Source organism: Canis lupus, chromosome 3 (assembly GCF_048164855.1).
Source record: "Canis lupus baileyi chromosome 3, mCanLup2.hap1, whole genome shotgun sequence".
NCBI classification, from domain to species: Eukaryota; Metazoa; Chordata; class Mammalia; order Carnivora; family Canidae; genus Canis; species Canis lupus.
The window spans coordinates 54,334,324-54,397,309 of NC_132840.1; the positions used below are offsets into that span (position 1 = coordinate 54,334,324).

A 62,986-nucleotide genomic window follows, 5' to 3' on the forward strand; every position below is an offset into this window, starting at 1 on the left:
AATGATACTGGATCAATTAGACATCTGTATGAAAAAATAGTAACTCATACACTATGTAATAATTAACTCAATATGGAAAACAAACCTACATGTAAGTCCTAAAATTATATATCCTCTAAAATAAAATGTATAAAATACCTTTGTGACTTGAGCAAAAATTCTTTTTTTTTTTAAGATTTTATTTATTTATTCATGAGAGAGAGAAAGAAAGAGAGAGGCAGAGACACAGGCAGAGGAGAGGCAGGCTCCCTGCGGAGAGAGCCTGATGTGGGACTCCATCCTAAGATCTCAGGACCACAACCTGAGCCAAAGGCAAACACTCAATGATTGAGCTACCCAGGTGCCCCTTAAGCAAAAATTCTTAAACAGAATATAAGAAGTACTAAATAAAGAGAAAAAAATGATAAACTATCCTCTTCAAAATTAAAACTGCTACTCACCAAAATACTGTTGAGAACATGAAAAGGCAAATCACAAGCTGGGAGAAAACATATACAATACATATATGCAACAAGGAACTACCTATAAGAACACATACAAAACAATAAAGAGAAGAAAACAATAAAAATGGGCAAAAGAATCTGACACTTTCAAAAAAGGCAGGTGAAGATTCAATAACCACATTAAAAGATGCCTTGTATCACTGGTCTCAAGGATACAATTTAAAAACCACAAGGAAATTCCACTAAACATCCATAGGAATGGCTAAAATTATAAAGACATACAATAACAAATGCTGACAAGGATGCTGGGCAGCCACATCTCTCATATATTACTAGTGAGAATATAAAATGGTTCAACTATTTTTGAAAAATCGTTTGGCCAGTTCCTATAAGTTAAACACACTCCTATACATATTTTAATCTGGCGCTTCCACTCTTTTGAATTTAACCAGAAGAAGTGAAAGAACATTCATAAAAAGATAAGAACATTCATTGGCAAAAAGACAGATGAACAAAATATGCTATACCCTCACAATGAAATACTACTCACCAATAAAAATAAATTAACTACATGCAGGAACACAGATGGGGGGCATCTGGGTGGCTCAGTCGGTTAAGTGTCTGCCTTTGGCTCAGGTCATAATCCCAGGGTCCTGGAATAGAGCCCTGCATTGGGCTTCCTGCTCAGCCAGGAGCCTGCTTCTCCCTATCCCTCTGCCCCTCCCCTGCTTTTGCTCTCTCTTTCTCATTCTCTCAAATAAATAAAAATTTTTTAAAATGTAGAGATGCCTTTAGTGGCTGTAATTCCTCTGCTTTTCTTCATTGGAGGGAGAGAACACACAAATCCTTAGGGCAAAGGGAATTTTAGGAATTGTAAATTAACTTCTGACGTGGGCTCTTAGAGCAGAAGGATCATTAGATAGAGTAATTTAATGCTAGCCCTGGGCTTAACTGTAAGCAGATACTTGCAAGAAAAGGACAAGGAATAAGAGCCAGACCTTGGAAGAGCTTTTACTCTAAGTTCAATGAGTTGTCACACAAGAATTGTGTAAGAGATAGCTGCATATTAGATAAAGACTGGAATATACCAATAAATAGGTTTTAGCAAAAATATATCTCACAGTTCAGTTTTGCTGTTTATATTGCTCATTAAAACTCTTCATTGTTATTTTAAATAAGGTTTTCCATTTTCAGGGTTACACCTCAAAGAAAACAAGTAGAAAATGTATTATGCTAATCCTATTCTCAAATTCAAGTGAGTGTCACGTATCAACCACCAGCCACATAATCAGAGCACCACCATTTAACAGGTGGCCACTCAACTAAATGACAAAGTAATTAAATGGACATTTAAGTTGTTTCCAAACTTTTGTTATTAGAAGAAATGCTAAATATACAACCTTGATATAACTTCCTAATTCTCTGTGCTTCTGCAGAAAAAAAGACTAGGAGGAGAAATTACTGCAATTTTATTTTTCAAAAGAAGCAACAAATTGCTCTGGAATTTTACACTGTTACCAAAATCATATGAGGGCATCCACTTTCCAACATCACCATTTGCTACCACAAAATTATTTGTCTAGCTAATGGGTGAGATATACTAGCTGTTATTTTATCTTGCACTTCCTGAGGCTGAGTGTGTTATCAAGTTTATTGGCCATTTCTATTGCCTCTTCCATGAACTACCCATTTATATCCTTTGGCTATTTTTTCTATTTGCTTGTATCTCCCTTTCTTCTTGATTTGAAGGATATGTATACAACTTCTACTACATTTATGATTGTGCTTTGTTTTAATGCTTAAGACTAGAATTATTTTTATAAATGGTATCAGGCAAGGACCTAATATGTTAGTCCTTCTTTTCCTTCCATGATTTAAAATGCCAACTTTGGGGCGCCTGGGTGGCTCAATTGGTTAAGCATCTGCCTTTAGTTCAGATCATGATTTCAGGATTCTGGGATTGAGTCCCTTATCAGGCTCTCTGCTCAGCGGGAAGCCTGCTTCTCCCTCTGTCTCTCTCCCTCTGCTTGTGCTCTCTCACTCACACTCTCTCTCAAATGAATAAATAAATAAAATGCCACCTTTATCATATTTTAAATTGCCATACATGCAAGAACCCATTTTTGGACTATATTATGTTCTACTGATCTATTTGTCTTCACCTACACTAATGTTACATCATTTTAATAAACATATTCCTAAAATATGTTTGATGTCAGGGTGGCTTATTATGATATTTTACTTCATTGTGTGGTAAAAGGTCACTCATCATTCCCATATATCTGTGTTCTTTTACTACAAACTCTGAAATTGTGATGCACCATAGAGTTCTATTTCTATTTTTTGTCTAGTACTTCCAAATCTGTTCCCTTTCCATGAGAAACATTAACTCCCAATTTCAGGAAATTTAGTTTAATTTTAGTTGTCTGAAGGTAAAATAAATTTAAGTAATTCCTGAACATCTAAAATTTTTTCTATTTCACCAGCAGTAAGCAGTCGGTCTACAACCCAAGTACTTCTTGCTTACATCTTCTCTTTTCTGTTCCAAGAGCTGCTGACTTAGAGCAGGTTCTCAGCTCTCCTAAAATAGTACAACAACTGTTTAAGTGGGTTCTTTATCTCTGCTTCACTCCTCCAATCCACCTCCCATGTTGCTACCATAACTGTGCTTAAAACGCAAATCTTACAATGTCAGTTCCTTGGTTAAGACTCCAGTGATATTCTATGACTCACAGTGACAAAGCCCTATATATTTTTTAACCTATTTTAGACACAGTGATAGTAGCCAATATTTTTTAAATGCTTTCTATGTTGCCAGATGCTCTACGTATATTTTTCACTGAATACTCACATTAATTCCATGAGATGGTAGAAAATTATTATTATTTTCCTTTGACAGATGAATAAACTGAGGCTCTTACAGGGATTAGGTGACTGGACTAAAATCATAGAAATAACATCTGATTAAATTGATATTTAAAACACTGCACAAAAAAGAATAAGAAATAAAAAAAATAAAATAAAACACTGTGCACAATAACATGATATTTTTTATATGGAAAACCCAAAAGACTCCACCCCCAAATTGCTAGAACTCATACAGGAATTCAGCAAAATGGCAGGATGTAAAAATCAATGCACAGAAATCAGCTGCATTTCTATATACTACCAATGAGACAAAAGAAAGAGAAATTAAGGAGTACATCACATTTATAATTGCACCCAAAAATTTCACCTAAAACCTAATCAAAGAGGCAAAAGATCCATACTCAGAAAACTATACTCATGAAAAAAACTGAGGAAGACACAAAGAAATGGAAAAACATTCCATCCTCATGAAATGGAAGAACTAATATTGTAAAAATTCTGTGCTACCTAGAACAATCTATACATTCAATGCAATCCCTACCAAAATACCATCAGGATTTTTCACAGAGCTGAAACAAACAACCCTAAAATTTGTATGGAACCAGACAAGACTCCAAAGAGCCAAAGGAATGTTGGAAAAGAAAACCAAAGCTGGAGGCATCATAATGCCTGACTTCAAGCTGTATTACAAAGCTGTAGTCATCAAGATAGTATGGTACTGTCACAAAAACAGACACATAGATCAATGGGACAGAATAGAGAACCCAGAAATGGAGCCTAAACTCTATGGTCAACTAATCTTTGAAAAGCAATAAAGAGTATCCAATGGAAAAAAGAAAGTCTCTTCAATAAATGGTATTGGGAAACAACTGGACAGCCACATGCAGAAAAATGAAACTGGATCATTTCCTCATACCATATACAAAAAAATGGCCTCAAAATGGATGAAAGACCTAAATGTGAGCTAGGAATCCATCAATATCCTAGATAAAAACATAGGAAGCAACCTCTTTGACCTCAGCCTTTGCAACTTCTAGCTAAGACACGCCTCCAAAGGCAAGGGAAACAAAGGCAAAAATGGAACTATGAGGACTTCATGAAGATAAAAAGCTTTCCTACAGCAAAGAAAACAGCTGACAAAACCAAAAGAACCTACAGGATGGGAGAAGATATTTGTAAATGACATATCAGATAAAGGGCTAGTATCCAAAATCTGTAAAGAACTTATCAAACTCAACACCCAAAGAAAAAATAATCCAGTCAAGAAACAGGCAGAGGACATGAACAGACATTTCTCCACAGAAGACATACAAAAGGCCAACATACATGAGCAATTGCACTACCAGCTATTTACACGAAAGATGCAAATGTAGTGATGATCCAAAGGGGTACCTGGACTCCAATGGTTATAATAGCAACATCCACAATAGCCAAACTACGATGGAAGGAGCTCAGATGTGCATTGACGAATGGATAAATACGATGTGGTGTATACACACACACACACACACACACACAGATGTTCATTGACAAATGAATGGATAAAGATGACATGGTGTGTACACACACACACACACGCACAAACAATGGAATACTACTCAGCCATCAAAAAATGAAATCTTGCCATTTGCAATGATGTGGATGAAACTAGAGGATATTATGATAAGCAAAATAAGTCAATCAGAGAAAGACAATTATTTTTTTTTAAGATTTTATTTATTCATTCATGAGAGACACAGGGAAAGAGAGAGGCAGAGACACAGGCGAAGGGAGAAGCAGGCTCCATGCAGGGAGCCGGATGTGGGACTCCATCCCAGGTCTCCAGGATCACACCCTGGGCTGAAGGGGGTGCTAAACCACTGAGCCACCCGGGCTGCCCGAGAAAGACAATTATATGATCTCACTCGAGTAGAATTTAAGAAACAAAACAGAGGATCATAGAGAAAGAGAGGGAAAATATAAAATAAGATGAAATCAGAGAGGGAGACAAACCATAAGAGACTCTTAATCATAGGAAACAAACTGAGGGTTGCCAGAGGGGAGGAAAGTGGGGGGACAGGGTAACCGGGTGATGGACATTAAGGAGGGCATGTGATGTGAAGAGCACTGGGTATTATATAAGACTGATGAATCACTGAGCTCTACCTTTGAAATCAGTAATACATTTTATGTTAATTAACTGAATTTAAATAAAATTTTAAAAATAAAACGTTCACATTATAAAAAGCATGCTAGACAGTTTGCTGCCTTTAAAACTTACCTATTAAAAAAAGCTTTCATATTAGATTTTTAAAGTAGCTACTAGTAATTTTTAAAGTTAGATGTAAATAAAATAACTCAGAAAAATAAAAAATAAAGGTATAGGAAAAGATCAGCCATCTATATGCTACCAAAAAACAAAAGCAAATATAGGAAAATATAAGCAAAAAATAGAATTCAATAGAATTCAAGGTAAAATAACACTAAATACAGCAGGGATAGTTTGTATTTTATTTTTAAAAGACACAATTCACCAGAAAGATGAAATGACCACAAATTTCTATGGAGTTATTAGCAGCTATCTTCAAATTATACAAACAAAATCTGAAAGATCTGAGAACAACTGTAGTGGAGTTTAATTTGGGTCTACTAGAGAAACTACAGACTAAGTAAACAAAACTAAAAATATAGATGGCTAAATAACACAAATAACAAGCTCAATTGTAAAAATAAATATTAATTTTGTATATTTCAATTGAAAAAAAAATCTAGAGTTTGCAATGGTGGCAGCCCCAGTCCCCTCAAGCCCTAATTGTGGAACTTTTCTTTCCCAAACACCATTTTGAACAAATATTAAATTTTGTAGCCAATAATGAGAAACTGTGCTTTTTAAGCATCTAAAATATGCTTTTCATTTTTTTGAAGATTTTATTTTTAAGTAATCTCTATACCCAACATGAGGCTCAAAATCACAACCCTGAGACCATGCTTCACTGACTGAGCCAGCCAGTTATCCTAATATATGCACTTTCAACAGAAATTCTATCACTCTTTAAGAAATGAAAATTAGTTCTTAGAAGAGCAAAACAAATTTTAGGTATCATAATAGTTTGTGCCTCTTCCTTCCCCCCTGCCAAGCACAACCTTACCTGAAAAAATTTAACTGCTTACTTTCTCTTGTTAGGGAGAAATTAATTGAATTTATACTTATTCAATTAAAATATTATTCCTTAGTGTTTCGTTTCTTGGCAAAAATTAAACTTAATTAATTAATTTTTCTCTTCAGGAGGAAGTAATGAATAAAACAGACTAAAAACACTGATCTAAAACATTCTTGGGATGCTTAAGTGGCTCAGTGGGTTAGGTGTCCAAGTCTTGATCTCAGCTCAAGTCTTGTTCTCACAGTCATGAGTTTGAGCCCCACTTTGGGTTCCACATTTGGTGTGGAATCTACTTAAATTTTTTTTTCAAAAATTGAGCTATGTAGGGAAAAGAAATATGCATATTTGTTAATATTTTTAATATATGCATAAAATACCTGCTAAGGGCACACAAGAATCTGATAACTATTTTTGACTCTGAGGAAGAAAACTAAATAGTTTTCTTACACTAAATAGTGTAAGAAAAGGTTTTCATTGTATATTCTCCTGTGCTTCTGGAATTCTGAAGCATATAATTACATAAACTACATGAAAAGCAAATAGTTTCAATTATAAAATAAGAAAAACCGCCAAAAATTTTTGGCACAGATACCAAGGTAACCTTGAAGAAAAGGGATAGTCTTTTCAACAAATGGCACTGAAAGCAGTGGATATCTATATGCAAAAACAAATGAACCCAGACCCTTCCTTCAACCATACATGAAAATTAACCTGAAACTAAGTAAAGACCTATACATAAGAGTTATAAACATAAAATATATAGAAGAAAACATAAAAAAATACTGGTGACTTTGCATTAGGAAATAGTTGTAAAATGTATCAAAAGCATGATCCCTAAAAGAAAATACTGACTTCATAAAAAAAAAAGGACCTCATTAAAATTTAAAATCAATTCTTCAAAAGAAACCATTAGCCATAACTTTTAACAAGCAAATAGTAAGAAAATGACGCAATTTTTTAAATGGGCTGAAGATTTAGATAGACACTCTACCTAAAGAAATACATAAATGGCAAATAAGCACACGAAAAAGTAATCAAAATCATTATTCATTAAGGAAATAAATATTAAAACTACATGAGATACCACGCTACACTTAGGATGGCCATAAGCAAAAAGGGCAACACAAGTATAGGTAAGAATGTAAAGAAACTGGAACCCTCAAATTATTGGTAGAAGTATAAAATGGTACAGTCACTCTGGAAAAGAATTCAGCAGTTTCTTAAAAAGTTAAACCACCCAGCAATTCAATTCCTAATTATCTACCTAAGAGAAATGAAAACAAATGTCCATACAATTCCTTATATGGAATATTATTAACAGAGTTGTTCATAACAGCCAAAAACTGGAAACAATTCAAATGTCCCTCAGCTGGTGAACCGATAAACATGTGTGGCACATCCACACAAGGGGCTTATACTCTGCAATAACAATGATCAAAATATTGATACAAGCAACAACATGCATGAAGTTCAAAATAGGCTAAGGGAAAGGAGCCCCCTCACTAGAGAATGCACACAGTAGGATTCCATCTACAGGAAATTTCTAGAAAAGGCCAAATTATGGAGACAGAGAGCAGATGACATCCCTTATTCCTACTCGGTCTACCAGGAAACAAGCTGAGTGCAATACATGCACAATGAAAAGAATTAACAGCTAAAAGAGAACCCTCCCCCTCAATGCCCAAATTTATTCAACTGAAAATCTAAAAAATAAACATGAGAGTTGAAATGGAAATTTTAAAGTAATTATAATTGAAGGACAAGCAGAGTACTACATATCAACCTGTGAGATTCAACCAAAGTAGTTACCAAAGAAAAATTTATAACCGCAAATAAACCTGTAAGATCATAAGAAAGAATGAAAATAAATGAAGCTTTCAGTTTAAGATGCTGGATACAAGCAAATAAAATAAACCTCAAGGAATAAAAGAATAGATGAGATTAAAAGCAGAATATAAAAAAGAAAATATGAAAAATACGAAAAAAATTGGTAAGACTAAATTTAAAAGACTGACATAAAAGACAAAACTTTAGCAATTATGATTTGAAATAAAAGAACAAAATTAAACTATGTAGAAGAGGAATAAAAAGGAATAAAGAATAAAATGGAATCAATTGGGAAGCTTTTAACTATAAAAAGATATGAACAAAAAAAAGTCAAAACATCTGAAACCTCACACGAAATGGGCAATTTTCTAGGAAAACATGAAATCTCTAAACGGGCCAAAAAAACAAACAGAAACTCTGAACACATTTCTCAATAGCCATTTTTTAAAAACTTACATGATAAGAGTAAATAAAAGATTCCTCCTCCAAAGAGTCTACAGGCCAAAAGAATTCCATGAAAGAACTCTACCAAATGTTCACAGAACAGATTACTAACATTCTAAACACAATGTTGCAGAAAACAGAAACGGAAAACTACTTATTTTACAAGACCTATCACCAGGTCCATATCAAAACCAGAAGAGTATGGCATAAGAAAAGAAAACCATGTCATAGTCCCATAATGAACTCAGATGCAGAAATATCACATTAAAAAAAATATATATATATATATTAGTATACTTGAGTAGGAAATTAAACAGTGTTATTCCTATAGGTTTCATTTCAAGAATTTTAGTGGTAAAAGTGAGAAAATCTAATACATAATTCTCTACATTAATAAATTTGAAGAGAAAAAATCTCAATAAATGTAGGAAAAAACACTGATAAAATCCAATACATTTTTAAAGATATAATTCACATGCCATAAGTTCTCCATTTAAACATACAATTCAGTGGTTTTAGTAGATTTACAAAGTTATGCAACCATAATCACTACCTAATTTCACATTTCATCCCCTCAAAAAGAAATCTCATTAGCAGTCACTCTTCAATTTCCCCTCTCCAGACCATCCTCTGGCAACCACCAATCTCCTTTCTGTCTCTACGGACTTGCCTGTTGTTGACATTTTATAGAAATAGAATCACCAAATATAAGTGCCCTATGTCTGTCACTTCAGCATAATGCCTCTGAGGTTCAAAGTTCATCCATGCTGTAACATGTGTCAGTATTTCACTCCTTTTTATGGCTGAAGAATACTCTCCATCATATGGATAGGCCACATTTCATTTATCCATTGTCTGCTGATGAACATTTGAGTTGTTTCCATTTTCTGCCTATTGTGGATAATGCTGCTATGCATATTTGTGTACAAATTTTTGTATAAGCATATGTTTTCAATTCTCGTCATGTACCTAGAAATGAAGCAGCTTTATTCATTTTTATGATTAATATCACTAGCAAACTAGATATAAAGTGTACAGTAAATACCACTTGAAACGTCAGAGGTGATACAATTAAAGTCAGGAACAAAACAAGGATCGCTTACCTTGTCTAGAGTCTAAGTATCCTAGTGTTACTATTCAACATTGTCCTAAATGTCTTAGGTGATGCAATAAGAAAAGAAAAAAAATGACATATAAAAATAACAAAAGAAAGAAGACACAAAATTGTGATTATTTGTGCATATCTACATCAAAAGCCCAAGAGAATCACATAATTGTTAGAAGTGATAAGGAAACTCAGTAAGGGGGCCAGATGAAAGATACTGGTAAAACCAACTTTCTGCAACACCACAATCTATTGAGGACTGAGTTTCCATGCAACAGAAAATCTGAGTAAATGGAACCTTATTAATATGTGGTTCACTTTCTTCTTCACTATTAAAACTCAATTCACAGATATCAACAGTGTCTCTGAAATTCTCTTGAACTTTCTATCAAGGTAGCTCAACCATCACACCTGTGTTCTATGCCAAAAAGGGGTGACAAGGGAAAGGGAAAGATAGTCCCAGTGAAGCCTGCTCTCTTTTCTGGAAGTCCCACCCAGCAACTCCTGCTTGCACTTCATCATTAGCCAAAGCAGTTACATGGCTGCCCTATGCCACAAAACCATCTGGGAAATGAAGAGAGATAGCACACAACTGCCACAGACATACCTGAGGTTCTCAGCAGACCATCTTGGCTGCCACATGCCAGTAATAACCAAGTGGGAAGGATAATCAGAAAAATAATACCATTCACCATAGCAACAAAACACTAAAAATGTATACAAAGGAATGCAACAATTTTCAAGACAAATTTAAAATAAATGAATAATTAGGGATAATGTGCCCTACTGGATATCAAAGCATATGTGCTATTGGCACAGAAACATGATACAAAATATGGAATTCAGAAACATTACGTTCACATAAACACACACACAAATACAGCTAGATTACAAATGTCAGTATGTATTTTTAAAACATTATACTAGAAATACAGAAGAACATATTTATGACCCTAAGTCCTTGAATTAGAGAAGGCCTTCTTTTATAATATAAAAAAAAAAGCAAAAACACAAATGAAAAGTATAACTTTGACTACATAAAAATTTAAAACTTCCATAAGACTGAGATGCCAGAACAAAGTTAATATCACTATTACAAGTCTCGGGGTCCAAGTCCCTGCTCTGCTGTGTCGGGTACAGTTGGACCCAAGCCCGAGCTTGTAAATAAACCCTCGTGTGTTTGCAAAAAAAAAAAAAAAAAAAAAAAAAAAAAAATCACTATTACAAAACAGGACAAATCTTCTGGAATTTGTACAAAAAGAAATAATCATAATCTAGACCAAAGAGAATTCTACATATAAATTTTCAAAGGAGTAATATCAAAATAATCCAGGGATAGTAGTGGTTTGGGGTATATGCAAAACAAGACTATGAACTGGTAATTAATTACTAATGCTGGATGATAACTACAATGGGTTCATATACCCTTTTCTCTACTTTTGTGTATGTTTTAAATTTTTGCCTATTTTAGTTTATGTACTAACATGGAAAATAATCTAAGAGTATAGAATGAAAAATATAAGTTGGTAAATATGTAAAGTATAATACTACCTAACATATTTTAAACACCTCGTTAATATATTTTTTAAAGATTTTATTTATTTATTCGAGAAACTGATAGAGGCAGAGACACAGGCAGAGGGAGAAGCAGGCAGAGGGAGAAGCAGGCTCCATGCCGGAAGTCTGACGTGGGACTCGATCCCTGATCCCCAGGATCAGGTCCTGGGGTGAAGGCGGTGCTAAACCACTGAGCCACCCAAGCTGCCCACGTTAGTATTTTCTATGAGCCAATCTTCTTAGACCAGTTTCATTAATTTATATTTTCCGAAATATAAATTTCGCTCAACCACTGAGCCACCTAGGTGCCCCAGAAAGATTTTAATTTAAAAAGAATGATCATAACAAAATCTGTTTAAAGAGTAAGGATAAAATTATATCACTGATATGAAAATTACTTATAACTTTAGATTATAAAACATACACATACTATATACATGTATATAGTATGATCCCACTTATATGTCTCTATTTTATCTCTGCATACTGGGTTTATAGACATTTTTTTCTCTCTGCTTATCTGTAGTTTTTTCCTACACTGAATACATACTATTTTATACTGAAATAGTAATGTTTTTCAGTGCTAAGGGGGTGGGTACTGGGCCAACAGTGGAGACTCTCCTCTCTCCTTGGCACTGCTGCCCAAGCCCAAGGGTGAGCCTTGGCAGTGACTCAGGGGGATGAATTGGAAGGCTCCTACGGTAACAAATAGGGAAAAATGGATAAGGCCGTGAGAGCAATGTGTCGCTGGGAATCAGATCACCGGGTTACCACAGGTATGCGTGGAAGAGTTTGCCAAATCGAATATAGCTCCTGGGAACAGACTCTGAGGCCCCACTAGGCACTGTCAAAGATCACCTTCCCAGCATACTAGAAAGCATTCTCTGCAGGCAGATTGGTCCCTGTCAAATTATTTATAGGAGATTGGTTCACATACTCAAAATGATATGAATACTTCTAATTATATCCAAACATGCCAAATGTCAGTACAAATTACACGGAGGGTCATGTTGCCAAATGTCCTGCCCTAACAAAGAAGAGAGAGCCGCAGCGTCAGCACACTGGTGCCTATATAGGCACAGGGACCCCGCCTGCCTTATCTCCACCAAGAACCCAGAGGTGAGTGATGGGGGCCTTGGGGCTTGAAGGACTCCCAGGGACCAGAAGAGCTGGCCTTGTGCCCCACCCATGAGCATAAAACTGCCCCCTGCCCCCGTCTGATTTTTATTTTCACAGAGCTGAGTTTCAGACCAGGGCAATTATAATTCTGTAACTGTTTTACTGGAATGTCAGAGCTTTGCTAATAAGAGACCTGTCGTTTACAGTGTCAGCCACTTCTGAACCTGCGTTTCGTCTGGAACTCGGAAGGTAAGCCTCAGCTTTTTGGATGTGTTGATGACACAGGGCATTTAGGCTAATGAAGCTGGGAACAATTCCAAATTGTACACCATTTCCATGCCCCTGCTCTTACCTAAGCAGGCAGTGCTTCCAAATGACTGCTTATCAATGCTGGGAAAATGCTGCTCCAGGACACCTTCTCCTCTACACTCCCCTCACCTGAGTTCCAGGGTTGAAGGACCATTTGGGATAGAATGGATTCTGATAGATCCGTCCAGGAGCAACAGACTATTCCAATGCAAAGCAAAGCACTTGGCAAAGCACTGACCCTTAGACATCTAACATATTTTTTAAACACCCCAGAAAAATCCTTATCAGAAAATGAAGACAACTTGTGACAACCATAATGTTTTAATTACTTTTTGATGACTCACTGTTATTTGTTTTTAGGAAGATTTATTATTGCTCATCTAAAAAGTCGCCCATGGTACACCCACAGAGTGCTAAATACGGTGCCTAATTGAGGACAGGTCCTGGCCCTTCCCCAAGTAATTTACACCTGAAAGGAAATGAAAGACTCAAACAATCTAACTGGCCAACCCTACAGAGGCGTATCTTTCAATCAGAGGACAATGGTTTACATGTGATGAACCCTTACGTTTGTTTTTCTTTTTACTGATGGAAAGAAAAGAAGCCCGAGAATGTATGTGGGAAGAAGGGTCTTCATCCTGAAGCTCTCCTTTCTCCGCAATTAGATCTGTTAACTGGCAGTTGAAATCTCTCATGCGAAAAACAATCTGTCAAAAGAGATTCTGGAATTAAGGCAACACTAAGTCTCTTGGTAACAAGCCAAAAGGCAAAACTACCCATATTAAGAATTTATTATAACGTTCTTTCAATGACCCACTGAGAGATTTAATACTAACTATTAACATAAAGTAGATTTTTAAAATAACAGAAGCTTTGGAGCACCTGAGAGGCTCAATAGGTTAAGCATTCAACTCTTGATTTTGGCTCAGGTCATGATCTCAGGGTTGTGAGAGCCATCCCTTCGTCAGGCTCTGTGCCTGCTTGAGATTCTTCCCATCCTTCCCCCTCTGCTCCTCTCCCCTCAAATAAATGAATTTAAAAAAATAATAATAACACAAGTCTTAAGAGTAAAAAAAAAAAAGCCACTTATAAAGGCAAAGCACATTTTTGAAAACTTTGAAAGTATCAACCTCCCTTTGCACAAGACAAACCTTCTATCCTAACGATATGACTGTCCTGATATATGGCAGATGCAAACATCATGCAGAAGGAAAAGCAGGGATGAAAGACAGGCAGCTGCTATAGAACAATCCACCAGCTATAGATATTGTTACAGTGTAGAGATTCAAACACATAGGGTTCCAGTGTAGGCATTCTGGCCCTGAGGATCAAGAGACGTGATCTATAAGGAAATCTGCAAAGTACTAAGAATGAAGCTCCAGTCCTAACATGCCTGACCAGTCCTCTGGCCTGTGTGAGAACACCAGTAAAGGACAGCCTGGGGGAGCACTGGCAGCCCAAGCAATGGGGTGCAACACTGCTTTCATGTATATCCTCGCTCACAGGTATAACTTCTGGTTTCCATTTCTCCCTCTGCCCCATTTCTTCCCCAAGGCAGAATCCTCTGCTAAAGAAACCGCAGCCATGAGCGCGAGTTCAGACGCTGAGATGGCGGTTTTTGGCGAAGCCGCTCCCTTCCTCCGAAAATCCGAAAAGGAGCGGATCGAGGCCCAAAATAAGCCCTTCGATGCTAAAACATCCGTCTTTGTCGCGGAGCCCAAAGCCTCCTACGTGAAGAGCACCATACAGAGCAAGGAAGGAGGGAAAGTAACTGTGAAGACAGAAGGTGGAGCAGTAAGTAAACAAAGAGAGGAAACGCTCCCGGCTGTCTTTCTGGGTCTCCTCACTTGGAGGTGAAGCTCTACTTGCTGGGAAGCTCTAGGTCTCCTGCCACTATAGACACCCTTCTGGTCCATTACGGACACCCAGTTTGCACAGCAAAGGAGGTTCCCAGTGGTAACCTCAGGTCCCCCCTTCCCAGAAGCTCACAGGACTTCAACACACTAGAGTTAGCTGCCACCATATCCCTCACTCCCACTTCCCACTCTAAACCCCCAAACTTGGGGGAAATAGAAGCCAGCTTCTCTGGTCAGGAAACTATTGTTAATTTCTTAGCTAAATAATGTATTAGTAATTTCCCGTAATGAACAGCCAGGAAAAATTAAAAATTCAGCCTATTAAAATAAGAATAAAAAAATATAAACTGATAAACCTGCGACAGGGGGACGTGGGAAGAAATAAAAATCTTTTAAAAAACGTAGTATTCTAGTTTGTCATAGGAGACGTATTTTCTTAGCATCAGACTCTGAAACAAATATAATTTCATGCCTTTGTTTAAAGAATACTGAATAATATAATGGAAAGTGTCTGTAATGATAGTCTTATAAACAAAGCAAATAGACAAACCAACCCCACGTCCCACCATTTATATGAAGTGGTCTCTTGCTTTACTTGCCAGACTCTGACTGTCAGAGAGGACCAAGTCTTCCCCATGAACCCTCCGAAATATGACAAGATCGAGGACATGGCCATGATGACACACCTGCACGAGCCTGGAGTGCTGTACAACCTCAAAGAGCGTTATGCAGCCTGGATGATCTATGTGAGTGCCTTTCAGGATGTCCTTATTCTGTCTCTCTCTCTGAGTAAAGACAAGATCCACATGTTGCACTCTCTGGTTTTCTCAGACCTACTCGGGCCTCTTCTGCGTCACCGTCAACCCCTACAAGTGGCTGCCAGTGTACAACCCCGAGGTGGTGGCCGCCTACCGAGGCAAGAAGCGCCAAGAGGCCCCGCCCCACATCTTCTCCATCTCTGACAATGCCTATCAGTTCATGCTGACCGGTGAGTGAGTGACACAACTATTCACAGAAATGTGGAAACAGAATCCTTAACAAACAAACAGACTGTCTGGGCTCTGATTATAATAATACATTGTAGCCGCATGGGGCTTCACTGTTTTCAAGGAACTTCCAAGAACTACAGTATCATATATTCTTCACAGCAGTCATCCCCATGTTAGAGAGAGTAAAGGGAAGCTGGCTGAGTTCATTGACCTACCTGCCCAAGCTAACCCAGTTAGTAAGCAGAACCCAGGCGGAAACAATTAATAGACCTCTGTAAACACATCTGCTGCTTTCCCACAGGTTGTAATTTCTGATTTCAACAGGAGAAAAGTTCCAATCAATGATTTTAAAATAAGCACATCCACAGCGATCAAGGAACACAGTTACCAGCTACAGCTAGAAAGCTTTGTGAATTCTTATCTTTAAACAAACTGACAGCCTTTAGGGTATAACCCGTGTAAATAAAGAGCTACCACTTTCCTCCTGATGATTCTGAAGTTTCTTCCTACTAGAATGGAAGAAAATAAAAATACCTCTTCCTCTGAAAATATTTTTGAAATTATATCAAACTCTTTTATTCCTGTCTTATCAAAGCATAAACAGCTTTGATACGCATTATAGGCCCAAATATGGCATTAAAACCTTTTATCTTCACACACCAAATGTAGTGCCTTTGGAGATATTTTAAACTCCAGAGTTTCCTGTTGTTCCATAGAGTTTTGGAAACTGAAAGGGTTTTGTTCTTTTTTAGTTTTCATTTGCTTGTTCTGCTGCCCTTGTTTTTAAATCATCTGTTGAAGAAGGGAGAAGAGAAAGGAATAAAATAGGAATCTTCCATTACAAATTGGCCAGCAATTCTATGAGGATTTCATGCTAGTAAACTGTTCTTTGGTTGTTAGCAGAAGCTAGCTACCTTCCAGAAATGATCCAAAGGCTGGCTCATTTCGGAGGGTTTAAGACTCAGCAGCTGCACTTACCCTGTTATGTATACCGCTGCCCCTACCAAGGTTTCCCATCCCCAAGCTTTGGGGCTGCGCCAAATTCACAGTTACTTAGGGCTCCCAAACATGACTTCTACATAAAACCACACAAAACTGCAGCATTTGACCTGGTTAATGTTATTTTGGCATTGCCAAAAGAGACTAAAACATTGTTCTCTTACTGGTGCTCCCATGAGATGTGATATGATCTCATAGTTTTTCTGCTACTAGAAAAAAAAATCAATTTGAGTGTCTTCTAAAATCTGTGTCCACTGCTCTGAAGAGAACTCTGAAGTTCTCTAAAGTCTACACCTACATCAAAATAACATCCAGATTTGTATCTATTTCTCCAGTATTTTTAGATATGAGAATTTATTCAAATAGAATTGGAGATCTAACATATCAGAAAATTGGCATAAATCCAATGTTATCAGTCATATAACTAGTGACAACGTCTGTTTTTATCATTTAGAAATGTACATCAAGTTAAAAGGAACAGAAGACTAACTGAACACATTCACAATTCCAGATCCCTTCCCTATTTAGTGTTACCAGCAGTCATATTAGTCCTATCAAGACCTGGCAGGAGGCTAGGTAGCAGAAAAATATAGAAAGTAGAAATCAGAAGACCTGAATATATTTGACCTTAACAAGCTATATAATTATTATTCAAAAAGTCACTGATTCCTCTCTGGGTCCTAGCTTCTTTATCTGTTTGTTAATTGAAAGAGTTTGGCCTCAGTAATTTCTAAGATTCCTCATGACTTCAAAATTCTATCATTCTTACTGAAGTATTGATAAATGAAATTATAAAATGCTTGGGATTTTCTTTAAAATAATCCAGGGAGAGGGCAGCCCGGGAGGCTCAGCGGTTTAGCACTGCCTTCAGCCCAGGGCCTGATCCTGGAGACCTGGGATCCAGTTCCACATTGGGCTCCCTGCATGGAGCCTGCTTCTCCCTCTGCCTGTGTCTCTGCCTTTCTCTCTTTATCTCTCTCTCTCTGTTTCTCATGACTAAATAAATAAAAAAATATTTAAAAAAATCCAGGGAGAACGGGACAGGAAGGAGTATAGAGGATATAAAATTGGCCAAGTGATAACAATTGTTGAAACTGTAGGATGGGGACACGGGGGGCTCTCTGTAATTGTCTCTCTGTGATACCTGTTTGAAATTTCTCATCACAAAGTCTTGAATAAGATACAAAAGGAAACAGATGATAGCTTGCCTCTCATTTTCACAAATTTTGCTCCAAGAGCCAAGCGCTCCTTGGGGACTAACCACCAAACCAAAATCATAGGTGACGTCTTCAGAATGTCAGAAGAACAGCTGTGTTTGATCTAAATGGATTCAATAATCTTTATATTGAATGTTCTTTCTTTTTTTGACTGGGGGTCTTGATTTCTCTTCCACAGATCGTGAGAACCAGTCCATCCTGATCACGTACGTGATTATTCCCTTATCTGATTTGTGGTGATTGTCATAGATATGGACAATGTGAGCTGCAGTCGTTTTGATCTCTTCTCTTCTCTGACAGAGGAGAATCTGGTGCCGGGAAGACCGTGAACACCAAGCGTGTCATCCAGTACTTTGCAACAATTGCGGTCACTGGAGAGAAGAAGAAGGAAGAAGCTACTTCTGGCAAGATGCAGGTGAGTTTGGGGTCAGACTCAAGACTCTCAGGCTCTCAGAAAGTCTGGAGCCCCAGAGGTAAGGACTGCTCTTGCCTTTGCAGGGGACCCTTGAAGATCAGATCATCAGTGCCAACCCCCTACTGGAGGCCTTTGGCAATGCCAAGACTGTGAGGAATGACAACTCCTCTCGCTTTGTAAGTCTCCTGGTCACAGAAGGATCTTCTCAGCCCTTACATGCCAGAGATAGCGTGTCTGAATTATTTCAATTGCATCTTTCTGTGTGCTTCAACTTTTTAATACTTAATAATATTTCTCTTTTCAAGGGTAAATTCATTAGAATCCACTTTGGTACCACAGGGAAACTGGCTTCTGCAGATATTGAAACATGTAAGTAACAGGTCCACTGAAAATCAAAACAGAGAGAAAAATTATTTCATTTGCAGAGCTATTCAGGAACACCTGGTATGCTCTGAGCCTGCTGCCAGTATTGCCCATAAGGTAATGCCAGACTTATCGAAATGCTCTGTCGACCTCCGCAGATTGATGGTTCTGGAATACATTCCTGAGATTCCTGCCACAGAAGTAACTTTGATATTTTTTTCCAAGAGACACGCTAGGGTTACTTCTGGGTTCCTATGAGTTACCTATAGGTTTACAATACATCTCTGTGATTTGCTCTTCATTTGAGCTTTGTTAGGTGTTTCTAAATAGCCACTCACCATGAAGTCTCAGATAACATGAGGAAGGAGAAGATATTACAGATCGATTATAATACAGGGTCACAGGACCCCCTTATTAAAAGTTTACTTTTACTAGATCAGACGGGCTTCAGTCTCTGCTCTCAGGTGGTGAGGAACTTGGGTAGTTGCTGTAAGTATTTGGAATTCCAGTATGCAGCACCAAGATGACCAATCATTAGGGAGAAATCTCATCGGAGTCTAACGTAATGCTCACAGTTTTAGCAAAAACACTGAGGTTCACTTAATATTTCAGCAACATTAGGACACCTAGGTGGCTCAGTCAGTTCAGCATCTGACTCTTGATTTCAGCTCAGATCATGACCTCAGGGTTGTGAGATTGAGACCAGCATCAGGCTCCACACTGGGTGTGGAACTTGCTTAAGATTCTCTCCCCATCTTCCTTAGCCTCTGTAACCTCCCCAATCTCCCCACCCACCCAAAAATATATATGTATTTATTTTCAGCAGCATTTTTTCCCCTAATTTAATACCTATTTCTATTTTCAGATCTTCTAGAAAAGTCTAGAGTTACTTTCCAGCTGAAGGCAGAAAGAAGCTACCATATTTTTTATCAGATCACTTCCAATAAGAAGCCAGATCTGATTGGTAAGAAAGAACTTAAATTCACAGATGAACATTAATATTTTTGTTAACAACTTCTAATATAAAATGTATACCTTGAATTATATGCACTCAGAAATGCTCCTGATCACCACCAATCCATATGACTATGCCTTCGTCAGCCAAGGGGAGATCACAGTCCCCAGCATTGATGACCAAGAGGAGCTGATGGCTACAGATGTAAGTCACATACACATACACATACACACACTGTAAAAAAAAAATTCGTTATGTGTGGGAACAGCCCACTGTAGGTGGACACAGTCAGTATAGGATACAGTATAAATTCTTTAAAATAAATTAATCTCTTCTGCCCTAAACCTTTGTCCTGTCATGTCTCCTGGCAGAGTGCTATTGACATCCTGGGCTTCACTCCTGAAGAGAAAGTCTCCATCTACAAGCTCACGGGGGCCGTGATGCATTATGGGAACATGAAGTTCAAGCAGAAGCAGCGGGAGGAGCAGGCTGAGCCAGATGGCACCGAAGGTTACCAGATGAATCTCCTTCTGGAGAATACAGCAGGAAAAAAAAAAAGAGAGAGAGAAGCCTATACTAAACTCACATCTCCATTATAGCTGAACTTCTGAAGGGCATATACATATTTACACACTGCACATTTTCCTCACTCCTTTTTCTCCCTCGTGTCTCCAAACCTCCATCATTTTTAAACAACCCAAATAAGTTAAAATGACCTAATAGGCACTTATAAAAATATATCTAAAAAAGCACAACTAGGGCCAGATGAGAGAGAGAGAGAGAGATGGCATAGCACTCCTGCTCTGCCATGGCAATGGTGGCTAAGTACGAAAGACTACTTGGCATATTAGCTATTTCCACAGTAGCTCAGTAAACTAGTGGCTGGAGATACAGGATCTGCCCAACACAGAGCTGAGGGTGAAGGATGTCCCTAGACATCTGTGCGCATGTGTGCGTTGTCTACATATGAACCCGTAGGCACTCTAGGCAGTCAGACAAAATAAGAACTGAGAAAGAAAAATCATGTATTCCATATGTGGAACATATAGGACCTACCAAGGAAGCTAAAGTTATCTGCTCCTTGAAGCCTTTCCCAACCACCCCAGCTTGACATATTCTCTCCCTCCTCTAAACTTTTCAACAGTTACTGTGGTTCCTGACATTTATATTACAGTCCTTAGCAGAATTTCAGAAAGAGACTCTGTAGGGGGAACACAGTAATATTTAGTATCCACATTGAAATTTAGTATCTAAATTGAGAGGAGCAAAACTGAAATAAGGATCTAAATATTCAGACCTTTATCTCTCTATAACAGCAAATATTAAGATTTATCTTTTCCTTCCAACCACACCTAATGTGTCTGCCTTAAGAGCAGGCACTGTGGCTTTTGTCTTACATAAAGTGTCATCATAAACACTGGACATATGTTAATTGTTGATGAATTTCTCATAAACTACTAGCAATAAGTCTCCAAAGGCCAGCATAAGTGACAATTTATTAGCAAGTACGTGCTCTAATGCACAGGGAACCTCATCTGACTTTCTATAGAATTACTTAAAACTTATTTAAATAATAAAGAAAATGGATTGGAGAAAAATAGAAAATTAGGTTAAAAGGGATTTCCACCATTAAACATTTCTTAAATTGTGTCTCTGCAGTCGCTGACAAGGCAGCCTACCTCCAGAACCTGAACTCTGCTGACCTGCTCAAAGCCCTCTGCTACCCCAGGGTCAAGGTCGGCAACGAGTATGTCACCAAAGGCCAGACTGTGCAGCAGGTGAGTGCACGACCTCAATGAATGACACACATCCTAGGCCTTCTCAGCATGTCTTTGGTACGTCAACAATCACCACTCTGTCCATGAAGGTGTACAATGCGGTGGGCGCTCTGGCCAAGGCCGTCTATGAGAAGATGTTCCTGTGGATGGTCACCCGCATCAACCAGCAGCTGGACACCAAGCAGCCCAGGCAGTACTTCATCGGGGTCCTGGACATCGCTGGCTTTGAGATCTTTGATGTGAGTTGTCTTCATGTTAATAAAAAGAGAGAAAAAAACAGAGTGGATTCTGATATACAGGTATTCCTATACATGTACAAATCCACATTGCTTCCTCCAACACTGCACCCAGAACAGGAGTTACCTCCCAAATACCTAGGCAATAACAGAAATGTAATGATAACCATAACGGGCATTTGTGGAAGTGTCAGTGTATTTCTGGCACTACACTATGCACTTTGAAATGTTACCTCATCTAATCCTTGAAACAACTCACTCAAGGGTAACTAATACTACTACTAATTACATGTGGAGAAACAGAGATGCAGGAAAATCAAAACTTGCTAAAGAGCCATTTAAGGCACAGCCATTTAAGGCAAAGCCAGGACAGGAACCCAGATGCTTAGGGCATCTCCCATGGAGGAGAAGCACACAGAAAGGTCATAGTCTCTCCTGTTCCAGGTCCATCTGACACCTACTATTTCACCTCCAGGCCATCAGCCTGCATCATGTGTAAAATGTGGGTGTAAGTTATTACAAAGACTCTTTCAGATCATCAATTACTACACCACATCTGGTCTCTACTTTCACAGACCTGGCAAAGGGAATTTGCCAAATGTCTGATATGAAGAGGAGAAAAATTTGCCTATTATTCCATTTTCACATCAACTAAAAGGTCTTAGGATAAGCTTTCCTTATAAGGAGACAGCCAAAAGTGAAAATGTGAACTTTATCCTGAATTGGAAGAATGGGATGGTAAAAAAAGTGAAGCTTTCCAATAAAATACTTTCACCCTTAAATTTAAACTATAACTCATGGGACTATGATTGTACTTTTAATATATGTTATTGCTTATGCAGTCTAGAGCTGGGAAGGAGGTAGATTCTACCAGAAGTGTTGCTGTATAACTGCCACCAGTGCCTTTAAATAATGCCCAGAATTCATGATAAACGCTGTTGTCAAAAATGATCATTTTTTTCCCTTGGTACTTCTAAAAGAACAATAATTAGTTTAAATTTTATTTCATTACTGTATTCCATTTTTTTCAATAACAGAATTTTTCAGTAATCAATTTTACTGCTAAAAAATCCATTTAACGTTGAAGATTTCATTTTATGCAGTTCAACAGCCTGGAGCAGCTGTGCATCAACTTCACCAATGAGAAACTGCAACAATTTTTCAACCACCACATGTTCGTGCTGGAGCAGGAGGAGTATAAGAAGGAGGGTATTGAGTGGACCTTCATCGACTTCGGGATGGACCTAGCTGCCTGCATTGAGCTTATTGAGAAGGTCTGTTTGACTCTTTGATTTCTTTTGTTTTGTTGTGTTGTGTTTTAAGTAGGCTCCATGCCCAGTGTGGAGCCCAATGTGGGGCTTGTACTCATGATCCTGAGATCAAGACCTGAGCTGAAATCAGGAGTCAGACACATAACTGACTGAGCTGCACAGGCTCATTTGACATCCATTTGACTTCTAAAGAAAGGCAAATTGCAAGGATAACTTTCCCAAGTGTCTGAAGCAATTCTAGAAAGTATCACTGTCACCCTGGAGGGGTATCAGAACAAACAGAATTACTGTTTAGAACTTCCTCTTCTACATAAGAAGAAGCAGAGCTTTTAATTTCATTCTGTCCTAATGTTTTGTTCTAACAGCAATTCAAACCTGATTTTAAAACTTGAGATGATTTGCTCCACCAGAACTACCTCACTAGTTTTGAATCTATCTCCATTAAGATCCAAGACGTCAACAACATAAACAAGTCTTTTTTTCTATATAAAAATTAGTACACATATAATCCAGCTAGGACCTATATGAAAGATAATCTTTTTGGAAGTCAAGAAGTCTAATTGCTTATGCTTTTCCATAATCCACCTTTAAGGAGATTAAATACAGAAAATGTTTTAAAAATAAGGTTAAGATTATTTTTATTATAAAATTACCACATATAAACATCAGGTTAAGCCCGTAAATCCTCTTCAAAACAAAATAAAACAGTGACAATAGATTAATTCATTAAATAGGCAAAATGCGTGAAAATATAGAACATTTTAACAAACTGCCCACACATGCTGTGCTGACATTTGGAGTTTGTACTCTGCTATTCTTTTAACTGAAAATGTTGCTATGGATTGAATAGGACAAGGAATGGTGGAAAAGTCACTCCAGTGATGATAAAAGGGTTTTTTTTGTGAGCTATGACCCTAGTTTATTTTATATACATATTTTACTTGGCAGTTCTAGTAATTCAGTCAGATACAGCCACCACATCTGCATCTTTTCAGAAAGATAGGTTGACACTAATGTCCACGTTTCTGAATCCAGCCACTGGGCATCTTTTCCATCCTGGAAGAGGAGTGCATGTTCCCCAAGGCCACAGACACCTCCTTCAAGAACAAGCTCTATGACCAGCACCTGGGCAAGTCTGCCAACTTCCAGAAGCCCAAAGTGGTCAAAGGCAAGGCTGAGGCACACTTCTCGCTGATCCACTATGCAGGCACCGTGGACTACAACATTGGTGGCTGGCTTGACAAGAACAAGGACCCCCTAAATGACACGGTGGTCGGGCTGTACCAGAAGTCTGCAATGAAGACTCTGGCCAGTCTCTTTTCCACTTACGCTAGTGCTGAAGCAGGTACTCTCTGTGCTCTTAATCTAAATCAAGCCCATTCCCACAAAATGTTCATATAACATCACAGCCTCTAGGATTCTACTCTAATTGATGGGTTTTTCTTTCTACCTCAGACAGTGGCGCAAAGAAAGGTGCTAAGAAGAAGGGTTCTTCGTTCCAGACTGTATCAGCCCTTTTCAGGGTAAAGTACAAATTTCACCCAAAAACTCTATTCAGTTTCTATAAATTGTCATAATTATAGGGTTTAGAATAAATTAAGAGGGAATGAAATGTTCAAATATTCACTCTTATTGTAGAGCCAATGCAATGCTTCTCTTACAGGGTCAGATGCTCTACCCATTATTCCTCATTATGATCACTGATGTGTTCAGGAATGACAAAATATCCTCAGAAGCTTTCTTACTATGGTAATCAGGCTAATTTTCAAAGAAGCATAGCTGAACTTCAAAGTTGTCCCTAAGGAAAGCTGTTCTCTTTATTCCACTAATGCTGCCCTTGGAGAATGATCCTGAGTTCCTCTTTGACAGTGAACCAGAGACACACTATTTAGCACATCCTTCCATCACATTTTGGTCCTCTGAGGTGGATTTAATTTTTTGTAATGACTGAAAATCATCTAACATCAAGGTGGTAATTTATGTGGATGATTAATCTAGAAAATATCTCTTAAAATTAAAATAACAAATAATTTTACTACGAATGTGATTTTGTTAGGTAGCTTAAAAACAGACTCTTCCAAAGGGAAGTATGTGAAATGTCTGGACTCAGGGCTGCTTTGTCAGAATCTGTATAGCTAAGTCTCATTCCTTTTAAAACTAAAGGCTATAACCCATCACTGAAACAGGTAAACTGGCCTGTTCTTTTCCTTTCTCACTACCAATCTGCATCATCTCACCACGTAGACTCTTGCTTCATCAACTTATCCTTGCACACATCTTCAAGATTAGAAGCTCACAGTACTTATTCTCTCTCTTAATAGTTAACTGAGATATGAAAGAAAACAAAGCAACTTTGTCTTCTCTCAAAGAGTATACCTACAAAATATTAAGAAATATTTACATGTGAGTTTTCTATAGTTGAATAAAACATCATAATCAGTCATAAACAATTACTCTTTCTGGAATAACACCCCTCCCAAGATGCTTCAGGCTGTGAATCATTCTCAGGCACCCAATATCCACCTACACAAGATTATACGGTCTCATGATTTTAGATTCTTAAAAACAAAACAAAGCAAAACAAAAACAGTATAAAACAAGAAGACAGGTCCCAGGGATAATAATAAACTTGAGGAAGGAATGGCAAAGGCAGGACAAGCACTAACCTAGGTTCCCAATGTAAACTACTGTGAAAATTACTAGCACTGAGATAGATGGAAGAGGTTTTAGAGGTAATCTCAACTCTTTTCGAATTAAAGCCCAGAGAGACGAAGAGAATTTTACAGAGTCAAGCAGCTCCATAGTGGCAGAATGAGACCACAGTCTTTTGTCTGATTCCCAGTCGAAAACAATTCCTGTGCATCAAGGATAAGGGATTCGCAGTTTGTTTATAGATTAGATCCTAGGTGTTATAAATGAATACCCTGGAGAGCTACATTTCTTCTCAGCACTTTGGCCTTGTGGTTATTTGTCAGGCTAGAATTCTGGAGACCTTAAAAATACAGACCAACTGAAGCCTCACAGGCTTATCCCTAACAGTTAAGCGAGTGCCTAGGTTCACACCAAATAATTTAAAAAAAGCAATCCAAGATAAAACTTTCTCATCAAGTCCCTTCTGTCCGGTTTTCTAGGAAAATTTAAATAAACTGATGACCAATCTGAGGAGCACTCACCCCCACTTTGTACGGTGCATCATCCCCAATGAAACCAAAACACCAGGTAAGACACTTCTGATACCCAAACAAGCACCAGGATGTTTGCTTTAGACCATGAAATAAGGGATGTGTATTCTTCCTCTTAGGGGCCATGGAGCATGAACTTGTCCTGCATCAGCTGCGGTGTAACGGTGTGCTGGAAGGGATCCGCATCTGCAGGAAGGGGTTCCCAAGCAGGATCCTTTATGGGGATTTTAAACAAAGGCCAGTCACTCTTTGCTGTATTTCACTGAATGCTGTGAACACTTTATCATCTTAATTGTTGTCTTTTGTTCATTGTATTTCATGCCCCCTGCTTAGTAAATTGTAAAATTAAGAAGTCAGATGATAAAGTCTTGTGGCAACAGGACAGGATAACAGTTTGGAAGAGATGGTATTTCTTACAAACAGGAAGAAGGTGTGCATTAGACTACAGAAAAATCACATTGTTTTACTATTTGAACTTATAGGACAGCTGGATTTTCTACTTTTACTTTTTTTCTCACATCTTTGTTGATACTTCCTTTTTGGGTCATTTGGTTTCCCCATATAATCATACTTCCCTAATCATTCTTTTCTTTGTTTGACTGAACAGATACAAAGTTTTAAATGCAAGTGCTATCCCAGAAGGACAGTTCATCGACAGCAAGAAGGCTTCTGAGAAACTTCTTGCCTCTATTGATATTGATCACACCCAGTATAAATTTGGACATACCAAGGTATAGCTGCCATTTATTCCTACCTGATCCATACCCTTCTGCTATTTCTGTATCTCCTGTACCACGAAGAAGACTAATGATTCTCCTTTTCTCCAGGTTTTCTTCAAAGCTGGCCTTCTGGGTCTTCTAGAAGAAATGAGAGATGAAAAGTTGTCCCAAATTATAACAAGAACCCAAGCTGTCTGCAGGGGATTCCTAATGAGGGTAGAATATCAGAAGATGTTGCAAAGGAGGTAACAACCATGCAGATCATCTGCTTAGTAAAGAGAGTCCTTTGGGACTATCACTCAGCCTTTCTCATTTATTAACTCTCATTTTGTGGCTAATAAATGCTTCTTGTGCAGTTCAGAACTCACTCCTACAATATATCTGCCTTTGCTTAAACCCTCACACTTGGACTCCCTTCAATTTCTCCTGGTCCAAGCACCTCGCATAGAGCTACCTGAATAATTTGCAATAAGCACGATTTTCATCATGCTATATCTCAGTCTGAGGACCCCTACCCACCCACCCCCATACCCCTCCCCCACTCAGCCTCTTATGTCAAATCCAAGTTGCTGTGCGCGGCTGTCTGGGGTCTCTGTATTCCCCAGCTCATCTGTCATTCCCAATCATACAGCCTTTTCCAGCTAGGCTAAACAATTTGCTTATCTCCTGTTTCCATGTTTGCCCCAGCCTTTCTCCTCATTCTAATTTACCTATTTACCAATTCAGAACTTGCACTTCTCCTTTTTCCAATGAGCCTCATTCAGCTGTATCTACCCAGCACTACTGCATTCCCTGCCCCCAACACCAAACACACATATTTTGCATTCATTTTGCTTCTCTGTGCTTATTTGGATTTGCATTATAAGTGTTCCCAAGTCCTTCCCATGTGTCTACATTATGGTTTGTGTCATGGTATTTGCATTCTCAGAGTCATGGTTCTTGTAATTTGGACCTATACAGAAATAGAATTTACATTTTAATAAGCTTGAAAGGGCATTACAGATTGCTACAAGATAGTCAAACCTTGCTAGTCTAGTGCTACAGTTTACAGAAGGGGTATATTTTATTACTATTTAAAACTTGTATTTAAATGAAACAAATCTGCATGCTCAATGCATGTTAAATTGCTTGCGGATACTAACAATCTAATTAAGCATATAAGAATGAGACATTTGAAAGAATCTGAGAAAAGCCAGTGTATTATCTGAAGAAGCTAACAAAAGTTTTTGAGTGGAGACTTCAGTGATAATCAAAATAAGAGGAAAGGCTTCAAGAAAGACGTGCTAAATCCTAAGTTCCTCAGATGAGGCAACTTTGAAAGCACCCAGTGTCAACTCACAGCTCACTCCATAGGCCAATGGCCCAGCGGCACAACCAATTCACAACTGCCACATCCACTCCCAAATCACTAGTATTATAATAGCTCAAATGATCTTAAATTGGTATGTGTTGTTCATATGTGCAAAGTATTCCTGCTCTCAAGTCTGCTCCTTTGCTAGTGTGCCAGGGTCGTGAGAACACAATTATTCAACATGAGCAGTACACATCAGAAACACGATTACACTGAGCACTAGTTTGAGTGTGTCTGTGTCTATATAAAGCCTGCATTTAGCATATACAAAATCTGATTGATCATTTACACCTGGGATCATCACAAGGGGAACCTGCATGTAAAATAAAAAGTGACAATAACACTGCCCCTAATGGATGGATCTACACTGATATTTTTACGTCATTTCAGAGAAGCCCTTTTCTGCATCCAGTACAATATACGTGCCTTCATGAACGTCAAGCACTGGCCCTGGATGAGGCTCTTCTTCAAGATCAAACCCCTTCTCAAGAGCGCAGAGACCGAGAAGGAGATGGCCACCATGAAGGAAGAGTTTCAGAAAACCAAAGATGAGCTTGCCAAGTCAGAGGCGAAAAGGAAGGAACTGGAGGAAAAAATGGTCACTCTCTTAAAAGAGAAAAATGACCTGCAGCTCCAGGTTCAATCTGTGAGTATTCTGAATGTTGCATGTTACTGAAGCATTTCTGGAAGGCATATGCACTTTGGATTTACAAATAGCCTTGTCTTAAAAAAGAAAATCTCAAGTTACTTTTTTAAGGATTTCACTCATCTTTCAGTAGTCCTATGAGAAAGATACACACAAAGATTTCCAAATTACAAATGGAAAAGGGAGGACTGAAGAACATATTCAACAGTATCACAAATCTAGCAACCATGAGGAAGAATTTAAATGCCATGCCCCAGATCTCAGTCAGATATCGCACCCATTTGCCTCGACTACTTCATCTCAGCCTTACAAGGATTGTCTTAGTCTCCGAACACAAGTCTATGAGATTGTTTTGAAATTAAAGAAAAGCCATTATTTTTTAAATTCAATTAGCTAACATATAGTACATCATTAGTTTCAGAGGTAGTGTCCAATAATTTATCAGTTGTGAATTATTTGTGATAAGCAAATTGTTTAGCCTGGCTGGAAAAGGCTTTGTGGTTGGGAATGGCAGATGAGCTGGGGAATACAGAGAGCCCTGACAGCCATGCACAGCAACTTGGATTTGACAATGCTCATTACATCACATGCTCTCCTTAACGCCTGTCACCCAATTTACCCATCCCCCCCACCAACCTCCCCTCCAGCAACCCTTTGTTTCCTATGATTAAGAGTCTCTGGTTTGTTTCCCTTTCTGATTTTGTCCTGTTTTATTTTTCTCTCCCTTCCCCCATGATCCTCTGCACTGTTTTTTATATTCCACATGAGTGAAACCATATAATAAATGTCTTTCTCTGATTGACATATTTCACTCAGCATAATACCTTCCAGTTCTATCTATCCACATCGATGTAAATGACAAGATTCATCCTATCTGATGGCTAAGTAATATTCCATTGAGTGTATACACACACACACACACACACACAATCTTCTTTATCCATTTATCCATTGAAGGACATCTGGGCTCTTTCCATAGTTTGGCTATTGTGGACACTGTTGCTATAAACACTGGGGTGCAGGTGCCCCTTATTCTTATTTCTCTCCATGCCTAACCCCTGAGATTTAGCTCAGTAAATCTGTTTGCAGTTACATGAACTAAGCAACCAGGGTGTGAGGTAGAGCCAAGTTCCCTCTGTGATTCTTCCCAGTTCTTAAGGCTTCTGTTTACTTGGCTCAGGAAGGAGCTGTAATCAGGATAGGGGATAGTTTGGACCAGTGTTCTGGCCAAGCATAATTGCCCATTTCTATGGTCCAGAAGCCCACCAGTGTCATAAAGAAACCTGTGAAAAGAATAGTTTTCCCCAAAATTTTAAGCTATCAACTTTCCCTTCTGATACTTTCACTTACATGAAGGCTGTATTTTCCCTAAAACACATGACCAACAGCCTCTTCATAGTTCTTACCATCGGTCAGGGAGAGAACATTTACGAATGCATCACTATTAAAAATAAAAGCAAAGGAACCATGGGAAGTTCCCTATTATCATCCGTTTAAGCATTTAAAACACATAAGCTATGAGCAAAACACTGAGTGAGAAGTTAAAGAAATTCCCCAGGCCAGAGTACTCTAATAAGGCTGAGCTGATTTTTATTTGAGTTTTTCAGTCACTCATAAAAACTCTATGGAGCTATGTAATGCCTTAAAATTATATGTTCTTGCATATTCTAAAATTCATGTTGAGACTAACAGGTGATCCTTAAGATGGAAATGAAAACTGTGGACAGTTACAGCACTGCTATGGACTATCAGGAAGGTTGCAAGCATATAACAAATGTGCATGGAAATGTATTCACAGGCATAAAATTATTTAAGTTCTTTTTCTTTTCCTTTTTAAAATTCAGTCTAACAACTAGTTGCTTGAGGTGAACAGGGAATGATCAAAACCAAATCCAACCAATCTAAATCAAAATCTTTGAATATTGCAGCTGAAATGTTCCTAGCAATCGTTTATTCCTACCTCCTCAACTACATGAGAAAATTGAGAATAAAGGAATAAAGTCATTTGCCTATGTTCATCCATATGGAGGAAATACTGAGACAAGAACTCAGGCTTCCCGTGGCCTATCACTCCTCTAGACACTACTTTGTAGTAAACTGCTTCAAACCAATCATTTTTCACATTAATTTGTTTCTAAATCTATAGTCTCGCTTTTAATTAGCTCCATTTCTCCAGGCCATGTAATAATGTTCAATTAAGTTTAATTTATATTCATACTGAAGAAGTTACCAGCATTCAGCAAACACTACTATATTGTGCAAAGAAGAAGTTCAAAATTGTAACAAGTTCTCTAAAGACCTTAATGAATCTCTCCACAGGAAGCTGACGCCTTGGCTGATGCAGAGGAAAGGTGTGAACAACTGATTAAAAACAAAATCCAGCTGGAGGCCAAGATCAAGGAGGTGACTGAGAGAGCAGAGGATGAGGAGGAGATCAATGCTGAGCTGACAGCCAAGAAGAGGAAACTGGAAGATGAGTGTTCAGAGCTCAAGAAAGATATTGACGACCTTGAGCTGACCCTGGCCAAGGTCGAAAAGGAGAAGCATGCCACAGAGAACAAGGTATGAAACATATTCTGTTCCACCACAGAGAGATTCTGCCCCCCTACTAAGCTGCTTTAGAGCAGGTATCATTTCTTTAATTTTTCAAGGTAAAAAACCTCACAGAAGAGATGGCAGGCCTGGATGAAACCATCGCAAAGCTGACCAAGGAGAAGAAGGCCCTCCAAGAGGCCCACCAGCAGACCCTGGATGACCTGCAGGCAGAAGAGGACAAGGTCAACACCCTGACCAAAGCTAAAACCAAGCTAGAGCAGCAAGTGGATGATGTAAGTGTGTTTCTGATTATACACTGGAAGGATTTTTTTTAAAATACACTTTCAGTATTTAATACGTTTTCCTTTCTCATTAGCTTGAAGGGTCTCTAGAGCAAGAAAGGAAACTTCGAATGGATCTAGAAAGGGCAAAGAGGAAACTAGAGGGAGACCTAAAATTGGCCCAAGAATCCACAATGGATGCCGAAAATGACAAGCAGCAACTTGATGAGAAACTCAAAAAGTAGGCACTCCAGAAAAAAATTCCATGTGATACCATCTTTCAATTCAGGAGTACTAATATGTCTTGTTCTTCTGTCTAAAGGAAAGAATTTGAAATCAGCAATCTGCTAAGCAAAATTGAAGATGAGCAAGCAATAGAAATTCAACTACAGAAGAAGATCAAAGAGCTGCAGGTGAACCACCTCCCCTTCATTTTTTCTCTGTATGCCAAAAGCCCTGAGCTTGAGATGAGTTTATGTTACTGTGCATGTGTCACTCCCAGGCCCGCATCGAGGAGCTGGAGGAGGAAATCGAGGCAGAGCGCGCCTCCAGGGCCAAAGCAGAGAAGCAGCGCTCTGACCTCTCCCGGGAACTGGAGGAGATCAGTGAGCGCCTGGAAGAAGCTGGCGGGGCCACATCTGCCCAGATTGAGATGAACAAGAAGCGGGAGGCCGAGTTCCAGAAGATGCGCAGGGACCTGGAGGAGGCCACCCTGCAGCACGAAGCCACAGCGGCTACACTGAGAAAGAAGCATGCAGACAGCGTGGCTGAGCTTGGGGAGCAGATAGACAACCTGCAGAGGGTCAAGCAGAAGCTGGAGAAGGAGAAGAGTGAGATGAAGATGGAGATCGATGACCTTGCCAGTAATGCAGAGACCATTTCCAAAGCCAAGGTACCCAATACCATCTCTAAATGATGGTAATTAATAACCTGATAGAACATTCATTGTTCTGTCACTAAACATTGTTTGCTAGCAGTTTATAGCACTAATCTAGTATTTCCTATTCTAATATATTCCATTCTATGTCAGTTTTGTTAGTGCTTGCTTATGACCTATTAAGACTATTTCAAAATCCCCTTTAATCAAGTGTCAATATCACGGGAAAAAAATGAATGGGCTCTAACAATGGTCACTTCAGGGATATTCCAGACTCACGATGCTTGAATCCTAGCCTGTCCCATCAAGTTGGTGCCATAACTTTCCACTCACACCTGAGTTTATTCACTCTAAATATACCTGAAGAATCAAGTTTTAATGTTTTTGTTTGTTTTTTACTGCATTCAATGTCTCATCTTTCACTGCTACATGTCCTGTAGGGGAACCTTGAAAAGATGTGTCGCACTCTAGAAGATCAGGTGAGTGAACTTAAGACCAAGGAAGAGGAGCAGCAACGGCTGATCAACGACCTGACAGCTCAGAGAGCGCGTCTGCAGACAGAAGCAGGTGGGGACTTTTCCCTGGACTCTGAAACTGCATGCTAGATAAAAGTGATTCCAGGGGTTCTGAAGAAACAGCAATACTCTCTCCCATTTTACAGAGGAATAAACGAATTGTTAGAATCTGCTGAGCAGGTCAAAAAGAATACAAAGCAAGAATTGGCAGGATAGTTTACTTGCTACACTCCTGTGCTATCTGTGCTTTTTACTGCCAGTACTAATCAGTTCTAAACTCCTATCTACAAGCAGATAAAGTATATATTTGATATATAAATAAATGTATAGGTATACACAGGTATGAAAGCTTAAGCTTATTTTTATGCTGTTAACCAATTCATTTACTTCTATTATTCTTAGGTGAATATTCCCGACAATTAGATGAAAAAGATGCTTTAGTCTCTCAGCTTTCAAGAAGCAAACAAGCATCTACGCAGCAGATTGAGGAGCTGAAACGTCAGCTGGAGGAAGAAACTAAAGTGAGTTTTACCAAAGATCATCTTGGCTGAGCAAATCTAAACATGTCCATTCAGATTCTACTCCGGGTATGTAAATTATGTATCACTAAATAAATGAATTTAAGTCACGAAACTAGTCCTCCTGCAGGCCAAGAACGCCCTGGCCCACGCCCTGCAGTCCTCCCGCCATGACTGTGACCTGCTGCGGGAACAGTATGAGGAGGAGCAGGAGGGCAAGGCCGAGCTGCAGAGGGCGCTGTCCAAGGCCAACAGCGAGGTGGCCCAGTGGAGGACCAAATATGAGACGGACGCCATCCAGCGCACCGAGGAGTTGGAGGAGGCCAAGTACGTGCTGCAAACGCTGAGGGAGGAAAAGAACATGGTTTCCTAGCTGCACAACTCAGCAGCTCTCCTGAACACTATGATGATGATGTTGTTGATGGTAACAACAGCAACAGCAACAGCACACGCTAAATTTACTGAGAGGACACTATGTGTCAAGTATTATATATACCCATTAGCTCATTTAGTTTTCATAGCATCATGTTTTATCCCTATGTTCAAACAAGGGAACAGGATTTGAGAGGTTAACCAACCAACCCAAGGGCACATGATTAATACACAGTATGGCTAGGATTAGAACCAGATATTCTGACTCCAGAGACCACCTTCTTCAGTCCTACAATAGGAAGACACAGCTCTCCAACCTCATGCTGGAGGCCACTAAACTGTACATAATGTCCAGGGCTGGTCTAAATAAAATAAAGCTTAGTCTGATAGATCAAGTATAGATCAAAGAGGACCTTCAAGTAGATCTTCTTGGGCTTCAGGGCTAAAGGCTTTCCTATACCTTGAAGATGCAGAATTGGCACATGATGGGGCAATGAAGAATATAGGTGACTCAGAAGGAATCACCATGCTTCACCTGCTTTTTGTCACAAAGTTTCTAAAGAAACTTTCCCTGGTTTTCTCTAGGGAAAAAGTACATAAATGAAATAGAAAGTCTAAGAAAGCAAATAAATAGTCTCAGTACATTTTTGCCCAATAAAATACCTAGTTAGCCTCATATCCTTTCTGGAATGAGAGAAGACATTTACACCAATCAGCAAAATTGTCCTGGATAATCATTTTCTGCAACCATACTCAATCAGAAGTCCTGAAAACCCCGAATTACTTATGTAGTAAGACACATACAATGGAGCACTAACAGCAGCCTCAAAGAACTGAATCCAGGTGCTCACTACTTTGGACCTTTTCATACAGGACCAATCAAGAAAGCAGTTCTGGATGCCGCAGTTTGGGTAACGATATGTTACCTGCCATTGTAGAAGCAGGACTGTCAAAGGGGCCTAGGGTGTTATCTCTTGTCCCTGTTCTAAACCACTCTCCATAACTGCCTGGCTAACGTTTCAGGAAGAAGCTGGCCCAGCGTCTGCAGGAAGCTGAGGAGCACGTAGAAGCTGTGAATGCCAAATGTGCTTCCCTGGAGAAGACAAAGCAGCGGCTCCAAAATGAGGTGGAGGACCTCATGCTGGATGTGGAGAGATCTAACGCTGCCTGCGCCGCTCTTGACAAAAAGCAGAGGAACTTTGACAAGGTGCCCAGGCCTACTTAATAAACTTCATCAATGTTTTATGTGGTTTCCCTTTCTCCTTGCAGCAGCTGACAATCTGCTGCTTTTCAGGTTCTGGCGGAGTGGAAACAGAAGTATGAGGAAACTCAGGCTGAACTGGAGGCCTCCCAGAAGGAGGCTCGCACTCTCAGCACTGAGCTGTTCAAGGTCAAGAATGCCTATGAGGAATCCCTAGATCAAGTGGAAACCCTAAAGAGAGAGAACAAGAACTTGCAGCGTGAGTGCTCTTGAACTTCCAACGGCCCTGGCAAGAGCTGGCAGTTAGGTTCCCTGTTACCTCAGTCTGACTACTACTCTCTTGTCTGTTCACCCACAGAGGAGATTTCTGACCTCACTGAGCAGATTGCTGAGGGAGGGAAGCAAATCCATGAATTGGAGAAAATAAAGAAGCAAGTGGAACAAGAGAAATGTGACATTCAGGCTGCCTTAGAGGAAGCAGAAGTACGTATTACCAGGTTGTGAGGAAAATTCAAAGACATAGGTGAAAATACTCAAAGTGAGCAATGGACCCATTATTATAGAGCTGGTGGAAATATGAACTCGTATAGCTTTATGAAGGACAATTTGGCAATAGTTATCAAAAGCCTTAAAAAGTAATACTATGACCCACCACTTCCGTAAGAATCTCTCTCAAGAAAATTACCTTCAATAGAGGTAAATCGTTAAGCACAAAGATGTCTAATCCAAGAACAAGATGAAGCAAACTAGGGAACATTCATTATGATGCAATTGTATACAACCGTTAAATATAATTAATATAGAGAAATATTTATGGTAGATATTAATTTTTAAAGTGAAGACACATTTGAATATACACTATAATTTCATCACCCAAAAATATATATAAGTAGGAAAAAAGACTAGAAACAATGTACCACATTAAAATGATTATCATTGGGTGGGGGGCACAATAGGAGGTTTTTCTTTGTTTTTATATATTGCTCTATGTCCTACAGTGAACATACATTTTATAATCAGAAAAATGTTTTAAAACTGAGAATTCCTACACATTTTAATGTAAAAAACAGATTAAGAGTTCATGTTTAGTACGAGTTTAACTGTAAGTTTTGTTAGTACTCACATAAATAATATTTATATAGCACTTCATACTCTATAAAGCACCTTTATTACAGAACTGCCCTGTATGATCTATGACTGAATACACAAACAAAAAAATGAATTTACCTAGCAGTTCCTGGAACTGTTGTATTGAAATTTATAAAATCCGACAAATTGATGTAAGAGTTCAGCTCACAAGGGAATATACTCCAAATATTCAAGTTATTTTCCATCATTAACATATCACTGTTTTGTTAAGGCATCTCTTGAACATGAAGAGGGAAAGATTCTGCGCATCCAGCTAGAGCTGAACCAAGTCAAGTCTGAAGTCGACAGGAAAATTGCAGAGAAGGATGAAGAAATTGACCAGCTGAAGAGAAACCACATCAGGGTCATGGAGTCGATGCAGAGCACCCTCGATGCTGAGATCAGGAGCAGGAATGATGCTCTGAGAGTCAAGAAGAAGATGGAGGGAGACCTCAATGAGATGGAAATCCAGCTTAATCATGCCAACCGCTTGGCTGCAGAGAGTTTGAGGAACTACAGGAACACCCAAGGCATCCTGAAGGTAAACAGGTCCACATAAATAGCTAAGTCAGGCAAGTGATCTGTTCTCCATTCAGCAAAGTATCTTTGTGCTAAACAATCTAGTTTTTTCTTTTAACAAATTATCCAGCTCCCAGTATGGAAACAGCTAAATTAAATGTGCACAGAATATATTTTTACAGAAATGCTATATAAAAAACAAAAGCCCCAAGATAAGCTTTGATATGAAAGAAAGTACAAGACTTTGGTACCAATAAGCCTGAAGTGGAGCCTTAGTTGTGTTACTTACTGGCTGCCTGATTTTAGGCAAATGAGTTAACCTCTCAGAACCTCTGCTGCTGCTTCTACAAAATAAGAATGAAACTACTCACCTCATAGGGTTCCTGTGAGAACCAAATGAGATAACAGATGTCAAGTACTGGGGGGAGCATATGGAAAACAGTCTATAAATGACAGCCACTGGTTACTCACACATGAAAAAAATAACCAGTTAATGGCATAAATAGAATGACAATCTGTCTCCTGATCATCCTTGCTCACCTAAGCCAGTGACATCACCATTTTCACACTAATTCAAATGACAGGCCAGTCATTTCCTGCTCCTGGCACCAGTACCTTCTTCCAGTTCACCTCCACGGATGTTCACATCCTCTTCAGAGTGTCTATGGCTTTTTTTTTTTTTTTTTTTGTTAACTTGACAGGACACTCAGCTCCACCTGGATGATGCTCTCCGAGGCCAGGAGGACCTGAAGGAGCAGTTGGCCATGGTGGAGCGCAGAGCCAACCTGCTGCAGGCTGAGATCGAGGAGCTGAGGGCCACTCTGGAGCAGACAGAGAGGAGCAGGAAAACTGCAGAGCAGGAGCTCCTAGATGCCAGTGAGCGCGTCCAGCTCCTCCACACCCAGGTAAGACCTTCGCATCAAACAAATGTTGGTGTACGGTTAAGTGATGGATCCATTACCTAACAGGGAAATACTCCATTTAATAATTATGTGTATAATTATACTGGAAAATAGCGGGGAAATACTCCATTTTAATACAAAATGTGTATATTTTAAAAAAGGATGGGGGATATGCTCTAAAATACTAACTGCAGTTATCCTGGAATGATAGGATTGTAGGCGATATTTTGGTTATGTGTTCCTCAGATTTTCTACCAAGAAAAAGGAGAACATTTTATTTAAAACTGGGTTTGACTCTTTAGATTATTTTGAAAACCATGATGTAGAATAAACTTGAATAAACATGATCTGTTAACTCCAAAATCCAAAAATGTGCCATGTAGTGTTTCTCATCAGGAGTCCTTCTGCGTTTAGTATTGTGCTTACTGTCCTTGTGTCCTGCAGGACACTGTTGATGTGCCTGGACATTAAATGCAGTAGCACCGGGTAGTCATTTTCACAAGCAAAAATATCTACCTACAAATATTTCCAAATACCTATTACAGCAGTGTTGATTCCCTCTGAGAACCACTGGGTTAGAATTTAAATAAAATGTTTTCATAAAACTAATTCAGTATTCCCCCAGGGGGCAAACTATAAAAGTTAACAGAGAATAGATCCTTTCTAACTAAAAAACTCCCAATGCCAGGCACTCACAAAAAGAATTCATTGTTTTCTATTATTTCCAACCTTTTAAGAATAGAATATTAGTAAGGTCTGACTGAAATATAATTGAAAGAGTAATTAATATAGGCATTCTTAAAACTCCCAAGTCCTTATGCAAAAATTAGACAGACAAGGGGACCGGGGTAGGGAGAGGCATGTTCCAACTTTTCAAATGATTAATATTTTGCACTGAACAAATATTTAAAGCTGAATAGTAAACTTGCCATTAGGTCCCCTGCACAAGCCAACAAGTAAGACATCTATAAAAGCCCACATTGGCAAATAGCAAGTCTTTGAAATTCCCATGGACTATTTTTAACAGAATACCAGCCTGATCAACACCAAGAAAAAATTGGAAAATGATGTTTCACAACTCCAGAGTGAAGTGGAGGAAGTCATTCAAGAATCACGTAATGCAGAAGAGAAGGCCAAGAAGGCCATCACAGATGTGAGCAAGATAAGCACTTGTTTTACTGATACACGTGTGTTACCTGCCATTACTAGATTTCCTTATTGTCCTGGTGTATTTACTAATCAGGCGGCCATGATGGCCAAGGAGCTGAAGAAGGAGCAGGACACCAGTGCCCACCTGGAGCGGATGAAGAAGAACATGGAGCAGACAGTGAAGGACCTGCAGCATCGTCTCGACGAGGCTGAGCAGCTGGCCCTGAAGGGTGGGAAGAAGCAGATCCAGAAACTGGAGGCCAGGGTGGGTCTCTCAATCTCTCAATCCTTCGGAATCTGGGAAGGGGCTAAGGGGACTCCCCCTATGTCTCTCTCTCTCTTTCCCTACATATTGATGCCCATCTTCGTCCTGAGGCTGAGGACATCCACTCAGTATCTTCAGCAGGTCCTGACTAATTAATAGCCCCCAAGATGGGGGAACCCTGGGTGGCGCAGCGGTTTAGCGCCTGCCTTTGGCCCAGGGCGCGATCCTGGAGACCAGGGATCGAGTCCCACGTCGGGCTCCCGGTGCATGGAGCCTGCTTCTCCCTCTGCCTATGTCTCTCTGCCTCTCTCTCTCTCTCTGTGGGACTATCATAAAAAAAAAAAAAAAAAAAAATTAAAAAAAAAATAGCCCCCAAGATGGGCTGCATACGTATCTTTCTTGGTTGTAGGTACATGAGCTTGAAGGAGAGGTTGAAAGTGAGCAGAAACGTAATGCTGAGGCTGTTAAAGGTTTGCGGAAACACGAGAGAAGAGTAAAAGAACTCACCTACCAGGTAAGGGGAATAGCTTTTTAGAATATCCAGACTTCCTGCCCAAAGGGAAACTGACAATCTGGTAACTATGTGGCACTCACAGTCAGATCCACGTGAACTTGATATATAAATACGAGGGCAAATGATAGAACTGTTTATCAGAGACCCTTTCCTAAGCTAGGAAAAGCATGGAGGCCTTTGAAAACAGCAATACCAGAGAAAAGGACATAGGTTTTAAAGTCAGATAAACTGAATATTAGTTCTAATTTGGCCTCTCTTAATTTTTGAACTTGGGTAAATTACTTAATACCCTAAACCTTAGTTTCATTCCCTATAAAACAGAGTAACAACATGTAGGGAGTAGGGAGGTGATATTACAGAACATGTGTAGAAGTCCCTAACACAGCACCCACATATGGTGATGTTCAGCAAAAATAGCTACTATTAATACTATGGAGGAAGTCTCAGCATTGACCAAGTTTACCCCAGGCCCACCTGCCATCATACCAAAGTGATTTATTTTACTACCTGTAGGAGGCTCATTTCATTGTACTGAATGCAGATTGTTTTTCAAACCCCCAGACTGAGGAAGACCGCAAGAATGTCCTCAGGCTGCAGGACTTGGTAGATAAATTACAGGCGAAGGTGAAATCATACAAGAGACAAGCTGAGGAGGCTGTGAGTATCTTTAAGCCCTTCAGAGAAGAAGAAAGCTTCTTTTGGGGTAGAAAGTGTATTAAGAAAAAAGAAAAAGAAAGAAAGAAAGAAAGAGAGAGAGAGAGAGAGAAAGAAAGAAAGAAAGTATTAAGAGAATGTGTCAATGAGAAAAAAAGCAAAATAAAATATACCACTCATATTATAAATATGAATTTACGCCCAAATCCTGATTATAGAATAAGACTTCAAGAGGAGGTATTTTTATTAAGCAATTTGTGAGTACTGGGGGGAAAAAACGAAGCTCTAAATAACCCACCTTACTTGATAGCTGCAAAGAATATACCATCCCAACTCTAATCCATAATAAATACTCTTCTCCTTCTAGAAATGCACAAAATCAAGTATTCTCAAGAGTCAAACATAAATCTTTACCCCAACTGACTCATTCACACACTACCAGTGTCAGCAGGGGCTCCTCTCTCCACACGTCCTGTGGCAAATAAGAACATGCTAGAAGATTCTCCAGCTTCCCTTTTCCTGAGTGTTCCCCATTCTTCTAAACACAATGTGGTAGGTAGAAAGCAGACAGGAAGTTAAGAGAGCTTCTTATCCCCACTGCCTACACAGACAGGAAGTTAAGAGAGGGAAAAGGAGAGGAGAGGCTCAAATGGTAATAAGTAAAACCAACAGCTGCATGCTTCTTCCCAGACCAACTTTTCCCCTTTCTCCATTTACCAGAGTTATCAACATATATGGCAAAACTGGTTAAGTGAGGTTGTCCCAAAGTTAAAATTTGACCTTGCATTTACTTATTAAACTCTCTCAGGGCATATGGCTCTCTTCCTCCTTTTGACCCAGTCCATGTATCACAAACAGATTTCATATACACATGGGTTTTACACACTAACGTTATCTTTCCACTTCAGAAGTATTTCTTCCTTCATTCTTTAGAATGAAAAAAATATGTAATTGAAGTTACAAATTCTGTCCAGATTTGAAGTCAGGCATGGCAAGCAGACCATAAGAAGGATATATCTGAGTTGAGGAGGGAATTCTGTTTGGTGACAAGTACAGTAATCACAAACTCTAATTCTCACAATTTTATCTTACTTCTTAGGAGGAACAATCCAACACTAATCTTGCTAAATTCCGCAAGCTCCAGCACGAGCTGGAGGAGGCCGAGGAGCGGGCTGACATTGCCGAGTCCCAGGTCAACAAGTTGCGGGTGAAGAGCCGAGAGGTTCACACGAAAATCAGTGCGGAGTGAACAAATCTGCCTGATGCTGCCAAGGGGCTGAAGAAATGCACAGAATGTGCTATTCTAGGCCACTTGTTTATTTTTCTCTTAATGCTGAATAAATAAAAACTCTAGTAAACTTATAAATTAAAGCAAACTCATTTTTTCATTTGCAAATTATTTACTCTCAAGTATAGTTCTCACCTAGCTATTTTTTATACTACATATGGCTTTGCCAAGCATTCAATATTTTGTATCTCCATCACCACCCAGCATCCCCTTTCCCACCCCTACTACTCCCCATATACACATACAAGTATCTTTTGCTGGACTTGAATTTATTAACTCTCTCTAGATCATTACAAATTATTAAGGAAGACATTCCCTAAGGCTGCCTCTCTAGACAGGGTCCATTGACTGATCCACTTCACAAGTAGTTATTGAGCATCTACTCTGTGCTAGGCACTGTTTTTTTTCGTTTGTTTGTTTTAAAGATTTTATTTATTTATTTATTCATAAGAGACAGAGAGAGAGAGAGAAAGAGAGAGAGAGAGGCAGAGACACAGGCAGAGGGAGAAGCAGGCTCCATGCAGGGAGCCTAATGTGGGACTCCATCCCAGAACTCCAGGATCATGCCCTGAGCCAATGGCAAGCACTAAACCGCTGAGCCACCCAGGGATCCCCTAGGCACTGTTTTATGTTCTGTGCATACAGCAGTGAGCTCCTGCCCTCTGAGAAGTTACATTCTACAAGAGTAGAAAGGCAACCAACAAATAAGGCACATAACATGTCAGATGGTAAGTTTTAGTGGGAAATAAATAAGTAGGGTCAGGCTCCCTGTTCATCAGGAGTCTACTTCTCCCTCTCCCTCTGAACCTCACCCCCTGCCCCACTCCTATCCTCCCTCTTAAATAAAATCTTTAAAAAAAAAAAAAAAAAAAAAGACTTTTGAGTGGAGATCTGCAGGAACCAAGTGAGTAAGCCAAGTGAGTATGTGAGGTCAGAATACTTCCAGGCAGGGGGAAAAACAGAAAATGCCCTGGAGTAGGGGCAGGTGGGCATATGGCAAGGGCTGGAGAATGAGCAAAATAAAGAGTTATGACATAGGAGAGGAACCAGGGGCCAGATATTGTACAGCCTGAGGGTTTCTCCACAGAGTTGTGTTTTTACTCAGAGATGTGAAAGCCTTGGAGGGTTTAAAGTAGAGAAGACATAATATAGCACACATTTAAAAAAAAATTACTCTGGCTGCCACGTTGAGAAACAGACTGAAGGTGGCAAGTGTAGAAACTGGGAGACTAGGAAGGAGCCTACAGTAAAATAAAAGATAACAAATGACAGTGGTTCATACTGGAGAAACAGCCCTGGGAAATTATGAGAGTGCAGGATACTAGGTGTATTATGAAGGTAGCACACAAGAATTTTCTGACCAAATGAATGAGAAAATCAGAGAGGAAGAGAAGGGGAAAAAAACCTTCAGAAAAGAAGGACAAAAGATTATGCAAGAAAGAAGTGGCAGAATGCAAACATTAGGAATTTGGTCTCCAGAAAGAGGGAGTCAGTACAGCAAAAATGGTGACTTTACATAAGACTATCTTATGGGCTCCTGTCCCTCTTGCAGCATCTACTCTCCCCTACCTCCCAACCCTGTCAGCTTCAGTCTTTTACAGTATAAATTGTACAACCCACATTCTCAAATATGTCTAAGATTACTAACAAAAGTTTAAAATGAAAAAAATTCAAAATAAATAAAATTTCTCAAGGAAAATTTTAGATCAAAGAGAAAATCAAAACTACAATCACAAAAACTTCTAGGAGTAAACATGAGAGTAAATCTTTGTGACTCTGGCTTAAGCAAAGATTTCTTAGCTACATCTCCAAGAGTACAAGCCAGGAAATAAAAAACTGATAAATTGGACTTCATCAAAATGTAAAGTTTCTGCTCTTTGAAAACACTGTTAAAAAGGATGAAAAGATAAGCCACAGATGAACGTATTTGGAAATTACATCCCTGATAAAGGACTTGTATCCAGAAGACTTAAAGAGGTCTAAAAACTCAAAATAAATAAATAAATAAATAAATAACCTAATTTCTAAAGAGCCAAAAGATTTAAAATAAACATTACACCACTTCATACCTGTCAGAATGACAGGTGTTGGCAAGGATGTGTTAAAAAGGGAGCCCTCATGCACTGGTAGCAGGAATGGAAACTGGTGCAGCCACCATGGAAAACAGTATGGAGGTTCCTCAAAAATTTTTAAATAGGACTACCCTACAACCCAGCAAACTCACTTCTGCAGATTTATCTGAAAAAAAAAATGAAAACTCTAAGTTGAAAAGATACATGCACTAACTACCACCACACTACCCCCAGACATGTTCACTGCACAATTATTTACAGTAGCCAAAATACGGTAGCAACAATTAGTGTCCACCAGTAGATGAATGGATTAAAAAATTGCGATATATATATACATATCTGTACATATACATGTGTGTATACATACATATGTGCATATGTGTATATATATATACACACACACACACTATATAATGGACGATTATTCAGGCATAAAAAAAGAATGCAATCTTCCCATTTGCAACATGGATGGACCTTCAAGGTTATTACACTACATGAAGTTAGTCAGAGTAGGACAAATACCATGTGATTTCACTTATATGTGGAATCTAAAAAAAAATAAAATAAATGAACCAACAAAATAAACTCATAAATACAGAAAACAGTGGCCGCTGGAGGGGAGGGAATGGTGAAACAAGTGTAATAGCCTCCAAATAGAAACAACCCATATGTCCATAAACAAGTGAATGGAGAAACGAACTATGGTAAATCTGTACAATGGAATGTTACTTAGCATTAAAAATAAATTACTAACATATAAAAAAGTGAACAAATCTCCAACTAATTATGCTGAGTAAGGTAGACAAACCCTCCCCCAAAAAAGTGTAAACTCTATTACTCCTTTTACATAAAATTCTAATATATAAAAACTAATCTGTAGTGACTGAAACCTGACCAGTGGTCACCAGGAAGAATTACAAGAAGCAGAGGACTTAGGGATAATAGGACATGTTCATTACCTTGACTCAGATGATGGCATCACAGCATACACATATGCCAATACACTTTAAATATGTGCTTTTATATTATGTCAGCTATACCTCCATAAAATTGTTTAAAACTTCTCACTGAGGGAAATAATACAATCACCATATTTTGGCAAAATTAATAATCTGAATGCTATATGTCAAACTTAAAAGCTAGAGTTTTAAATTCTGATAGGAATTGTATTAAATCTGCTTATCGGTTTGCTAGAATTGACATATTTACTATGTTGATTCTTCCAATTCACGAATGTGGTATGTCTCTCTATCTGTATCTTTCCTGAATTCTTTAATCAGTGGTTTTATAGTTTTTGACATACAGAATCCCACTTTTTTTTATTTTTATTTTTTAATTTTTATTTATTTATGATAGTCACAGAGAGAGAGAGAGAGAGAGAGAGAGAGAGGCAGAGACACAGGCAGAGGGAGAAGCAGGCTCCATGCACCGGGAGCCCGACGTGGGATTCGATCCCGGGTCTCCAGGATCGCACCCTGGGCCAAAGGCAGGCGCTAAACCGCTGCGCCACCCAGGGATCCCCCACTTTTTTTTTTAGATTTACATCTAAGTTTTTCTTTTCCTTTCTTTTTGTTTTTTAGCTACTATAAATGGTACTATATTTCTAATGTCGGTATCCACATTTTCATTACTAGCATACATCATATACAAATACAATTGATTTGTGTATGAAACCCTACTGAACTCACTTAATAGTTTTGCAGTTTTTTTATAAATCCTTGTGATCTCCTACCTAGACAAACATGTCATCTGGGAAAACCACATTTCAAAGTGAATCTAAATTAAAATTAAGTCCAAAACTACAATAATAAATTTGGGAGAGAGGACAGTCTGAGATTTTACCCCAAAAATAAAACCAAACTTATTGAAATAAGTTTATTTTGTTATATTTTACAAGATTTAGCTTGTAATTGCAACTCTCTGCTAATCTTTAGACTAAATACATGCTATAACATCCCTTATGCTGAATTCTGCAATGCAATCACAAAGAATGTCCTTTTTTGCAAAAATGTGTGATGGCTTCACTGGTATCTTTAAGGGCCTTCCTAATCCTTTGATTCTGAACTCATTATTGTGAAACAATTATTAGATCCATTTTCAGTTCAACTGTTAACTAGTTAAGTTCAATGCTGCTGCATTCATATTGATCAATGGCTTTTCAAAATTCAAGCAGATTTCTAATACCACTTCCACCAACTTCATTAAATTCTGCAATTTTTGCAAGATTTGTCATCTTTTTGCAAGTAGGTTGCTGCATTGATTATGGCATATTTACAACATTTGATGATCATGATCATTAGTATTTTTTGCTTTCCTATGCAAAAACACAATCTCCATCACTGTGGAGACTCCAACAGCAGGGACTCCATTATTGCAAACCTTAAAACATCTGTAGCCTTTGACCACAAAATTTACTATTTTATAAATTTCATAATTAAAGATATGCATAAACATATGTGCACATAGGTTTACTAGAATATTCCAAGGAACAAAAAATTAGAGCACCATAAATTCCTAACAATAGAAAACCAGTTAAGTATGTTATGGTACATTCACAGGATGGAGTGTTAAGTAACTATTAAAAAATCATGATGTGGGGGCCAGGCCTGGGTGGCTCAGTCAGTTAAGCCTCGGACTCGTGGTTTTGGCTCCGGTCATGATCTCAGTCATGAGAACAAGCCCTGCATCAGGCTTCCTGCTCAGCCCGGAGTCCGCCTGAGACTCTATCTCTCTGCCCCACCCTCCCCCTCACCTCTCTCAAGTATATAAAATCCTTAAAAAAAAAAATGATGTGGAAGAAGAGTTAACATACAAAACTTTTCATCATCTCTTAAATTTTAAAGGCAAGACACAAAAACATGCCTATTGGCTGTGTATATGTTTAAAAACTTGTTTTTAAAAATTGTGTAGAGGGCAGCCCAGGTGGCTCAGCAGTTAGTGCCACCTTCAGCCGAGGGTACGATCCCCGGGTCCTGGGACTGAATCCGTCCGGCTCCTTGCATGGAGCCTGCTTCTCCCTCTGCCTGTGTCTCTGCCCCTCTCTCTGTGTCTCCCATTAATAAATAAATAATTTTTTTTAATTGTGTAGGGGTCAGCCCCGGTGGCCCAGTGGTTTAGCGCTGCCTTTAGCCCAGGGTGTGATCCTGGAGACCCCAGGATCGAGTCCCATGTCGGACTCCTCGCAGGGAGCCTGCTTCTCCCTCTGCCTATGTCTCTGCATCTCTCTGTGTCTCCCATGAATAAATAAAATCTTTAAAAATTGTGTATATGTTTACAAATATGGGGTGAAATAGATCAATGGAACAGAATAGAGAATCCAGAAGTGGACCCTCAACTTTATGGTCAACTAATATTCGACAAAGGAGGAAAGACTATCCACTGGAAAAAAGACAGTCTCTTCAATAAATGGTGCTGGGAAAATTGGACAGCCACAGGCAGAAGAATGAAGCTAGACCATTCTCTTACACCATACACAAAGATAAACTCAAAATGGATGAAAGATCTAAATGTGAGACAAGATTCCATCAAAATCCTCAAGGACAACACAGGCAACACCCTTTTTGAACTTGGCCACAGTAACTTCTTGCAAGATACATCCATGAAGGCAAGAGAAACAAAAGCAAAAATGAACTATTGGGACTTCATCAAGATAAGAAGCTTTTGCACAGCAAAAGAAACTGGAGGGTATTATGCTGAGTGAAATAAATCAACTGGAGAAGGACAAACATTATATGGTCTCATTCATTTGGGGAATATAAAAAATAGTGAAAGGGAATAAAGGGGAAAGGAGAAAAAATAAGTGGGAAATATCAGAAAGGGAGACAGAACATGAAAGACTCCTAACTATGGGAAACGAACTAGTGGTGGTGGAAGGGGAGGAGGGGGTGGGGTGGGGGTGACTGGGTGGCGGGCACTGAGGTGGGCACTTGATGGGAGGAGCATTGGGTGTTATGCTGTATGTTGACAAATTGAACACCAATAAAAAATAAATTTATTAAAAAAAAAAGAAACAGTCAACAAAACTAAAAGACAACCTACAGAATGGGAGGAGATATTTGCAAATGACATATCAGATAAAGGGCTAGTATCCAAGATCTATAAAGAACTTATGAAACTCAACAGCAAAGAAACAAACAATCCAATCATGAAATGGGCAAAAGACATGAAAAGAAATTTCACCAAAGAAGACATACACATGGCCAACAAGCACATGAGAAAATGCTCCGCATCATGGGCCATCAAGGAAATACAAATCAAAACCACAATGAGATACCACCCACATCAGTGAGAATGGGTAAAATTAACAAGCCAGGAAACAACAAATGTTGGAGAGGATGTGGAGAAAGGGGAACCCTCTTGCACTGTTGGTGGGAATGTGAACTGGTGAAGCCACTCTGGAAAACTGTGTGGAGGCTCTGCAAAGAGTTAAAAGTAGATCTGCCCTATGACCCAGCAATTGCAGTGCTGGGGATTTACCAGTGAAACGCCGGGACACCTGCACCCCGATGTTTCTAGCAGCAATGTCCACAATAGCCAAACTGGAAGGAGCCTCGGTGTCCATCGAAAGATGAATGGATAAAGAAGATGTGGTTTATGTACACAATGGAATATTACTCAGCCATTAGAAATGACAAATACCCACCATTTGCTTCGACATGGATGGAACTGGAGGTTATTATGCTGAGTGAAATAAGTCAATCGGAGGACAAACATTATATGGTCTCATTCATTTGGGGAATATAAAAAATAGTGAAAGGGAATAAAGGGGAAAGGAGAAAAATGAGTGGGAAATATCAGTGAGGGAGACAGAACATGAGAGACTTCTAACTCTGGGAAATAAACTAGTGGTGGTGGAAGGGGAGGTGGGCAGGGGGTTGGGGTGACTGGGTGACAGGCACTGAGGCACTTGGCGGGATGAGCACTGGGTGTTATGCTATATGTTGGCAAATTGAACTCCAATTAAAAAAATACGTAAAAAAAAAATATGGGGTGAAAAGTACAAAAGAATTTAGCCCAAAATTTAGATAAACTCCTAAAATTTTAGGAGTGATTTAAGTTTTTCCTTTGAAGTGTGATTCAATTTTTCAGTCTTTCTGTAACATAAACGCTAGCTGTGGAAACTTTATTTAAGCAATCTCTACGCCCGACATGAGGTTTGAATTCACCATCCCGAGATCAGGAGCCCCACACTCCATGGACTGAGCCAACGAGGCACCCCTAGATCTTGGAATTTTTTTTAAAGGCTCATATTTTTTAAGTAAAGAAACAAGGGACGCCTAGGTGGCTCAGTGGTTGAGCGTCTGCCTTTGGCTCAGGGCGTGATCCCGTGGTCCTGGGATCGGGTCCCCCGGAGCCTGCTTCTCCCACTGCCTGTGTCTCTGCCTCTCTCTCCGTGTCTCTCGTGAACGAATAAATAAAATATTTAAAAATAATAATAATAAATAAAATAAAAGTAACCTGCTCCTTACGGAGATTTCACATCCACATCTCCTCAAAGAGGTGCATATAACTGAGTAGAAAGGTGAAGAGGAGAGGGTCATTTGATGGATGAGCTCATTAGCACAGCTGCTAAAAAGCGGCTGCCCTCCTCCAAGCCTTGGGAGGGGATTAACATTCCAGGGCCAACACAGCAGCTGTCAGGGAGCAAACCTAAATTCTGCCTCCGGGGCCGGGGCCGTGGCAGAGGTTCGGGCACATGTGACACATACCAGTGTCCCCGGCCACCTTCGCGGCGGCCTTCAGGGGTCACATTTCCCTAAGCGGGAAGCCCAAGAGTCAGCCGTAGGCAGAGAGGAAGAACTTGACTGGAGGATGGATTTACCAGCCTTGGTTCCTCCCCTGCCCTGGTTCCCAGGCCTCCGCCAAGATGCTGCTCGGAGCCCACTAGGAAAAACAAAGCCCGCCCGGTGATGAAGGGACAGAAACAGCTCTCTTTGGGGGAAGCACCCAGGAAAAGCGCTTTTCTTCTCTTGCGGGCCTCCTGACCTTCACAGGAGGGCGGCCTGTGTCCTCAGCCCCTTCTCGGAAACCAGGGTTCAAGGCTCTCTCTCTCTCTCTCTCTCTCTCTCGCTCTGGGAGACGGGAGACGGGAGCCCTAGTTGCAAAGGTTCAAAGGGCAAAGGGTCCAAAGGGGTCAAATGAGGAGGCACGGGGTGAGGAGCGCGGCTGGGAGGCGTGGTGCCTTCTGAGCATCACAACCCTACACTTCCCCAGGATTCCACCAACAGCGCCGCGGACGCCCGGGGGGCGGAACCCGAACTAGTTTCGGCATGACAGATCACAGAAGCACATTCACTTTACAACCGCATGCCACGTGGCTCAAGAACTTTCCAGAAATGTTCTTCGGGCACCCCACCCCCACCCCCGCCTTCAAAATTCACTCCCCAGTCCCAATCTCATCCCTTCGCCGCCGCACTGCCTCAGGAGGCTATTCTCTGTCACCTCCAGCAAGAAATGAACGGGGGCGCAAACCCCTCCCGCCTGGCGAACCCCCGACTCGCACACTCACTGTGCGGGCGCCGCTGTCGCCTCACGCCAGGCATTGACCGTGGCGGCGGATCACTTCCGGCCTCTCCATCCTTCCACCCGACTCCTCCCATGATGCTCTAGGGCCCACCGGAAGTGGCCCCTCCCCTCTCCGGGAATTGAAACATTGTTTCTTTCCAGTGGTCCGGCAGTGCGTCCGTCAAAGCTCAGGACAGGTGTCTTTTCCCGCGTTTCCAGAGCCGTGACCCAACACCCCCGTCCAACCCCCAACCTGAGAACCAGCTTTTTCTCCCCCCTGCCTACACAACAGTGTCTTCAGGAGCCATTCATTTGTGGAGTGGAGAGCAGACACCAAATTCTGCTCTGCAGGAGGAAGCAGAGCTGCTTATAATAGGGCCAACACTCGGGACACAGCAAAGAATAAAGCTGCCATGATAATAGCTGACATTTGAAACCCAAAGTCCTTACCTTCGCTTACAGGGCTCTAAACCATCTGGCCCCTGGCCACCTCTGCCGCTTCATTCCCTCTACTGTTTCCCTGGCTCCCTTCACCCCTGCCCTACTGGCCTTTTTTCCCTTCCTGTGCAGGCACACTCACCTCCCAGAGCCTTTACTTCTGTTTCCTCTGCCTGGAATAGAGTCCCCCTTTGATGTTCTCGTGGCTTGCTCCTTCGCTTCACTAGGCATCTGCTCAAATATCACCCCTTTGGAGAAGCTTTCCCGACCAATCTGTTTAGACACCACACAGCCACTATAACCTTACCCTACTGTTCCTTTCCTTTGGAGCATTTATCACTAATTGACGTCAGATAAGCAGTTGTTTGTTGTCTGTCCCCAGAAAACAATGCATACATATTCGAGTAGAATTTCCACGAAGATACTTTGCCTATTTTGTTCCCCAGCACTTACAACGCATAGTAGATGCCAATGGATGATGAATAAATGATTGAAGGAGTGCATGCTCGCTATGTTGCTGATTCTGTGCATTACAGCCTCAAAATTAACAGTTCCAGGTATGAATTTTGTCACCTTCCTGGCTTGGTGGGAGATCTCAAGATGGTTCCATCTAGCCCCGTCTCAGCCAGGTTTGACAGCGTGGCCATCATACCCCCAAACACCTTTGAAGTAGGGTGATGAACTTAATGTGGATTTGCCTAGGACTATACTGATTTTAAAACTCAAAGTCTCAGGAACCTCTTTGATCCCACACAAGCTAGGATGGTTGCTCAACCTACTTTTCAGTATCCTGGCTCCATCTTGCTTGTTTTGTTTTATTGTTGTGTGTGTGAGTTTGTGTTTGGGGGAGGGGCTGCTGTTGACTAGAAAGTGTTCTGAGCCATCTGAATAGCCAACAGGAATATGGCTAAATGCAGTGGATAGTATGGGAGGACTGGACGGACAATGGTCAGACTGTGGTCAGCCAGCGAGCTTCACCAAATAGCAACACAAAAGAAATTAAATAATAACAAAGAAGACCTTGTCTCGGCTTCCAGAGCCCTCTGGCACTGACAAGAGAAAGCTCTAGAGAAAGCTCTGGGTTTCTAAATCTCAAGCTGTCCTGGTGACATGGCCCCACTTATTATTCCCTTTCCCAAACCATCGAGTCACTTCCATGGCATATCCTGCCATGCATCCATTAACTCAATTGTCACAAGAACCCCATGAGTTACGTATTGTTATCATCCCCATTCTACAGATGAAGAAACAGGCTCAGAAAAGTTAAATAATTTGCCGAAACTCACATAGTTTAAATAATGAAGTCAGGATTTGAACCTCAGTATTACAATTCTCAAAGTTCACTCTTAGTTACTACAATATGTGCAGATTTAAACCATATAAATACACATTTTGGCTATGTCCAGCGAAGAATATACACATTTTACAATACATCGTTTAATACCTAAACAGTTGTAATTAGAAGTAATTGATCATGCTGTTCCTCATTTTAATGAGTCTTTAAGCAACTGAACTAACCAAAACAGAACTAATAGATGAAAATGACAGGAAATTGACAGGAGACCCTAATGCTCGCAGGCATTGATCCAGGTTCTGAGGCCAGGGAGGGAAGTCTCCAGTTCACTGAACAGACCTAGCTGGTAGGGTTTCTTCCTCAAACACAGTATTCCCAGACCATCCACACAATCTCTCCATGTTGTTTCAGACAAGGATGCCTGGTTTGTGTGTAATTCTGAGAAGCATGTATAATTTTGAGAGCATTGGTGTCTTACAGGATCTAGCAAAGCCAGAAGTCTTGTACTGAAAAAGACAAACTGGACTCGGAGACAAAGATGTTTGTCCCAGTTTCCACTCTGCCACTGACTAGCTGTGTGACTAGTCCCTTCACCTTGCCAAACCTCGGTTTTCTCTCTCGTAAAACTAATCAATCCATTTCCTCATTGAGATTTAAGGAGAATCTGTTAAATGATTCTCTATAGGGACACCTGGGTGGCTCAGTGGTTGAGCATCTACCTTTGGCTCAGGTCCTGATCCTGGGGTCCTGGGATCGAGTCCCGCTTTGGGCTCCCTGCAAGGAGCCTGCTTCTCCCTCTGCCTGTGTCTCTGCCTCTCTGTGTGTCTCTCTTGAATAAATAAATAAATAAATCTTTTTTTTAAAAAAGGATAAAATGCCTCTCTGATAATCCCCCATCAACTGTGCTTTGCAAAATTTCCATGCATAAAAGCCAGCAGTGAAGAAAGGTATATGTTGCATTTGAACAAGTTCTAAACTAGGTCTCTTTGGTTTGGGAGTAGAATGGGGGTGGGGGTGGGGGTGGGGGCGGGGTGTCTGTTTCTACCTTTAGCATTAACTAGGTACTTTGCCCAGAACCTCAATTTCTAAGGTAATTTGTAAGGTCAGAGTTGTTTAGATAATATTCCAAGTCCTCTTGTTCTGCAATCTAATGGTCTCACCAAAATCTTTAATTAGGCAATGCGGATGTGAATTTGCTCCATTCACTAATGTACCTGTCCATGACTTTCACCCAGAAATTTCTGTTCCTGGCTGAGGAACCTCCTGCTGCTTTTTAAAAGTTCATCTGTTACATAAGCTCTTACATAGCTGTGAGGGGTAAGGTATGATCCCACCATCAGCACAATTAATTGACCTTTCTTCTCAAGTAGCCCTCTGAGGAATGACCTTGGTCACACTTGTTTCCTAGTCTTCTCTATTTGGCCCTGCTACTGATCTTTCTTGCACCATCCAAATCTACGGTTCCTCCGAATGCATCTTGTGTTGTGATTGGTGGAGAGATTTACTCCTAGGAAAACCAGGAAAACTTTTTCCTCCTCCTTAACACCTGTTCATTCCTTAATCTCTTGCATTCAAAGCTTCCACCCCCACCATCCTGCTGACATTAATGTCAAGATCATCTCCCTGACCAATCCAATGCCCTTTTCGGGGCCTTGTTTTTCTCTGGCTTCTCTGTAGTGCTCTCCGTTAGATCCTCTCTCTTGAAAATATCACCTCCCTTGACTTGTTTTACACTAATAATAAAGGTCCCTTCACTTTTGAGTTGACAAGCTGATTTTGTAACAAGAATGGAGAAAGGCTTCGTTCACAGAACTCATCTGGAACGTGGGAGAGATGAGATGACAGGTTGGTGTGTGAGCTATGGACTATGGGGGATAGTGGTGGGATAAGGATGAGACCCCCAAAAGGGCATATGAGTATAAAAATAGATAGTCACCAAACTTGCTAAGGCCAAAAGTGTCTTCTTTACTTGAGGACTTCTTTTTTGTTGAGTAACCAGATGAATAGGCTAGGAAAGCAGGTCTATGACAGAGCTAAATGGCTCCCATAACAGAGGAACAACTGGGTGCCAGCACTAGTTGGGGGAGACACCCCAGGGGAAGAAACAAAGTAAACCACCAGCATCCATGTGATGAAAAATGGACTTTGTAGAGTGACATTTCTCTCTTTTTAAAAATATTTTATCTAGGAATGCCTGGATGGCTCAGTGGCTGAGCATCTGCCTTTACATTAGGGTATGATCTCGGGTCCTAGGATCGAGTTCCACATCGGGCTCCCCTTGAGAAGCCTGCTTCTCCCTTTGTGTCTCTGCCTCTCTCCATGTGTCTCTCATGAATAAATAAATAAAATATTTAAAAATATTTTTTATATCTATTTATTTGAGAGAAAGAGAGAGCACATGCAGGGGGAGAAGCAGAGGGAGAGAGAGAAGCAGATTTCCTTCCAAGCAGGGAGCCCAATGTGAGGCTCCATCCCAGGACCCCTGAGCCGAAGGCAGACGCTTAACCAACTAAGCCACCCAGGCAACCCCAGAGTGACATTTCTGATGTACACTTTGAATACTTAACTCTAGGGTTTGCAATAGAACCCTCTTCTATAGAATCTCCTCTATAGAATCTTCAGTAGAATCCACATTGCTCACCTGGGTTTTTAGTGCTAATGGATTATTTGCTTTGGTTTATGTCAAGGATGACACAGATGGAGACACAATGTTTGTCATGGTCTGAAAACAGACTGCATACAGAGACAGCCATATCTAGATGGAGATGACAGTATATCATTTGATCCCCCACACCATCCTCATTGTTTGAGCAGAAACAGCATTATCTACATGCTTTTGCAGCTATAGGGAAAACACCATAGTCGCTAAAAGGGGTGATGTGATTTGCCACAGTCAATAAATGGCAGAAGTAAAATATGGACCCATTGGCTCTTTGGGCTCCAACAAGACCTCACTCAGATATTTGTTTATCTACAGAATGGCCTTTTCTCCCCATTCTTTGTGTCTTCATTCCCTCCTCCCATTCCCTAAACATGCAGCCTTCCTCTGAAACCTAAACCTCCTTGATGAATTCAAGTGTCGCCCCATACAAGTGACAGCCCTCCACCACTGCCCCTTCCCTATAGACTTACATCTTCAACCTTGACTTTTTTACACTTTAAACACTTGTCCCTCCCATAATCTCAACCTCAATATGGCAAAAATCTAAACTCATCTTTCCCTTCTTCTGTGTTTCCTCTGGCCTGGGGTCACATCCCTAGATTCCCAGGTTGAAATGAGGGCCAGAAGAAAGGCAGGAAAGGTCCCTCCTCCTTCCTCAAACCTGACAGCCATCAAAGTCCCAGGGATCCTGCTTTCAAGGTGTCCCTTGTGTTTTCTCTTCCCTTTAATTTTTTAAAAAAGATTTTATTCATTTATTTATGAGAGACACAGAGGAGAGGCAGAGACATAGGCAGAGGGAGAAGCAGGCTCCCTGCAGGGAGCCCAATGTAGGACTCGATCCCCAGACCCTGGGATCACAACCTGAGCCGAAGGCAGGTGCTCAACCACTGAGCCACCCAGGTGTCCCTCTTCTTTTTTTTTTTTTTTTAAGGAGGCACTGCAACCAGAGTGGGGCTTGAACTCACAATTCTAAGATCAAGATAAGAGCTGAGATCAAGAGTCAGACACTTAATTGACTGAGCCACCCAGATGCTCCTTCTCTTCCCTTTTAAATCTCATTTCTGTCTTAATCTTCATTTTACATCATGATTATTTTTTGTATTCAATGCAAGTAGATTTTAATATATTGATATAATGTGGGGTCAAGGCTTCAAAAAATAAGCCTACAGCACCCAGAGTTCTTTTCACCTCTGGGGTTTAGTAGTATTCTTTTCTTGCTACACCTAAGTAGGATAGTGAAGCAGAAAAACTTTGATCCACACAATGTTCTCCTTGAATCTGCAGGATGAACTCAGAGATAGCAGGATACAATCACTGTGAAAGCCATCCCCCTGGTACTGAGGGGAGTTTTCACACAGATCTGAGTTTCTAGGGGCATCCAGGGGATAATTCTAACTCTCTAACTACTTGCCTGCACCACAGGCTCTGACAAACCTGTGTGATCATTTCATCAAGTTTTATAGCAAGGTTTTTTAAATAGTTGTTAAATGACTCTAGGCTCCCCTGGGTTCTCCCCTGTCCATTAAAACCTACCATCAGCTCTAGAATCATCTTCAAATATATATTCATATATATGCTCACTTTTCTATTTAGAACCTCCAAAGATTCCTGAGTGGTCTCAGAGCAATGTCCTGACTCCTTCACTGGGCCTTGGAAGCTCTTCACAAATGAACCCAGTTCCCTTGTCTGGTCTTTATCTCCATACTACCCACCAGCCCACCCCAACCCTCTCTACCAGGCTTGCCTGACCAACCTTCCTGAAATATACCTTGGGCAGTCTTGCTTCAAAGCTATGATCCCCAAGCCTATAGAACCTCCTCCCTATTCCTCTCACCCATGTAATAATCCCTCTTTTTTAAGGCAGGGCACAGAATAGGGGGGCCTGGGCAGCTCAGTCAGTTGAACGTCCAACTGTTGACTTTGGCTCAGGTCATGATCTCAGGGTCATAGGATCAAGCCCTGACTCAGGCTATGCACTCAGTGGGGAGTCAGCTTAAGATTTCCTCTCTCCCTCTCCTGCTGCCCCGCCCCCTGCTTGTGCTCTCTTTCTCTCTCTCTCAAATAAATAAATAAATCTTATTTTTTTTTAAAGTGCACAGAATAAAGGAGACAGCAAGAATTTAAAATCAGAAACCCTGGATTTCAGTTCTGGCTCTGTTGCCCACCAGCTGTGGGGCCTTTTGGCCAGTCACTTAACCCCCTTGGGCCTCAGTTTCTCCTTTTGGGAAATGAGAATAATAGTAACCTGAATATGAATATTATAAACCCCTGAATAATAATTGAATATGAATACAATAAACCCCTGAATAATAATCTGAATATGAATACTATAAACCCCTTAGATTGTAGAGAAAATCAAGCATAATAAAATATACAAAACTGCTATGTAAACTGGAAAGTACTACAAGAAGGTCATTATTTTCTTTACAGTTCCCACTCCCCTCCAGATCCCTTTCTCCTCCAAAGAAGTATCACTATCACTGGTAACAATTCTGATAAGATTCTGCATATACAACATACTTTATAGGTGTTTCAAATGCCCTGTACATCCATCTAATCCACAGCACATCCCATGCATTTGGCACTTGGTTTAATGGCGGAAGAGTGGTTTATCCTTTCCCATTCATGAGCTCTGTCCCCATATCCCTTAACAGCTCCTTTGAGAGCAATGACTCTGTTCCACATCCCCATTCCCCATTGCATCAAAACTGATGTACTTGCAAAAGCTACAGATTATAGGTACAGGCTCTCAGGCCAGAGAAACTTTGAATCTCATCTCTGCCACTTACTAGTGTGGCCTTGGGCAGGTTACCTCAATTGTCAGTGGTCCAATTTCATTTGCTATAAAAAGGTCAGTAGAAAAATATTAGCATTTACCTCACAAAAGACACTATTATGAAGCCTCAGTGAGCCAGTAAGGACAAAGCTGGTATGTGATAAGTTCTTAATAAATGTAAGCCATGACTAGTAAATGAGACCAAATCTGATTCCATATTCCTTCTTATCACTTCCCAAGTTCTCCATGAATCTTCTCGACTCATTTATTCACTGGAACATTTACTGAGCATCTGCTACATGCAAAAGGCTGTCCGTCAAAGGAAGGCAGCTGTGTTTATGCCTGATGGCTCTGATGCTTTCTTCTGGGCCAAATGCTGCTAAGGAACAGAAACAACCTCTATGTGGATTACAGCCTTCAGGCCCCCCTCTCGTTTTCTGGAGTAGAAACTAAGATGGTGATCCACCACCAGATCTTTACTGAAAGATGGCTCAGATGGTTCTGATCCCTTAATATGTGAATATTTGTGGTGAACCTCTGAGGCGGGGAACAGGGTTTGCCATGTTTCCTAAACTCAGTTAACCACGGGACTATTTATTTCACAGTTTCCCTCAGAACCAGCATTCTGTCAAACCCGCTTTGGAAAAACACCATGTGGAAGTCCTATTCCTGTCTATTCCTCCTCTACCCACAATTTTATCTTGACTCTCACCAACTGTCCTTTGGCAATACCCCGCCTGTATGAGACTACTCACAGGAGGACTGAATGAGAATCTTGATTCAGCAAACATTGATCACATACGATTTAAACAGGTCATTTGGTCTTGCTGTCAATGGGTGTAATTTCCTACATATTTGAACATCACTTCTATCTGAGAAAGAAAAATCCCCAAAGACCATGTATTTTCATTAGAACTCCAGAACTTCATTTGGAACCTACTGACTCCTACTTTAGCCTGATCTGAATGAATTTTGTAATTTGCTTCCTTGATTACGGCAGATTAGAAAGAGCAAAACCAGGTCAGTAGAGGCAAGCATACTAACCATACCTGAGAGGTTGGCCGTGAAGGTGAAGATTTAAAAAACTAAAAAATAAACACAATTCATAACAATCTAGAAACAATCAACACATGGAAAAAAACCCTGCCAAAAAATCCCAATATCCCAGATGACTGCATTCCATCATCTCCCAGATGTCTGAATGATCGAGAAAAGGTTAAATTCTCAAGATACAGATTTAAAACACAAGATAATATGTAGTACATTTTAGAAAGCCTTCCTTCAACAGTGGATTTTTTAAAATAATAAATAACATTTAACACTGGATGTGTTAAATGGTCCATCTTAAATTTTCCAGAAATTTCTGAGAAGAACTACACACCATCCCACATCAACGCTAGGTGGTTGAGTTGGAGTTCCTGTCTGTGCTATCGATCTCCCATTGCTTGACAATTCATCTTGTGGTTCTACCCTTCACTGACCTTCTTAGCACACTCTGCCCCAGTGCACTCAGCCCCTAGGACTCTCTAAGTCTCAAAGATCTGTGTCCAACGTCAAAATCCCTACGCAGCTGACTTGGCATTATGCAGCCTCCGCTGGTCATTTATCCAAGTAATTTAACAAGAGTGAGAGATCAGGGCTACGACGCATTTACATCTCACAAGTAAATGGTGATCCCCCAAATATAGCCAAGTTAGAGTGCTGGGCTGGCAGATTTGGAAGTATAAAGGGTACTGGGGGCCCACACTATTGAAACTGCCTCATCGCGGTCTCTCAAGGTAAGTGCTCACGGATGTCCACTTGTTTGCTCCATGTAACTGTGATTAAACCTGGTCAGGTCAAGGAGGAACAGCCACACGGTAGTCTTTACTGAGGACCTACTAAGTGTAAGGTCTGGTGTTAAGGGCAAGACGGGGCAAAGATAGTAAGACAGGTAATTGCCTTTCAAGAAACTTTCACAAGATGTCAAAAAACAAGAACATAAGCAATTATGAGACCAAATAATAATAATAATAATAACCTGCAGAATAAAACTGAATATGATGCTCAACTCTCCCTCTCCCTAATTGTTTTGGTCAGTGTTATATCATGCAGTTAGCAAATAAACATGCTAATTTGTGACATGTCTTCTGTAATTGCCTTTAACTATCATTTGAAATTATTATGGTTACTTAAAATTTTGTTCCCACATCAGGATTTCTGGGAGATGATTGCAGGAAGAAATCCTCCCAAGCATTTTATCCCTCCTAGGATGCACCACAGTCTGGTCATTATTGGCTGGTTTCCAGACTGGTCTTGTGCAGCATGCCTTGTGGACTGTAGACTGGGTTGTGTCTGACTGCAGTTTGCATTGCTCAGAGGGGCTCCAGGCTTGGGAGGCTTGTGACATTTTAATTCCAGGCCACCATCTCCACCAGAGTACTTTCTGTCATACGTTCACAGGGCTAAACGGACTCTTGGAGCTTTCTCTGACCAATCTGTCTCATTTTATAGAAGAAATCAAAGTTCAAAGAAGTTACAAGAGCTTCTTAACAGAGCCAGTATTAAGAAACTGAGATTGGGTCACCAAGTCTTATTTCTTTTAAACTAAGGATTCAGGATGTAATCTGTAATCATTTAATTTTTTCCTGAAAAATTGATAAGAAGTTTACAGGATAACTGGAGATTAACAGAGACTCATGAGAGAAAGAGAAGGGAAGAGACAACCAAAATAGTAAGCCAAGTGTTGAAATGTCTCTTCCTCCCCAAATGGCATTTCATGACATGGTCCTCCCTGGTTCCACGGAAGTACTGCATTATAAATGGGAAGTTTCTTTAAATTAAATTTGATGTTGGAAATGTTCAGACTCTCACAGCTCCCAGAGATCATCATGGAGGACCTGAGATGCTTTAGTCCTAGATGAATTTTCAGCTGCCCTACCTACCTTCATCTTCTCTAGGAGAAGTTAGAATAATTTAAACGAGTGCTCCTCCTAGATCCCTTAAAGGAGTCTTGCCTACAATTCACAACTTACTGCCAAAAGAATTTGGCTACTGGTTCCAAGCATCCAGATTACAGTTTGGATCATTCCCTCTCCTTCCTTTCTTTTTGCCCTGACCACTCACAGCCCCCTACTCTCAGCCCAAAGTATCATCTCTCTAAGTCCCCCTGACATTTCATTTAGGCTCCTTGAGAATTTGTGTTACTCTTCTTTGTAGAGCAGAGATTGTCTTTATTCTTCTCTGCAGCTCATCGTAAAGAGCTGATGTAGTACTTTACACACAGAAAATGCTGTAAAAAAAGTATTAATCATATGTTGTAATCAGCTAATTATTTAAAGAGTGATCATTTCAACCACAGGGTGAAAATGGCAAATATAATTCCATCCCACGTCTACTGTGTATCTATTTAAAAATAGAACTTGGAGCCAGCCAAGTTTCTAGATGTATTTAAACTCTTTGTAGTTCATTTGTTCTTTGTTTTTGTTTGGTTTTGGTTTCTGAAATAACTCCCAAGAAGGCACTTTGTTCCTGAAGGACGCTGACCATCACTTTGGGAACTGAGAAGGTAAGAATTAATTTCAACCAGATTGGAAATGCAATCATGGAAATTAGCAAACATTGTTTTACGTATGTTCATTCTTACTGCACTCACAAGAAGCCGAAAATGGAGGGCGTTGAAACCAATTACTTAAGTATTCCTTAGAGGCAGATTTCAAAATATGCTGGTTTTATCAAAGGAAGAATAGCTCCCCAAATTTGCTTATCATACTAATAAGCATAAAATACAGTGCAGAATTTTGACATGCAAGCTCCAGGTCACTATAGTTAGTTGGCCCAGAACATGTTTATACTGTTACAATTCAGTTTTCACAGGCAGGCTAACTTTGCTACTCCTTGAGCAGAGTTTGTACCCCTGAATCCACCCAGCTGTGCCCTTACTCACAAATAATGCTGAGAAGGGACATCTGGGTGGTTCAGTGGTTGAGTGTCTGTCTTTGGCTCAGGGCGTGATTCCAGGGTCCTGGGATAGGGTCCTGGGATAAGGTCCCACATCAGGCTCCCTCCAGGGAGCCTGCTTCTCCCTCTACCTGTGTCTCTGCCTCTCTCTCTGTGTCTCTCATGAATAAATAAATAAAATCTTTAAAAAACAAATAATGCTGAGAGAATAAAGAGAGATCAATTCAAACCTATACTCAGTGTAGTAATAAAAAAAACTTCTAAAAACAACTTTTCCTTGCCACCTCTTGCAAAATTTGTGTTTAATAGAGACAATTCTAGGTGAATTAGAATCAAGGAAAGCAAAATATGATTGAGTCATGCCTCCACCATTGTTGACAAGATACAGTGGCTGAGAAATTTCCAGGAGACGGATGAAAGTCAAGAGTAGCATCGGGTGTCCTCAGAGCAAACAGAAAGGAACTCAGAAAGTGGCAAATGGAGATTAAATGGGCTGGGACGGCTGTCTCAACGAGAAGACCCCTAGGAAGAGAATTGATGGTTGAAGGAACACAGCCATGCAGGAGTATAAGCAGGTCGAGTTTTTGGAAGAGAGAAGGAGCTAATTAGGAGACTTTCAGAAGATAGCGTCCAGGGTCACCATGAGTCATACCTAGAGAGTTGGATCATACCTAACAAGGCAAAGCTTATCAGCCAAGAATGAATGGTTTTATCCTTAGGTCCTAAAACACAGGTGCACAAATATGGCAAGAAGATTTGACTTAGCAACCGCACGCAGGCAGAGGATTGAGGGGTTTTGCTTGACAGTGAGCAGTGAGTCAGCAGTGTGATGATACTGCCAAAAGGCAGTCACCATCTCAGGCATTACACCTGGGTCAAGAGAGGTGAGGCCCCAGGCTGATGGAGGGTGACATGTGGTTTGGATGTCACACTTTGAGAGATTAACAGGAGTGGGGTCACCATGACAGTAAAGGAGATTCAGAAGCACATCACGGAAGAAACAGATGAAGATCCAGCTGGGGTTGTTTGGCATGGAGAAGGTAAAGCTAAGGAGAACACAGAGCCACGCAGAGTCATCTTCTGGGAAATGGATTTGAACTCCTTCTGCTATTACCGAGAGCCGGAGCGAGGATCAACTGTCCTCAAGTTACAGAAAGCCAGATTTTAGTCTAAAACAAGAAGCATCTTCAACTTGTGAAAACTTCCCAAAAGGAAAAGAATAGTTCCTCAAGGTGTTCAAGTAGGCGGGATAACACCTTTGTGAGAATATTGCTGACACGATTCATGCCTCATCTAGGCAGTAAAATTAGGAGATAACTATGTTCTGAGTCATGGTTAAAGTGGTGGCCAAAAGGAGAAAAATCTCCACCTCCAAAGTGGTCATGACTTGAAGCCCACATGGAATCTTATTTCTCTGAGATGCCTAAAAGTTGAGTTTGACCAACAGCTATTATAATTAGTTCAGGCTGTGTTCTTATGCTACTGTCACACATTTTTTTTTAAGAAGTCTCTTTTTTTTAATTTTTATTTATTTATGATAGTCACACAGAGAGAGAGAGAAAGAGGCAGAGATACAGGCAGAGGGAGAAGCAGGCTCCATGCACCGGGAGCCCAATGTGGGATTCGATCCCAGGGTCTCCAGGATTGCGCCCTGGGCCAAAGGCAGGCGCCAAACTGCTGTGCCACCCAGGGAATCCCCTACTGTCACACATTTTGTGATACCATTTAACACCAGTACTGTGAATTCTCTTAATATTTTCCTTTACCTCATTCCTTCCCCACCCCCCTCCTTAG

The 62,986-nt window shown here is 40.1% G+C and overlaps 1 protein-coding gene and 1 long non-coding RNA gene across 2 annotated transcripts; one reads left to right on the forward strand and one right to left on the reverse strand.

Moving 5' to 3' along the window:
• The first annotated feature begins 14,396 nt into the window (after positions 1-14,396).
• LOC140630624 (myosin-8) lies at positions 14,397-41,584 on the forward strand. Its single transcript, XM_072821129.1, has 38 exons — positions 14,397-14,606; positions 15,271-15,414; positions 15,500-15,656; positions 18,052-18,079; positions 18,174-18,288; positions 18,372-18,464; positions 18,594-18,657; positions 19,517-19,615; positions 19,707-19,810; positions 19,978-20,116; positions 21,266-21,384; positions 21,432-21,623; positions 22,724-22,894; positions 23,927-24,236; positions 24,347-24,414; positions 26,023-26,110; positions 26,193-26,310; positions 26,681-26,804; positions 26,901-27,037; positions 28,534-28,789; positions 31,109-31,351; positions 31,441-31,617; positions 31,701-31,846; positions 31,928-32,018; positions 32,108-32,497; positions 32,923-33,049; positions 33,400-33,518; positions 33,646-33,842; positions 34,911-35,094; positions 35,182-35,347; positions 35,447-35,571; positions 36,449-36,757; positions 37,437-37,640; positions 38,665-38,790; positions 38,881-39,051; positions 39,461-39,565; positions 40,127-40,222; positions 41,319-41,584. Exons 1-38 carry the CDS (start codon positions 14,397-14,399, stop codon positions 41,466-41,468), a joined length of 5,862 nt encoding a protein of 1,953 aa, XP_072677230.1. The 3' UTR covers positions 41,469-41,584.
• On the reverse strand, positions 19,493-50,190 carry LOC140630626 (uncharacterized). Its single transcript, XR_012028389.1, has 4 exons — positions 50,088-50,190; positions 26,828-26,930; positions 21,310-21,632; positions 19,493-19,840 (listed from the first exon to the last, which is right to left on the reverse strand). It is a non-coding gene; the product is annotated as an uncharacterized lncRNA (long non-coding RNA).
• Between the last annotated feature and the right edge of the window lie 12,796 nt (positions 50,191-62,986).

Bases quoted from the DNA above. Each gene is read 5' to 3' on its own strand.
- LOC140630624 (XM_072821129.1), top strand. From the start codon at position 14,397: ATGAGCGCGAGTTCAGACGCTGAGATGGCGGTTTTTGGCGAAGCCGCT. The intron at 21,385-21,431 runs GTGAGTGCACGA...AGGCCTTCTCAG, and splicing joins AAGGCCAGACTGTGCAGCAG to CATGTCTTTGGTACGTCAAC. The intron at 35,095-35,181 runs GTGCCCAGGCCT...GCTGCTTTTCAG, and splicing joins AGCAGAGGAACTTTGACAAG to GTTCTGGCGGAGTGGAAACA.